We start from the raw sequence: 72,089 nt of genomic DNA, 5'->3' as shown, positions 1-72,089 counted from the left end.
ACGTGTAAGAGGCGGGTGGCGCGGTCTCTGCAGCTGAGCCCGAAAGTGCGGAGAAGGAGGACTTTTGAGGCCTTCGTATTTAGCGAGCGCCGGCGGATCTTGTAGGAACGGCAGTAGCCACGAAGCCATCTCCTGTGCGACCGCTCCGACGACATGGAAGGATCTGGTGTCGTCTACCACAATGTTGCGGAGATGGAATTGCGCTTCTACATGGGTGAACCAAACGTGTGGCCCAGAACACGGGTAGTTGAGTGGAATGCCATCTATTGTCATTTAAACATACAAGGTTAAAACTAAATTTCGTTCCTGCAGTCATAACAGCAAAATAAACAAAACATACAATTAACACAATTCCACACAAACATCCATCACAGTGAATCTCCAAACACCTCCTCACTGTGATGAAAGGTAAAAGTCTTATCTCTTCCCTGTTCTCTGTTCTTTATTCTTCTCCCGCAGTCAAGCAGTCAAACTGCTGCATCGAGCTGATCGAGGATCTTGATGTTGGAGCCACCGGTGGGAGATGGTAAGTCCCGCGACCGTTTAAGCCGGGCCGGGCCGGGCGATGTAAGGCCCCACTCCGGGCCAATTTAAACCCCTCGATTCGGGCGGGCCAAGTTGCATTTGTGGAAAGTGGTCTTCCATCGGGGACCCGCGAGCTCCCGATGTTACCGTCCACAGGACCTGCAGCCGAAGTCTCCGAAGCTCCGAAGTCGGGTCGCAGACGCGCGCCACCACGGCGCTCCGCACTTCAAAGTCAGCCAGATGGTGAGTCCGCAGGCTCTGCGACTGGAGCCCCAAGTCGATTCCGTTTGGAGGCCGCCGGCTCCATGATGTTAGGCCACAACCCCAAGGAGACTCGATATGGTAAAGGTCACGTCCCCTTTCAGGGAAGAGATTAAAAAGTCCCCCCCCCCCCTATATACACAGTTAAAAATAAAGTAAAACTAAAAACAAAAACATACACCTAACAGGACAAAAAGAAAGAAAAGGCACATACTGCAGTCGAGCCGCTGCCACAAGGTGTCGCCACACCGAATTCTTTGAGACCAACGGCATGCTTTTAAAATCTTTTTTTGTTAAACTATTTGTTTTTTTTAAATATTCATTTTTTGGGTAATGGGCATTGTTCACCCATCTCAAATCGGCCTTGTGAAGGTGTTCGTTCATGTTTGGTGAATGTGCCTCAGGTGGCATCAGACTTGGAGGATATCCAAGTAGATAGTGGTGTTGCAATGTACCTTCTGGTTTTATCCTTTTTGATGATAGGTCAAAGGTTTATGATGTTTTGTCAGTGTGGTCGACAAAAGACAATGCAGTTCATTTATAATACATATTCATAATACGCTCTGTCCACTGAGTGCTTTGGTGGGAACAGAAAAGAGTATTCCAGGAGTTGGTGTGAGAACCAGTCCAGTAAACTGCGTTCCTTGAACAAAACACAAAGTTCTGGAGTAACCCAGCGGGTTACGGGTAACATTCCGGGCACAGTATGCAGAAGGGTCCTAGCCATGCCTTCCAGAGTAGCTGCCTGAACCGCTGAGTTACTCCAGCACTTTGTGTTTTACTCACGAGTCCAGCTCTTGTGCAGCTCCTTGTGTGCACGGTTGCTTTGTCCTTAATGGTTTTACGTTTCTTTAGTGAGTTCAGTGGTTGGTTCAGAGGGTTCTTTTTGGTCACTTGTACAGTGAGACAGTGAAATACTTATTCCGCATGCTATCCCTCAAATCATTCCATATATGATAGATGTACAATAGATCCTCATCTGGAACAGCACACAGAGAGTCGCTATGTTCCAGCGCAATTTTGCACCTTCCAAGTCTCTCAAAATTCTGATGCAGGCTAAAGGAGACCTGCAATTCTGATATTTCTTACTTGAAGGCCAGTGTCCTGGCAGCACTGGATTCATGAAGTAGGAGTCGGCCTGGCACAACACCATGCCATCGACTCCTTCCACGCGCATGAAATAATTAGCACACCCAGCTGAGGCAGTTTGCCAGCGCTCTGGATTAATAAACGGAGTCAGACACTGATGCTCATAGTAAAGACACAACTTTATTACACTAGTGGGAGTGGGAGAGCCACGATAAGTATGGTCACAAACTTGCCAGCTCCTCTCGGTCCCACTCAATTATATTGTGCACAGGCAGTATAACTTCTTCCAATCTCAAATTCAGCTGAGGGCGTAGTCACCCGGCCACCGTTCGTTCTTCAGGGGGTGTCAGTCGTTGCCCTTTGTGTTTCACGACCCTGGGAATGCAAGACTGATAGTGAGTTTGTTAATTGCTGCACATAAATTATTAGTTCATCACGGTAAAGGCATTGCCCTAGGAGACCTGATCGGAGACACCAGTAGTAGTAGGCCCCTCTCGGTCATGACTGACCATGGGTGATGCATCCTGGTCGGATGCAAGCCTGGGCGATGTCATATGGAGGACAGGCTGTTGCCCATGCAGCACGTCCCCCCTCTCCACGTCACTGATCGATCCAAAGGAACAGCGGGGCGTTAATGTTTGGCACCAGAGCCAACGCAGGAGCTGCCAGAGTGAGGTTGTAGACAACGATGAACTGCCTTAGGGGCTACAATTCCGGAGTTTTCTTGAGGTTCACTCCTGGAGCCTTTTCCATGACAGGATATGGCCACAAGGCAGTGGAGGTTTTAAATCAGTTCTCCCTCTCCTAGATGTACTGCCTTCCCAGGCTGACGAGCCCCATCGGCCCGAGACTCACGTAGGGGCGCAGCATTTAATTATTGCCCGGTGGGCAGGGCGAGGGCCTGCAGCAAATTGTAGGTGAAAACAGCATTCTTAATGGGGGTGCTGGAGGAGGTGAGGAAACTGCGATGCTACCACAGAGTCCCGGAATTGTAGTCAACGCCAAAAGTGTATCGGGAATCGGTTTAGATATTCAAATGGCGGATGCATGCTCGGGTTAGGGCGAAGAGCTCTGCCTGTTGTGCAGAGAGGGGTATTCCAGGAGTTGGTGTGAGAACCAGTCCAGTAAACTGCGTTCCTTGAACAAAACACAAAGTTCTGGAGTAACCCAGCAGGTTACGGGTACCATTTCGGGCACAGTATGCTGAAGGGTCCTAGCCATGCCTTCCAGAGTTGCTGCCTGAACCGCTGAGTTACTCCAGCACTTTGTGTTTTACTCACAAGTCCAGCTCTTGTGCAGCTCCTTGTGTGCACGGTTGCTTTGTCCTTAATGGTTTTACGTTTCTTTAGTGAGTTCAGTGGTTGGTTCAGAGGGTTCTTTTTGGTCATTTGTACAGTGATACAGTGAAATACTTATTCCGCATGCTATCCCTCAAATCATTCCATATATGATAGATGTAGAATAGATCTTCATCTTGAACAGCACACAGAGAGTCGCTATGTTCTAGCGCAATTTTGCACCTTCCAAGTCTCAAAATTCTGATGCAGGCCAAAGGAGACCTGCAATTCTGATATTTCTTACTTGAAGGCCAGTGTCCTAGCAACACTGGATTGATGAAGTAGGAGTCGGCCTGGCACAACACCATGCCATCGATTCCTTCCACGCGCATGAAATAATTAGCATACCCAGCTGAGGCAGTTTGCCACCGCTCTGGAATAGAAACATAGAAAATAGGTACAGGAGTAGGCCATTCGGCCCGTCGAGCCTGCACCGCCATTCGATATGATCATGGCTGATCATCCAACTCAGTATCCCATCCCTGCCATCTCTCCATACCCCCTGATCTCTTTAGCCACAAGGGCCACATCTAACTCCCTCTTAAATCTAGCCAATGAACTGGCCTCAACTACCTTCTGTGGCAGAGAATTCCACAGATTCACCACTCTCTGATTTTCTCATCTCGGTCCTAAAAGACTTCCCTCTTATCCTCAAACTGTGACCCCTAGTTCTGGACTTCCCCAACATCGGGAATAATCTTCCTGCATCTAGCCTGTCCAACCCCTTAAGAATTTTATACTCAAATCCTTTTGCTATGAATGCTAACATTTGCTTTCTTCACTGCCTGCTGCACCTGCATTCCTACTTTCAATGACTGGTGTACCATGACACCCAGGTCTCGTTGCATCTCCCCTTTTCCTAATTCCTAATTCCTAATTCCTAATAGTCTACTTTCCTGTTTTTGCCACCAAAGTGGATAACCTCACATTTATCCACATTATACTACATCTGCCATGCATTTGCCCACTCACCCAACCTATCCAAGTCACCTTGCAGCCCCCTAGCATCCTCCACACAGCTAACACTGCCCCCCAGCTTCGTGTCATCCGCAAACTTGGAGATGTTGCATTCAATTCCATCATCCAGATCATTAATATACATTGTAAATAGCTGGGGTCCCAGCACTGAGCCTTGCGGTACCCCACTAGTCACTGCCTGCCATTCTGAAAAGGACCCGTTTACTCCTACTCTTTGCTTCCTGTCTGCCAGCCAGTTCTCTATCCACATCAATATTGAACCCCCAATACCATGTGCTTTAAGTTTGTATACTAATCTCTTATGTGGGACCTTGTCGAAAGCCTTCTGAAAGTCCAGATATAACACATCCACTGGTTCTCCCTTATCCACTCTACTAGTTACATCCTTGAAAAATTCTATAAGATTCGTCAGACATGATTTACCTTTCATAAATCCATGCTGACTTTGTCCAATGAATTCACCACTTTCCAAATGTGCTGCTATCCCAGCTTTAATAACTGACTCCAGAATTTTCCCCACCACCGATGTTAGACTAACTGGTCTGTAATGCCCCGTTTTCTCGCTCCCTCCCTTTTTAAAAAGTGGGGTTACATTAGCTATCCTCCAGTCCTCAGGAACTACTCCAGAATCTAAAGAGTTTTGAAAAATTATCACTAATGCATCCACTATTTCTGCGGCTACTTCCTTAAGTACTCTGGGATGCAACTTATCTGGCCCTGAGGATTTATCGGCCTTTAATCCATTCAATTTACCTAACAGCACTTCCCGGCTAACCTGGATTTCACTCAGTTCCTCCATCTCGTTTAATCCCCGGTCTCTTGCTATTTCCGGCAGATTATTTATGTCTTCCTTAGTGAAGACAGAACCAAAGTAGTTATTTAATTGGTCTGCCATGTCCTTGTTCCCCATGATCAATTCGCCTGTTTCTGACTGCAAGGGACCTACATTTGTTTTAACTAATCTTTTCCTCTTTACAAATCTATAAAAAACTTTTGCAGTCAGTTTTTATGTTCCCTGACAGTTTTCTTTCATAATCTATTTTCCCTTTCCTAATTAAGCCTTTTGTTCTCCTCTGCTGGACTCTGAATTTCTCCCAGTCCTCTGGTAGACTGCTTGTTCTGGCTAATTTGTACGCTTCATCTTGTTTTGATACTATCCCTGATTTCCTTTGTTTCCCCGTGCTCGATTTTTAAACTCACCACCCAGGTAACTTCTCTCACCAATGGCTCCCCGGGCCTCTGTGAAGGTAAGCCCCGCGCTCGATTTTTAAACTCACAGCCCAGGTAACTCCTCCTCACACCAACGGCTCCCCGGAATAATAAACGGCGTCAGACACTGATGCTCATAGTAAAGACACAACTTTATTACACTAGTGGGAGTGGGAGAGCCACGATAAGTATGGTCACAAACTTGCCAGCTCCTCGCGGTCCCACTCAATTATATTGTGCACAGGCAGTATAACTTCTTCCAATCTCAAATTCAGCTGAGGGCGTAGTCACCCGGCCACCGTTCGTTCTTCAGGGGGTGTCAGTCGTCGCTTTTTGTGTTTCACGACCCTGGGAATGCAAGACTGATAGTGAGTTTGTTAATTGCTGCACATAAATTATTAGTTCATCACGGTAAAGGCATTGCCCGAGGAGACCTGATCGGAGACACCAGTAGTAGTAGGCCCCTCTCGGTCATGACTGACCATGGGTGATGCATCCTGGTCGGATGCAAGCCTGGGCGATGTCATATGGAGGACAGGCTGTTGCCCATGCAGCACGTCCCCCCTCTCCACGTCACTGATCGATCCAAAGGAACAGCAGGGCCGTTAATGTTTGGCACCAGAGCCAACGCAGGAGCTGCCAGAGTGAGGTTGTAGACAACGATGAACTGCCTTAGGGGCTGCGATTCCGCAGTTTTCTTGAGGTTCACTCCTGGAGACTTTTCCATGACAGGATATGGCCACAAGGCAGTGGAGGTTTTAAATCAGTTTTCCCTCTCCTAGATGTACTGCCTTCCCAGGCTGACGAGCCCCATCGGCCCGAGACTCACGTAGGGACGCTGCATTTAATTATTGCCCGGTGGGGAGGGGGAGGGCCTGCAGCAAATTGTAGGTGAAAACAGCATTCTTAATGGGGGTGCCGGAGGAGGTGAGGAAACTGCGATGCTACCACAGAGTCCCGGAATTGTAGTCAACGCCAAAAGTGTACCGGGAATCGGTTTAGATATTCAAATGTCAGATGCATGCTCGGGTTAGGGCGAAGAGCTCTGCCTGTTGTGCCGAGAGGGGTGACTGGAAAGCTGCACCCTCAATGACCGAGAACGTATCTTGAATGATGGCATATCCGGATTGTCGTCCGGTGTCCGAGAAAAGAGATGAGCCCTCCACGAACCATGTTGCATGTGGGGGGGCTTCCAGCAAGTACTCGCGTGTGGTGGTCAACAGTTGATTACGTCGAAGGTAATCATGACGTGGCCCCACCTGATGATCCGGTGGAGAAGTGAACGGGTTGATTGTAGTGCAATTGTGGAGGGCAAGCTAGGGATTAGCCAAGAGGTGTCCTCATAGCGTCCCAGTCGGGCCTGCGCGAGGCATCTTGTTTGTCCGGTGGTGAGGAGTGCCACAATGAAATGTTGGGTGTAAACCTGGACGTGCTGATGGAGAGTGATGTTGACTGCTGCACTGATGGCAGCGTGAAGTCTGGGGAGAATCTGGGCAAAGGAAAAAAATCCTCGAGCCACAGGGTCCAATTTCACCGAGTAGTAAGCGACAGGACGCCGAACGTCACCGTGGTATTGCGTGAGGACTGCGGACGCACAGTCATCCAAGATAGTAACATAGAGCTGGAAAGGTCGGTCGTACAGAGGTCGTCCCACTGCCGGTGCAGTGGCAAGGGCCTGTTTAAGTGCATAGAATGCGGCAACCTGTTCTGCAGAAAGGGTAAAAGGGGCAGAGTTGTTTGGTGTAAAATGCGACGTCGGGATAAAAGTTCACAAGGCTCAGAAATGCTCGCATTTGTTTAGGAGTGCAGGGGGTCGCATGGGTAATGATGGTGTCAATCCACGTGGATGTCAAGGCTCTTTCATTTGGACTGAGCAGTATGCCCAGGAACTTAACTTGCGACTGCCCCTGGACTTAAACCCCCACCCTCCTTTACAGTAGGGTCTCTCCTGTTGCTGTATCTACCAGTACCATAATGCGAGACCACCACGAATGCACCATCCATCGCCTCTAACATCTTCTAATCCGCAACTCTGCGCTCGGATCATTATGTCCTGCTTTCCAAGCTGATCAAGGCTTTGCGAAGGACGTGGGGGGCAAAATGATTTTGCAGACCATTTCACAGACTTGGACTTCCCCCTTCATGTTTCACCAGGGCTAATTTGCAATGTAGGCGCTGATCTAGTGCAGGCATGTGGAGAATGTTCCACCACACTCCTAACTTGTACCTCTCACGTGGGGAATCTTTTCCAGGCTTCAGACCCGCAATGTTGTCAATTCACCCGCTCCACAGGTGCTGCCTGACCCGGTGAGTTACTCCAGCACTTTGTGTTTTGCTGAAGATTCCAGCATCTGCATTTCCTCGTGTCTCCAGTTATGTTGCTTGTCCAGTTGCATTTCTGGATACTGGTGCATGGAGTTTGGCAATGATAATACCGTTCAATGTCAAGGGGAAGTGATTAGACACCCTTTCGCTGGAGATGGTCATTGCCTGATACTTGGTGATGCAAATAATACTTGCCATTTATTGTGCTTGAATGGTAACTGGGACTTGCTGTCTGCAGGCATGGGTTGCTTCATTTTCTCAGGATTTGCAAGTGGCATTGAACATAGAACAGTACAGCACTGGAAGTGGCCCTTCAGCCAGCAATGTTTGTGCCAAACATGATGCCAAGTTAAACTGATCTTAACTGCCTGTGAATGATCCAAATCCCTCTAATCCCTGTACCTCCATGTGCCTCTCTAAAAGTTCTAAAAACAGCACTTAGTTGTCAATTGTTCCAAAAACAGAACAGTCAAATTCTTACTGGCAAGAACCAAACCGGACTGTAAACACGGTACTCATAGATAACATAATAAACAAAATAAAAATCAAGAAAAAAAACCAAAAAAACCATTAATGCATAAAACGACCAAAGTCCGTAATTGCAACCAAGAGAGCTGATAGTTCATTGATTAGTTGGTGTTTGTAGAGTCATGAAGTCATAGTCATGCAGTGTGGAAACAGGTCCTTCAGCCCAATTTACCCACGAATACCAACATGTCGCATCTGCACTAGTCCCAGCTGCCTGCATTTGGCCCATATCGCTCTCAACCCAACCTATTTATGAACCTGTCTAAATGTTTCTTAAACGTTGCAATAGTACCTGCCTCAACGACCTCCTCAGGCAGCTTGTTCCATAGACACAGCATCCTTTGTATTAGAAAGTTACTCCTCATGTTCCTATTAAATCTTTCCCCCTTCACCTAAACCTATGCCCTCTGGTTCTCGATTCCACAACTCTGGGCAAAAGACTGGGCATTTACCTGATCTATTCCTTTCAAGCTTTTCTACACCTCTATAAGATCACTCCATATCTTCTTGTGCTCCAAGGAATAGAGTCCGAACCTGCTCAACCTCTCCCTGTAGTCCAGGCCCTCAAATCCTGGCAACATCCTCGTAAATCCTCTCTGCACCCTTTCCAGCTTGACAACATCCTTCCTATAGGGGGGTTGCACGTAAGGTCATCGGGTCAAAGGGCGTATGCACGGAGCAGCTCAATCCATGTGTAGTATAAGGCAGCTTCCGGCATATACTGTTAATACACAAAACGCGTACTTTCTTACCCGTGAAAAACTGCCAAAATGGTAATTTTTTGCGCTGTAAATGTGGAAATCGGGGTAAGCGTGAGAGACATTTTTCCTACTTCAGACAAGGACTTTAAGCCTTCCATCACTGAGGATGTGTCTGGTAGACTCACTGGTGAATGTTAAACTGTGTTCATAGAAACAACATAGAAAATAGGTACAGGAGTAGGCCATTCGGCCCTTCAAGCGTGCACCTCAATTCAATATGATTATGGCTGATCATCCAACTCAGTATGCCTTCTCTCCATACCCCCTGATCCCTTTAGCCACAAGGGCCACATCTAACTCCCTCTTAAATATAGCCAATGAACTGGCCTCAACTACATTCTGTGGCAGAGAATTCCAGAGATTCACCACTCTCTGTGTGAAAAATGTTTTCCTCATCTCAGTCCTAAAAGATTTCCCCTTTATCCTTAAACTGTGATCCCTTGTTCTGGACTGACTTCCCAACATCGGGATTCATTGTGTGTTCTGTTATTTTATTCTCAGTCATGACTGCAAGGTACGTAATTTCGTTCAAACTAAAAGTTTGAATGACAATAAAGGATACTGTATACTTTACTTTATACTACGACACTCCCCAGAGCCCTACCGTTCACCGTGTAGGTCCTGCCCATGTTAGACGTCCCAAAATGCAACACCTTCCATATCTCTATTAAATTCCATCAACTATTCCTCAGCCAACCTGGCCAACCGATCAAGATCCTGCTGCAATTTTTCACAACCATCTACAATACTACCCTCTTTTATGTCATCTGCAAACTTGCTAATCATGCCGTGTCCATTCTCATCCAAATCATTGATATAGATGACAAACTGTAATGGGTCCAATGCCAAACCCTGAGGCACACTAGTAGTCACAGGCCTCCAGTCTGAAACGCAACCTTCCACCACCACGCTCTGCTTCCTTCCATGAAGCCAATTTTCTATCCATTCAGCTATCTTTCCTTGGATCCTATGTACTTTAACTTTCCAGAGCAGCCTACCATGCAGAACCTTGTCGAATGCCTTGCTGAGATCCATATACAGCTCTGCCCTTGTCAACCTTTTTGGTAACGTTTTCAAAAAAATCAGATTTGTGAGACATGGCCTCCCATGCTGACTTTCCTTAATCAGCCCTTGTTCATCTAAATACATATATATTTTATCCCGCAGAATAATCTCTGGTAGCTTTCACTGGCCTGTAGTTCCCACATTTTTCCTTGCAGCCCCTCTTGAATAGAGGCACAACATTTGCCACCCTCCAGTCTTCCGGCACCTTACCTTATTTAATGACAACTTGTAAATCTCAGCCAGGGCACCTGCAATTTCTTCTCTAGCTTTCCACCGTGTCCTTGGATATATTTGATCAGGCCCAGGACATTTGTCTATCTAGAAACACATCAGGACCTTCAGCAGTTCTGCAACCATACTGCTCCCAAGACACTTTCAGTGACAACTCCAAGTTTCTCTGTCCTCCTGTCTTTCTCTACCATAAAAACAGAGGAGAAATACTCCTTGAAGACCTTTCCCATCTCCTGAGGCTCCACACAGAGTTGACTGCTTTGATTCCTGAGGGGTTCCATTCTCTCTGTTTACCCTTTTTCTCATTATGTACTTATAAAATCTCTTGGGATTATCCTTAATGCTATCTACTAGAACTACCTTGTGTCCCTCCTGATTTCCTTGTTTAGCTCGCTTCTTAGTTCCCAAAACTTCTCCAGTGATAGCCTTGATCCCAGCCGCTTATTAGTGGCTCATGCCTCCTTACTTTTGACCAGAGCCTCAATTTACCTCGTCATCCAAAATTCCTTCCGCTCACATGCCTTGCCGTTAATTCCAACAGGAACGTGCAAGTCCTGGACTCCTGTGTCAGCACACTTTTAAAAACATCCCACTTTGCTGATGTTCCTTTTCCTTCAAACCTACTCCAATCAACTTGAGCGAGTATCCTATCTCATACCCTCAAAGCCGTCCGTGCCCCAATTTAGCATTTAAATTTGTGGGCCCGCTCTGTCTCTATCCATAACTATCTTAAACGAAATAGGACATTGGTCGTTTATCACAAAAGGCTCATCCACGAACACTTCATCCAATTTTCCAAGAAAAGATCAAGTGTTGCCCGCTTCTGTGGAACCCTCTACATATTGCTGGAGGAAACTCTCCTGAACACATTTGACAAATACCACCCCCTCTAAACCTTTTGCACTGATATTCCCAGTAAATTTTGGGAAAGCTAAAATCCCCTACTACGAAAACTTTATTGGATCTGCAGCAGCCTGCAATCTCCTGGCGTATTTGCTCTTCTAATTCCCATTGACTTTTTTTTTAACCACCTATTGACTATTTGGGGCCTCTTGTCCACTCACAACCAGGTGATCCTCTCTTTCTTGTTCTCAGCTCCACCTATATAGCCTCACTAGACAAATTGTCTAAATGTCATCTCTGACCACTGCAGTGTAATTCTTTTCAACCAATAAATCTCTTTTAGCCCCGCATCATAAGGTCATAAGTGATAGGAGCAGAATTAGGCCATTCGGCCCACCAAGACTACTCCCCCATTCTATCATGGCTGATCTATCTCTCCCTCCTAATCACATTCTCCTGCCTTCTCCGCATAACCCTCCATATCAACTTCGAACCTCTCTCCTGCCTCGGTCCTGTATAGTCCAATAGTCCTTTATTGTCACGTGTATCCTGAGGTACAGTGAAATTTGATTATACCATACAGTCATTGCAAAAAAAAAAGCAACAAGATACAAAATTACAAAAAATAAGCATAAACAGCCACCATAGCGGCGTGTGAGAATCCCTAGGCACACAGCAAAAGCGGAGACCCACAGCCATCAGTCCAATGTCCGGCCAACATTCTTCTCCGTGATGTGACCAGAGTTGCACCGACTGCTGTCACTCTGTCCCTGTCTGCCTCAACAGTCCGCTCTTGCCGTCCGCACTCGCACCAGACTCCAGGATGCTCCCACAGCACAACGTCCTCGCAAACACCGAGACCACCGCACTAACGGCAATCCCTCCAAGTCCCCACCAGCGCAGGGAGCATCCATCTTGCTTTTCGGTGACCTCGCACTCCTCACTGTGATGTAAGGCGAATAACTTTAATCTTCTTCATCCTATTCTCCCATGAGCGGGGCGATCGAAACATCCACAGTCGGGGCGATCGAAGGTCCGGCTCTGCAGGTCCTGTCTGCCCAAACAGTCTGAAAGCCGTCCACACTCGCCTTAGACTCAGGGATGTCCTCGTGGAGCCATGTCTCTGTGAAACATATCACATTGCTCTCACAGTACTCCCTCTGAGTCCTCATTCGTACAGCTAGCTTATCCATGTTGGTAGCCAGTGATCTCACATTCCCCCTTGTAATGGAAGGCAAGTATGGCTTGTATGGCTTTTATCTGCAAGTCGTTTTACCCCCGACCGGCATGCCCTGTATTTTCTCCTCAGTTCTTTGGGGATTTCAGACCCAGGTTGGAGCCCCATCAGTCGATCTCTGGTATAAACAACATAGAGATCGCCAGCTCCTTGTTGTTGCAGCCGCAATGCAGAGACAGAGATACGGTGAAAAAGTATATCCCAGACGAGGAAAGCTAAAAAGAATTTCTCCCACCACAATATGGTGCGAAAGCTAACTAAATGTAGCGGAAGCGGAGTTGTCCGTTAAACAACGAGGCAGGACACGAAGTTTGTCCAAAAGTCTTGTTCTTTATTGTTACACTAATTCTCCTCACTCAGTAACGCCATGTGCGCACTATTAACCCTTAAATACTCCACAGGCGCACCCGTGACCACACCGTCACCGGGACACGTGACACCCCAAGAGCCGAAGGTTATGTACAGTGAGTGGCCCGCCCAGTAACGCAACATTACCCCCCAAAAACCGGTGGCACAAAAACGGACGGAAGCTGAACAAAGCGGCCGGACCTCGTATGTACGTGCCCACGCAAAGGTTTATTTTCTGGAAAGGACGAACTAGGTGAGACCCGAGAAGGCGGACGCTCTCGACGGCGAGGCGAGGCCACCGACTGGGGGCTGGCTCAGGTCCAAATGGGCCAGCTTCAAACGAGCCACCGACACGGTCTCCTTCCGATCTCCCATGTAATGAGCCACCGACACAGTCTCCCCCCGCCCCCCCCCCCCATGTTCAATTCAAAAGTCATGTGCCCTTGCTGTAGCATCCGAAAATGACCTTCGTAACGGCGACCAGTGGGCGTCGCGGGACAGGAGACAGGACCAACATCGATGGCAGCGACTCCTGGGGGCCGCCAGCAGTTGGGATTAACTCCCCGGGCACAGTTAGTGGAACGCCGTCAACCAACTCGACGGATGAAGCCGGCAAGTCCTCCTTTGGGGCGGTCGAATCCCCAGTGGGACCCACGGCAACTCGTGCATCCAACCGGGACCAGTGGGGCGAGCCTTCAAAGCGTCCTTAAGCCGGCGTTGGAAACTTTCCGCCAACCCATTCGACTGGGGGCTGATAGGCCGTTGCGTCGTGGAACTGAGCCCCCAACAGGCGAGGCATTGCTGATCACAGCTCCGACGTGAATTGGGCACCCCGGTCGGATGAGATGTCCAGCGGTAGCCCGAAATGGGCAACTCAATAGGCCACCGGGGCACCCGCCTAGGACAGGGTTGAGGTGTCGACAAGCGGGATGGCCTCCGGCCGCAGGATGGATGGAGGGCCAAACCATGAATGGCGTCGAAATTCCGATGACGCCAGGCCGCCGGTACAATAGGTCGCGGCTGCCCCGTGGAGACGTCACACAGGACAGCGATGCCAGCGGAACCCAAAGGCACGTCCTCGTCACCAGTCCTGTGATGGCAGTTCGGTACGCCCTGATCTCATCCGCTAGTTGCGCCGCCGCCACAGCGGAGTAATCGATTCCCGGGGACGCATCGAGAACGGCCATAACAGCTGGGCCGAACAGGGCGTTCGCGACCAGGTTATTTTTCCCTGTGATGTGGTGGATGTCCGTTGTGAACTCGGAAATAGCGGTGAGGTGGCACTGCTGACGAGTGGACCAAGGGTCGGCCACCTTGGCAAAGGCGAAAATGAGGGCCTTTGGTCAGTAAACGCAATGAAGATCCGGCCTCCCAGGAAATAAGGGAATTGCTTAACCGCCAGGTATAAAGCGAGTATTTCCCGGTCGAATGTGCTATTTTTATGCTCCGCCGGGTTGTGTTGGCGGCTGAAAAAGGCGAGAGGCCGCCAGTGACCGTCCACATACTGTTCCAGTACACCACCAACCGCAGAGTCCGAAGCATCCACAGTTAGTGCTGTAGGGGCGTCGACACACAGATGTACCAGCATCACCGCCCGAGACAATGCCTCTTTCGCCCCCTCGAAGGCTGCCACGGCGATGTCGGTCCACTGCACGTCCCGCCACTTGCCCGATAACAGGTTAAATAGAAGCCGCAGTATTCTTGCCATAGTCGGCACAAATCGGTGGTAGAACTGTATCATTCCGACGAATTACTGCAAGCCCGCACTGTGGAAGGCTGTGGAAACCAGCGATTGGCATCCACCCTACCTGGTAGAGGCACCGTGCTGCGTCACACAGTGGCCCAAGATGTCGATGGCCCGAAGACCGAACTGGCACTTATCCGGGTTTAATACCAACCCGAACTCGCTCAGGCGCTGGTACAACAACCGAAGGTGGGCGCAATGTTCCTGCCGTGAATGACTCGTCACCAAGATGTCGTCCAGATAATAAAGACAAAATCAAGACTTGCTCAAGATCTAAACCCCGCCCCACAGTGTCCATCAGGCATTGAAATGCCTGTGCGTCGTTCTTAAGGCCGAAGGGCACACGCACAAATTCGAAAAGTCCGAAGGGAGTGATGGTTGCTGTTTTGGGCACATTCTCCCTTAAATACTCCCCAAGGGCACCCGTGACCCCTACCTCTCGTGACCCCCCCCCCCCCCCCCCAAGAGCCGAAGTGTGTGGCCCACCACCAGGTGCCGCCACATTATTAACCTAAAAATGTGCAAAATAAATAGGAGGTAAATATAAAAGAAAAAGACGAGGAGCGACTGTTGGCTGGCTGCTGTGCGCACAGCGCCGGAACCAGGAAGGTTCCTTGAGCCAAAGATTTGCACTGGACCTTCACACAGCCTTTCCCCATCACGGCCGCTCTGCTACACCTTGGCCATTTTTATTTGCCACTTAACTAACCAATTGGGGTGCTGCAACCCATCAGCCGACTCGATGCTCCTAACTGCCACTCCTGCTCCAACCTCCGATTCAAGTCCGCAGACCTGTCCATGGGCGGACTTTTTTAAATTCCTGCGCTTGCACTAACCTGGAATTGCCTTGCCGCAACCAATCCACAGACTTACTGCTCCTACCTCTGATTCAAGTGCTCAAGGGCCTGACGGTTGTCGGGATGTAGCTGTTCTTGAACCTCTGGAGCTCATGGTTTTCAGACTACAATGCCTTCTTCCTGGTGATAGGTGTGTATTAAACTGCGCACAACCACCTTCTTAGGCGAGGTGTGTCTCCAACCACTGGTGTCTTTCCTTTATGTCAGTTTGCTTCAGTTTTACCAGGGTGCCTTGATGCCACACTCGGTCAAATGCAATTTTGATAGCAGAGGTAGTCACTCTTACCTCAAGTCAGGGTTCAGCTCTTTGGTCCAATGTTTGGACCAAGACTGTGATGGGATATGTGGAGATGAATTGAGATGGAAAAAACCCAAATTGGCATGTGAGTAGTTGCTGATGTTTGGTTTGGTTTATTGTCATGTGTACCGAGATACAGTGAAAAGCTTTTGTTTGCATGTATATCCAAGAATACAATCGAGCCATACACAACTACAAAAGGTAAAGCAAAGAAAAAATAATACCAGAGTGCAGAATAATGTTTCCAGCATTTTAGCATAACAGTTCCACAGAAAATGTCCTGTGACCGCAATGAGGTAGGTTTGAATATTGGGACTACACTCTAGCTTATGGGAGAATTGTCAGAAGTCTGATAACTGAGGGAAAGTCTGGTGGTGCGTGCTTTCAAGCTTTTGTATCGTCTGTTATGTATTGCCCGGAACAATAACCACAATGCAGTAAGCAATGTAACAGTAGTTTACCAATTAACTTCAAACTTGAAACATCATCGTAACTTAGAAAAGATGGCTATAGTCTTTCAGACCGTGTGTTGCACAAATCCCGCGTTACCTCCACCATTGGATGGTGTTTCCAATCTATCGTGCAAATGCACACCCGTGACTTTCCTGGCCGGCAGTGATGCTGGTGTGTATGCGGGTAAGATGCCAGCACGCATGTGCGGAATAAACCGTTCAAAACGGTACACCTTGCCTGACGGAAGTAGGGAGAAGATCATTGATTATGGTTGCTTCTTTGTTATTTATTTAGCGAATGCAAAGTCCTTTAGCCAAGCAGTTGCCTCTTGATCTGCTGTATGAAGGGTGACAAGTCCTCCTTTGAGTTTTTGTTGAGGGCATGCTTCAATGATGTGTTGCATTGTTTGCTGCTCTCCACAAGCACACCATGGGGTTGGACTGCTGCCCCATTTGTGAAGGCTGGCCAAGCAGGGGCCATGTCCAGTCCTGAATCTATTGAGCGTCGTCCACTGCTTCCTTGGGAGATTGGTGCCAGGGACCGGTAGGGTGGGGTCTGACACCAGATGTTTATTTGGGACGTCCTTGGACTCCCATTCCCTTTTCCAAGCTGATTGGATGGTGAAATCAGCTGGTGGTGGATTCTTCCAAATTGGTCGTCTAGATGGAAGTCAAGCAGTGGGTGGGTTGAAGATGTCCATGTGAATTGGCAGATGAGGGGAGTTTTTGGTCTTTTGGAGCATCCTTTGAGTGAGGACTACTCGCCGGATGTGTGGAGGGGCTATGTTGGATAGGACAGGGAGCCAGGGGAGTGGTGTTGAGCGGATTGTTCCTGTGATGATCCTCATTGTTGAGTTCAATTGGGTATCCACATGGTGTGTGTGGGATGACCTGGACCAAACAGGGGCACAATATTCGGCTGAAGAAAATGCAAGGGCTAGTGCTGAAATGCGCAGTGTGGGGGCTGCTGCCCCCCACTTTGAGCCAGCAAACTTCTTTGTTATGTAAAGTGTAGATGTAGTCAATGTCTGGTCTGCGTGATCAACAGGACTACGTCCACAACTCTCTGCAGTTTCTTGTAGTCTTGGGCAGCGGTTCTCGCAAATCAAGCTGCGATCAGATCAGTTCAGAATTAATGTATTAGCAAGTACGTACACATACAAGGAATAGTAAGATTAAACAAGAACTTACCAGTTTGAAGTTTGATTTTTATTTTATGAGGAGTTACGATACAATACAATACAATACAAATTTATTGTCATTTGAGCCCCAGTGAGACTCAAACGAAATTTCGTTTCCACAGCCATACAAACAAAGACAATGTCCTACAGACATACACACAATTAAATTCACACAAACATGCAGTCTTTTCTCTCCCCTGCTCTCAATTTCTCTCCCGATGTCCAAGCCCCAGGCGGGTGATGATAAGTCCCACGGCCATTTTAGGTCGCGCGGGGTGATTTACGGCCCCGCTCCCGGTCTGAAAGTACAAGGTTGGAACCCCCACGGGCGCTGGTGAGTCCCACGGCCATGAAGCCGCGCCAGGTGATGTACGGTCCCGGTCCGCCCCGCGACACGGGCTGGAGAAGTCGCATTGCGGTAGCTCCGGGAAGCGGTCTCTCTCTCTCCCCCCGGACCCGCGAGCTCCCGATGTCCCAGTCCACCGGACCTGCGGCTGTGGTGCTGGAGCCTCCGAGCCCCAGGAGTCGAGTCGCAGCAGCGAGTCACCACCGCTCCCCACACTCCGAGGCCGGCCAGCCCCACGATGGTGAGTAGTCCGCAGCTCCTCAGTCTCCCGAGCCCCCGGGTCGTTCAGGCTGGAGGCCGCTCCACGGTGCTAGGCCCCAATGACAACGGAGAGCCGGCAGGGAAAAAGTCGGGTCTCCCGGACAGGGAAGAGATTTTAAATAGTTTCCCCCTGCACCCCCCCCCCCCCCCCCCCCCCCCCCCGCTCCCCACATATACACATTTAAAACCAGTATTAAAAAACACCAAACACTACATTTAACTAGACAAAAAATAAAAAAAAGACAGACAAGCTGTAGGGGCCGCTGCAACGGGTGAGTCCCAGATTCTTCCGTTCTGTCCTCACGGAAAACAGAGAAGGACTCGGTTGGGCAAATTACTTAATCCGGCACCAGCAGGGTCAGCCATGCCTCGGTCAGACAGAAGATGTTGCAGTATTTTGTGTCCCGCTGGAATATAATCCTCGCCCTGAGGTCATCCATCTTGTTCTCCAGGGACTGGGTGTTAGCCAGAAGGATGCTGGGCAGAGGTGGACGGAAGGCTTGGGTTCTTAGCCTATTCCGTCCCCCCATTCACCCCCCCCCCCCCCCCCGCTTACGTCGATGTTCTCTCCGACTTTTTCCCGGAGCTGTGCTCCCATTGTTGTTGCTGCGGCGCGCTCTTGTAATCTCTGCCGGTCACGCTGGATCGGTGTGTAAAATGTCTTAAAAGCCTTGAGTTCCTCCAGCACTGATTTTTGCTCAAGGTTCCAGCATCTGCAGAATCTCGTGTCTCGGTCACTGCTCTGTTTTCAACTTTTCCCTTTTTCTCTCTTCCTATTGCTTTTTGTTTTTTGTTACTATTGCTCCCATTTTACTTTGGTTTGTCTCTTCTTTCTCACTTTATCTTCCCCATGTCTCTTACCCTACACTCCCACAACCTCTGCAGTATTTATTGCTGTTGAAGGGGACAGGCGACTGTTTTTTTACTGGTTGCACTTTGCTTTACACAAAAATAATATTAATCCATTATTTATAAAAATGATATGTACAGTACAGAAATCAAACATACCCACCACCATAATACATAATAAAGCAAATATTCTTAAATACTAAATATTAAATGACTATTTCCCCGTCCTTATTGAGGATACATTCTACCCCCTATGGTGCCCAATGGTCCCGGAAATCCCCCAGGGCGCCCGTGGACAGCGCCTAATCCCTCTCTAAAACCACCCGGATGCTGACGTAACCCCGGAAAAGGGGCAGGCAGCCAGCTCGGCAAGAGCCCTCTTCCGCCTGGTGCAAAAGCTAACCTCTCTTCCAGTCTTGATGGCTCGTCGATACAGGAGGGTTGTATTTGAAAGAATGGTCAGGAAGAAACAGCTTGACCAGTCAACAATGTTCCTTATTGTAGCTGTAGGTTGCACTGCAAGATGAACGAATTACCTCTGCGTGTGGCTCACACATGAAACAGGGCTCTGCTGATCCCATCTTGATGGTCATGATGGAACTCAGGGTGACATCCAGACTCAGGGTATTTCTGGTGTCTGTCTTGTTCAACCCTATTGCTGAAAATACCCTCTGCGTCATCGTTGTTATGTGGCATACAGAGGACAAGTTGTGCAACCTTAGACACTCAAAGAAACTTGTGTTGACCAGTCACAGGGTTCTTGAGTGTTGACAGATGGGCCCACAGCTTGTCAGTCCTACTGAACTCGTGGTCCTCTCTGTCTCTGGACACCCACTCTTTCCACTTGCTGGCTGAGATCTCTGTGTCATCCATTAACTGATAGACAGAGAACTCCTCTCCAACCTGTCCTGTTCTCTGGGGTCCAAGAAAGGTAGGAGATGCTTGTACCTAAAAACAAGAACACAATTGTGGCCCTTAATTAGTAACTCTGCTATCATAAGATCAATGTACACATTTTTGTAGTTGAAGATGTTTTTAGCAAAAGTCATCTGCAGGGTTTGATGTATATGTTACACCAGCAATCACTTCATATGCTGCAACGCATTAGCTACCATAATGAAGTACATGACTAAATTTTAAATGGTTTTAAAATGTGGAAGTCTTATCAAACATTTATAAGTTTTTTCATCGTTTAGTTACCTGCTTTTATAGTTTAGTTAAGCATATACATGTCTATGAGGTAGAGTATGTCACATACTAACACTACCATCTTCTGGTGCCAGTCAACAAAGGAAGCATGCCTCAGCACAGGCTCATCCAGGGGTAGTCTCTCCAGAGCATAGCCAGCTGCCTCGCAGAAAAAGCCCCTCACTGCCATGAAGAACTTCTTGACCTGTTGAGGACTGATGTCACCGCCCTCCAACAAACGATTCAGTGTTGTCCTTGTTGTAAAGCCAATACTAAGCTTGTCATCTTCAATTAGATTAGATTAAACTTTATTAATCCCCTTATTCAGGGGAAATTCTGATGTCCTTGCAGCACACTAATAAAAATACAATAGCATTCAAAAAGAAGTTCAACACAAAAACATCCCCCCACAGTGATTCCCACTGTGGGGGAAGGCACAAAGTCCAGTCCCCATCCTCTTGTCCACCCAAAGTCGGGCCTATTGAGGCCTCCACAGTCGCCGCCACGGCGCCCGATGTTCTCGCCGGGTGATGGTGCTCCGGCGTCGGGAGAACCCCCAGCGGCTTGGGGTGCCAGGAACGACCGCCTTCCCACCGGAGACCGCGGCTTCCAAGCCAACAGACCGCGCCGGACGGAGCTCCACACACTGGCGATCTCAACGAGAGATCCCAGGCGTTGTAACGTTCAGCGTCGCAGCTGGCCGCTCCACAGAACCGCGGCTCCACAATGTTCTTATCGGCGGTCCCAGCATACTGGAGTTCCAGCGCGGCGACCCAGGAAAGGCATCGCCCGCTCCGCAATAGCGCTCCAGCGCTGCGCCGCCGCCAAAGCCGATGTTCTGCGCCGCCGCCAAAGCCGATGTTCTGCGCCGCCGCCAAAGCCGATGTTCTGCGCCGCCGCCAAAGCCGATGTTCTGGCCAGGTCCCCTCAGGGAAACGTCGCTCCAGGACCCGCTGGTAGGCCGCAAGGACAGGTCGAAGTCGCTGCTCGGAGGAAGGTAACCCCTCCGACCAGGTAGGGGCTCGAAAAGCAGTTTCCCCCTTCCCCCCCACCACCCCCCACACATAAAAAGATTAGGCCCCCTGACTACACACTCAACGTACTAAAAATAATAAAAAAGAAGGGGGAAAAAACGGACAGCTGCAGGACAGGCAGCCGTTCAGGACAGCGCCTCCTCCGGACTGTAAATGAGAAGTAAAGTACAAGACATTTGTATTGATCACTAACTATTTGTTTAATTCTACACAGAGTTTGAGAAATATACATTTCATACTAGATTAAATATACTGATAACCTTGTCCTTCTCCGCATGACCTTTGCTGGCAATGTGTCGCTTGATGTCGCTCTGTCCTTGATGAGCACACGAGACTTGAAGCCTGCATACTTCACACCAGAAATGGAAAGATGTGCTATCCTTCCTGATGAATGGCCACAATTCAGACTTGAATGTGCATTTATAAAATGCTGCACCAGCTCTGGCTTTTGGATTGAGTCGCCTGACCTTCTTTAGCTTCTTGACACAAGCTTCACTACTATCACTGCTGTCTGTGTTCGAAGACTCTGTTCCTCTTCTGTGGTTCACCTTCATTACCTGACATCTACAAAATGACAGGAATTAAGAGCATCATCACTTTGGGTTGTTTATCCTGGCTCATGAAATATTACATTTAAGGGCCTGTTCCACTTGCATGCGTTTGGCGCGACCAAACGGAAACTGAGTTCACGCGAAGTTTGCGCTAAGTACGCGCGTGACGTCATTTGCGTCGTACTTACCAATCAGCTGGGCAGGAGGCGGGCCAACTGATTTGGGCGTCGCACAGCGTCGGGCGGTGACGTCATCATGCAACGCCACACCGGGCGGTGACGTCATCGCGGAAAAACCACGCACTAGGCGTACAACATCAAGATGCTGCGTCCTCCCGAAATGCGCCTGCGTGCGTACGCGGGCCGGCAGGCCGTTGGCGCGCGAAATTTTCAGACATTGCAGGAATTTCGGAGCCCCGCGTGATGTCGGGACCAGCCCCGCACAACTCCTTACGCCTCCGCGCTCCTAAGTGGGACCGGCCCCGCGAGGCCCGTACACCTCAAGCGACCACGAGGTCGCCTAATTTGCGAGCCAAGGTCACGTAAGTGGGACAGTCCCTTTAGTCTTCACATGCTACAAAAAAAATGTAGGCTCTACAATAAATAAACTATCTTGGAAGGCCGTAGTCTGATTAAAGTATATATAGCCAGGCCCGAGATGGCTGGGACTGGTGGAAAAATCAAGGAAGGAGCTGATTAAGAGTGTGAAAACCCTTTTTCCCCTTATTGAATGTAGAAATACCAAATGCAGGAGATCAGGGGAGGGTTTGTTACTTATTACCCCCATCCTGCAAACCTGCAAACCTGGCTATGGCTTATAGAAATATAAAAGTACTCTTGCTCTCTTGAAGTAGAACTGCATACTGAACTGTCTTGAGTAGAGAGGCAATACATTATTTACGTGGGCCTAGGGGCCACCCTCCCCCTCCCTTAGCTATGTATTCCATTGGCATTGGAGTTATGTGTCCAGGCACCTCTGAGAATTATGACAAAATTATTGCATTCATTGTAAATTAGGCCAGATTTAGGACAAATTTAGTAACTTTTTATTTCTTAAAAGATAACTTCAGCCAAATATTCATCACAATAAGATTGTCATTAAGAGTATTTCAGGGCCAGGGACAATTTTTCAGTTATTACTATGCATGTTAAATGCCAGTCTACTTGATCGTCAGAGTAGATTCATATCTAACTTAAACTAATATAACTTCTACCACTTGTTGCTAAAAATTGCACACCGTATTGGAGCTCTATGACAGCTGTTTTACTTCAGATCGATGGTTGTCAGTAGGTGCTTGGTTTCTTACTGCAGAGATGTTTCAGTTTTGCCGAAAACCAAGGAGGACACATACGGCCCTTAATGAGATTTTGAGGAACATGATTTGTAACAATATTATTTAAGGAGTTTCTCAGCCACACCCAGTTGTCTTTTACGGATCTTTTATCTGATTGCAGGTTGAAGAAATCTTTTCCCAGTTTTTTTGCTAAGACTTTAAATTCCTTATGCATTATTATTATGCTTATGCATATTAATAGTGTGCAATGGGCTTAAGCCAATCAAATTGCTCGTTCTTTACGGGAAACCCGCCCACAGAAAACTATTCTCATTGGTGAGTGTGGATGAGATCAGGAAGCCTTGGGTGAATTGAATCGTTCGTGACTTTCTTTATCATCATCTCTATTTATTTATTCATTTGAGCGCGAGAAATTCTGCGATCAGCGTGACAATTGCGTGGAATGCGTGAGTCTCACGCTTAACACGTGAGAGTTGGCAGCCCTGTGTTCATACCACTGGGGTGTAAACTACCCAAACAAAATATGAGGTGCTGTTCCTCCAATTTGCGCTGGGCCTCACTCTGACATTGGAGGAGGCCCAGAACAGAAAGGTCAGATTGGGAGTGGGAAGGGGGAGTTGAAGTGCTGAGCCACCGGGAGATTAGGTAGGTTAAGACGGAATGAGCGGAGGTGTTCAGTTTATGGGAGTGACAGGAATGGCGGGTGTCCCTAACTTGCCTTTCAGTTATACCGGCAACTGATCTGCGGATTCCTGGTAGAGCAATACTGGCCAAGACATGCAAGCTATCCACATCCGTTGGTTTTAGTCAGCCACTAATGCATCTGCAGCTGTCATTAAGGGCGATATCAACTTTTTTTGCATGAGACGATCTCTCCCAAACAGGACAAGCATACTCTGCTGCAGAGTCGCACCACCATCATCTATTGTATCTATCTAGAAACGGTAGGGAGATGTCGGAGATGGTCCAAGTGAATTTAAGCGCAGGATGAAAATTAGTGTTGAAGTTGATGAAGTCAGTGAGTTCTGCATGGGTGCAGTCGTCAATGTAACAGAGGTAAAGTTTGGGAATAGGGCCAGTGCACACCTGGAACAGGGATTGTTCGACGTACCCTACAAAGAGGCGTGATGAACGACGCGGGGTCACCAGTGTAGTGGCCTGGTCGAGGTCAGGAAAAGACCGGACACCAGGCGGATTCAAAAGAAGCTTTTTAATGGTAGCCGTACGAGAACACACACCCGACACCCTTATCTCCACCCCTCGGGAGTCGTCTGGAAACCCCGTGGCAGACCAACGCCCCTGTCCCTCAGTCGGCGAGGGGGATGATCCAAGGAGTGGCCTACCCCACAGGGACTGCCACACAGGCATAGCTAGGGCCCATGTGAGTGCCCATGGGAGCAGTCGAAGGAGAAGTTGTTGAGCGTAAGGACCAGGTCTGCTAGGCGTAGAAGGAAATTGAATGGTTCTGCGGTTGAGGAAGAAAGGGAGGGCTTTAAGACCCTCCTGGTGGGAGTGGAGGTGTAGAGTGACTGGACATCCATAGTAAAGATGAGGGAGTGGAGGTCTGCTAAATGGAAGTCATTGAGGAGACGAAGAGCATATGAGGTGTCTTGGACATAGGTAGGGAGGGATTGGATCGGGGGGATAGGATGCAGTCGAGGTATGTGGAAATTAATTCGGTGGGACATGAACAAGCAGAAACAATGGGTCTGCCAGGACAGTTCTGTTTGTGGATGTTGGGGAGAAGATAAAATTGGGCCGTGCGGGGCTGGAGAACGATAAGGTTGGAGGCTTTAGACGGCAGAGAGCCGGAAGTGATGAAATCAGTAATGGTGCTTCAGATTAAGGCCTGGAGCTCGGCTGTGCGGTGATGGTCCAAGGACAAGTAGCAGGAGGTGGCTGAAAGTTGTCGCCTGGTCTCAATTTGGTCGAGGTCAGCGTGCCAGACTACCACGGCACCTCCCTTGTCGGCGGGTTTGATTAACCTGTTGGGGTTGCCGCAGAGTGAGCGGAGGGCTGTATGTTCGGGGGGGGGGGGGGGGGCAGATTAGAGTGAATAAGGGTAGTGGAAAATTAGAGGCGGTTGATGTCCCGCCGGCATGTGGAAACGAAAAGTTCTAAAGAAGGTAGAGGGCCATCTGGGAGAATCTAACAGGAGGGGGTCCGTTGGAGACGGGAGAAAGGGTCATCATTGGGTGATGAGGACTCCTTCCCATAGAAAAAGGCCCAGAGGCGATGGAAGAAGAGCTCTACATCGTGGCTACATCGGAACTCATTGAGGTGGGGGCGGAGGGGAACAAAGGTGAGGCCTCTGCTGAGGACAGACCGTTCCATATCAGAAAGGGGGAGGTCAGGGGGGGATGGTCAATAGACAATAGGTGCAGAAGGGCCATTCGGCCCTTCGAGCCAGCACCGCCATTCAATGTGATCATGGGTGATCATCCCCAATCAGTATCCCGTTGCTGCCTTCTCCCCATATCCCCCGACTCCGCTATCTTTAAGAGCCCTATCTAGCTCTCTCTTGAAAGTATCCAGAGAACCGGCCTCCACTGCCATCTGGGGCAGAGAATTCCATAGGCTCACAACTCTCTGCGAAAAAATGTTTCCTCATCACCGTTCTAAATGGCTTACCCCTTAATCTTAAATTGTGGCCCCTGGTTCTGGACTGCCCCAACATCGGGAACATGTTTCCTGCCTCTAGCGGGTTCAAACCCTTTAAAATCTTAAATGTTTCAATAAGATTCCCTCTCATCCTAAATTCCAGAGTATACAAGCCCAGCCGCTCCACTCTCTCAGCATATGACAGTCCCGCCATTAATGAGCTCTCGATTGTCCCCCTATAAAAAGTTCGTAGGTGTGTAGTGGGGAGACCTGCTTTCCGTAGTCTTCGGAGAGGGTGTAGTCGCTGCTGGGCTCTCTTGACCAGTGCTGTGGTGTTGGTCGTGGACGTCAGGTCATCTGACAGGTGGAGTCCTAGGAACTTCACGCTGCTGACCCTTTCCACATCAGTTCCATCGATGTGCAGAGGTGTATGGTGTTGTTTTCCCGCCCTCCTAAAGTCAACCACCATCTCCTTAGTTTTTCCCACGTTGAGAATGAGGTTGTGGGATTTGCACCATCCTGTGAGCAGCTCCACCTCCATCCTGTACGCCGACTCATCATTGTCACTGATGAGACCCACCACTGTTGTGTCATCAGCGAACTTGTTGATGAAGTTGTTGTTGAGTCTAGCAGTACAGTCGTGTGTAAGCAGACTAAACAGCAGGGGGCTTAGGACACAGCCTTGGGGCGAGCCAGTGCTCACGGCTATGGTTTTTGATGTCCTACTGCCCACCCTGACTGTCTGCTGCCGTTGCGATATAAAGTTCAGGACCCAGTTACATGTGCCAGCATCAACCCCCAATAGCTCCAACTTCTCCACCAGCTGCTGTGGAATGATTGTGCTAAAAGCAGAGCTGAAGTCTATGAAGAGGATCCTGGCATAAGTATTTTTCCGATCAAGGTGTGACAGTACGAGGTTCAGTGTTGTTGACACTGCGTCCTCTGTGGATCGGTTGGCTCTGTAGGCGAACTGCAGTGGGTCTAGGTCGGCAGGTAGACTATTTTTGATGTGCTGCATAACCAGTCGCTCAAAACACTTCATTACTATGGGTGTTAGAGCCACTGGTCGAAAGTCATTATGGCAGGCTGGGTTTGGTTTCTTCGGGACAGGGACGATGGTGGCACTCTTAAGACAGTTGGGCACTACTGCCTGGCTGAGTGAGATGTTAAAAATGTCTGTGAAGACATCTTTCAGTTGTATTGTATTGTATTGTATTCAAATTTATTGTCATTGTCTCAGTTAGAGACAACAAAATGAATTTCCCTTACAGGCAGTATCATAAAAATAAAAATAAATAAATAATAATAAATAATAAAACATATTAAAAATAAAATAGAAGTTGCTCGGCGCAGTCTCTTAAAACGCATCCAGGAATGTTGTCCGGCCCTGCAGCTTTGCGTGGATTGATGCTGGCAAAGGCCTTTTTAACTCCGGCTGCGGACAGCCTGAGCGACTGGTCACTGGGAGATGGCAGTAGTGCACGTGTCTGGGTGCTGTTTTTAACCTCAAACCATGCGTAGAACTCGTTCAGTTCATCTGGTAGAGAGGGGTCGTTTTGGCATATCCGCAGCGGGGGGGGGGGGGGGGGCTTGTAGTCAGTGATGGTATGAAATCCCTGCCACAAGCGACGTGCGTCTTTGTCATTTGCGAAGTGGCTATTAAGTTTTTGTCCATACAGCCTCTTCGCTTCCCTGATCCCCCGGGATAGGTTACTCCTTGCCAATTTGTATGCTGCGTTGTCCCCAGATTTAAATGCAGCATTCCGGATTCTCAGTAGGGAACACACTTCCCCAGTTAGCCAAGGTTTCTGATTGGCACGCCTCCTGACGGTTTTGGGTGTACCATGACACCCAGGTCTCGCTGCATCTCCCCTTTTCCTAGTCGGCCACCATTTAGATAATAGTCTGCTTTCCTGTTTTTGCCACCAAAATGGATAACCTCACATTTATCCACATTATACTGCATCTGCCAAACATTTGCCCACTCACCCAGCCTATCCAAGTCACCTTGCAGTCTCCTAGCATCCTCCTCACAGCTAACACTGCCCCCCAGCTTAGTGTCATCCGCAAACTTGGAGATATTGCCTTCAATTCCCTCATCCAGATCATTAATATATATTGTAAATAGCTGGGGTCCCAGCACTGAGCCTTGCGGTACCCCACTAGTCACTGCCTGCCATTGTGAAAAGGACCCGTTTACTCCTACTCTTTGCTTCCTGTTTGCCAGCCAGTTCTCTATCCACATCAATACTGAACCCCCAATGCCGTGTGCTTTAAGTTTATAAACTAATCTCTTATGTGGGACCTTGTCGAAAGCCTTCTGGAAGTCCAGATACACCACATCCACTGGTTCTCCCCTATCCACGCTACTAGTTACATCCTCGAAAAATTCTATAAGATTAGTCAGACATGATTTACCTTTTGTAAATCCATGCTGACTTTGTCCAATGATTTCACCACTTTCCAAATGTGCTGCTATCCCATCTTTAATAACTGACTCTAGCAGTTTCCCCACTACCGATGTTAGACTAACTGGTCTGTAATTCCCCGTTTTCTCTCTCCCTCCCTTCTTAAAAAGTGGGGTTACGTTTGCTACCCGCCAATCCTCAGGAACTACTCCAGAATCTAAAGAGTTTTGAAAGATTATTACTAATGCATCCACTATTTCTGGAGCTACTTCCTTAAGTACTCTGGGATGCAGCCTATCTGGCCCTGGGGATTTATCGGCCTTTAATCCATTTAATTTACCCAACACCACTTCCCGGCTAACCTGGATTTCACTCAATTCCTCCAACTTCTTTGACCCGCAGTCCCCTGCTATTTCCGGCAGATTATTTATGTCTTCCTTAGTGAAGACGGAACCAAAGTAGTTATTCAATTGGTCCGCCATATCCTTGTTCCCCATGATCAACTCACCCGTTTCTGACTGCAAGGGACCTACATTTGTTTTAACTAATCTCTTTCTTTTCACATATCTATAAAAACTTTTGCAGTCAGTTTTTATGTTCCCTGACAGTTTTCTTTCATAATCTATTTTTCCTTTCCTAATTAAGCCCTTTGTCCTCCTCTGCTGGTCTCTGAATCAGGGCCTGAATTTCTCCCAGTCCTCCGGACTATAATATTAATATAATAACAAGTTTATAGAATAAGTTTAGTTTAATTGACAAGTATACTTGATTTTCTGCACTGTTCCTACGTGCTATAGTGAAAAAAAAGGAACTTACGAAACACATCAGTATGCATTTGGCAGGATCTTTGACAAAATCACAATCAAATTAGCCATTGAAAATTTAAACCCCTAATTCAGAGTTTGTGCACAATGTGGGCTAAAAGTTTTGCCTGAAGCCATTCAGAGCAATTTGGAAGCATTACCATCTCTAATGTAAAAGAATCAAGGGCAAGAATCACTGATTTCTGAAATTGCAATGCATGAGAAACTTCAACATAAATTACTGTTTAAAGCGTTTGAAAAGGGAAAATTGGTCTGGTCTATAAGGGGATTATTATATTTTCCTTAAAAGGAAATAGTGGAAAGCAATATTGATTTTCTTGCTTATTATAAGGAAATAAGTTTTGAGGAAGTGAAATTTGACGGTGACAATTCCTCTCAGCCCATTAATATTGCTTGCTGGATTCTTGTTCAGTTTCAAAGAATGAAACAGGCATAATATTTTGGCAAAGTCAGCGTGCTGCAATGAAGGGACACCGTGCCAATAAATAGAACCACATGAGAGCACCTAATTTTGTATTGGACAATAAAGTTTCTCCAGGGCTCAGGATAAAGAGAAAATGCCAATTAAAAGAAAATGTACACTGAACAGTATGAAGAGACTGAGGACATAAGGTAGCAAAAAATACACTATCAAATGGAATTTTAATATTTCTTTTTAGCAGAGTCAGTAAAGTGTAGGTCAGAATAGTAATTTGACTGCCCTCTCTTGGAGATAGATAGATAGGTAGGTAGGGAGAGAGTGAAAGAGGTAGAAAGGAAGGGAGAGAAAGAAAGAGAAAGAATGAAATAAATTATTTTGGTGCCATTTCCATCTCCTCAGCACAGGTCCCTATTGTTCTCCAGGGGGGGACTCCGGTTCCCCTTTCTCCTTCGTGACCTCGTGGCCCAGGTACTCCGACCTCGATGTTCCATGTCCCTCCTCATTCTTGGTCAATGCCGGTAGCTTGGGCCCGGGTTCGGAGTCCGTGGTGCACGGGCCTACCAGTCCTACCTGTAGGTCTTCCGTCTATGGCCTTCGGCAGGCGATTCTCCGTCCGCGGCGGACGGCCATCTGTCGTCAGACCACGGCGAGCGATCTGCGAGGGGCAAGCCCCCGTGACCGCTCCACCTCGGCTGCCCTGAAGGTTGCAGCACACTGTGGGAAGTGTGGTCGTGGCCTTGTATTAAGAGACTAGCATTAGGCAGACCAACCCCTTTCCAGGATGAAGATGGGGAAGATTAAATAGTAAAAGTCTTGAAGCGCTCACCATTTGTTGACAAAGTTAGTTGAAAACTCAATCAGGGCCTGCATTGGATATTGCATGTGGTATTATATCTGGGTACAAGTGTGTACATGTGTGGAAAAGTAATGCTACCAGAATGCAGAAATCCAAGTCAAATTTGCACTGAAGAGCAGATTCTCTGACACATTTCATGAGTTGGCAAGTCACCAGATGGACACAAAATGATGGAGTAACTCAGCAGGACAGGCAGCCACAAGCAACTGACATATTCTCCACAGTGGAGCAATCAAAGTAATGAATCACGCGGAAAGTGTTGCAACAAGCTGTTAATTTACAGGGCTTGAAGTTTAGCTCTGGTGGTCTGGGGCGTTTGAGAGCTGGAGTAACTTTGTCCACAATTACTTAATAATATAGTACACTGTAACTTTTTGTACAATATGATCTCCCCTGTATGATATATATGTAACCAAATGTAACCCAGATTACTTGTGTGTTTTTGGGTAAATATATTAATTGACTGTGAACTTCAAAAATGATCTAAAATAAAATCAGAAAGATTCATGTCAGTTTCACTCAAAATAAAATGTTTTAATATCTAAGAAATGCAAAGCAAACCTAGTCGTTTCTTTATCATCATGTAGGGGCAGATGAACTCGGGATAAAGGGAAATCTTAAACTTATCCCCATGTGTGGACAACAGCTCAGATTAAAAATAAAAGAGCAAAGAATTGATATATCCAGGTCAAGGTTCATATCCGTACTATAAGAGATGGATTCCCAAACTTTCACATGGCACAATTGGAGTTAAATGTTAATCCTGCACATTAACTAAACAAACAAATATTTGCTGAATCTTGTAATCATAAGTGATAGGAGTACAATTAGGCCATTCGGCCCATTAAGTCTACTCCGCCATTCAATCATGGCTGATCTATCCTTCCCTCCTAAACCCATTCTCCTGCCTTCTCCCCATAACCTCTGGCACCCATACTAATCAAGAATCTATCTATCTCTGCCTTAAAAAATATCCACTGATTTGGCCTCCACACAAGAATTCCACAGATTCACCACCCTCTGACAAAATAAATTTCTCCTCATCTTCCTAAAAGAACGTCCTTTAATTCTGAGGCTATGGCCTCTAGTCTTTTAGACTCTCCCACAGTGGAAACAAAATCTCTACATCCACTCTATACAAGCCTTTATTCAGTATGTTTCAATGAGGCCTCTTTCCTCATTCTTCCAAACTCCAGTAAGTACAGGCCCAGTGTCGATAAACGCTCATCATAGGTTAACCTACTCATTCCTGATAATCTAAAATCATGCCGTCAGCTATGCATGCAAGATTGCAAACTACTTAATGCACTCGCTGCCCACATAAGTAATAAGTATAGAACCTATTCCGCTTTTAAGGATAGACACAAAAAGTTGGAGTAACTCAGCGGTTCAGGCAGCATCTTTGGTGTCGACCCGAATAGTTACCTATTCCTTTTCTCTAGAGATGCTGCTTGACCTGCTGAGTTACTCCAGGTTTTTGTGCCTATCTTCGGTTTAAATCAACACCTACAGTTCCTTTCTACACTACCCCTTTTAAGGAATTGTGTTCTTGACATGCACAGACAAGCTGGCCTCTCCACACCTTGCAAATAGAGGCTGTGCGATTCTATGAGAACGCTCCCAGGTCAGTTGATAGCCCCTAGACAAAGGCAGTCTAGAACATGAAAGTGCTTACTCCAGCTCTACATATTATGTTGTCACATCATAAACCACTGTTTGACACATTATATAAATGTAATATTGGTATTATTCAACATTATTCCCAAAGAAACACCAGTGCCTGCAGAGGATAGACACAAAATGCTGGAGTAACTTCGCGGGTCAGGCAGCATCTCTGGTGAGAAGGAATGGGTGACGTTTTGGGTCGAGACCCTTCTTCATCTCTGTTTGCTTTGTTGTTACCTTGTCCCAACTAACAATGATCTATTCTACATTATCCTTTGTCCTGTTTTCACACCTGCCACTTTATTATCTATACCTTCCTTATCTATGTACCTCCCTCTCCCTGATATAAAAACAAAAGAAAATAAAAGAAACCCTGGATTACGGGCAGAGGAATTGTTGCCAAAATGGCAATCTTTGTTTTCAACTTTATTGAGGAGTCCAGTAAACTAGTTCAATAGCTTTACAGGAGAAGAAGTGTACACCACTGTATTAATTTTTAGTTTAGAGGTACAGCGCAGAAACAGACCCTTCGGCCCACCGAGTCTATGCCAATTGCCGATCACCCATTCATACTAAATCTATCCCACTTTCTCATCCACCCCCTGCACACGAGGAGCAACTTACTTTGGCCAATTAACCTACAAACCGGCATATCATAGAAACATAGAAAATAGGTGCAGGAGTAGACCATTCGGCCCTTCGAGCCTGCACCGCCATTCAATATGATCATGGCTGATCATCCAACTCAGTATCTTTGAGATGTTGGATGAAACCAGAACACACACGTGGTCACAGGGAGAACATGCAAACTCCACACAGGCAGCAGAGATTAGGGTGGAACCCGGGTCTGTGGGCGCTGTGAGGCACTGGCTCTACCAGCTAGCCACTAATCCTGCCCCCTTCTATATGATATGATTTTATGTCTCCAGATAATCATCATCCTGGATAGCCAATTACATAATGATCCTGGTGAGTCTCTTAGAACATAGAATGGTACAGCGAAGGAACAAGCCTTTTGACCTACAATGTCAGTGCCCAACATGTTGCTACGATAAACTAATCTGCTTTGCCTGCACTTGATACCTATTCCTCCATTCCCTGCATAACCACGTGCCTATCTAAAAGCCTCTTCAATGCCACTATCATATCTGCCTCCACCATCACCCTTGGCAGTGAATTCCAGGCACCCCACCACTCTGTGTAAAATGTTTGCCCATCTATAAAATGTGCCCATTTCACCTTAAAGTTGTGCCCACCAGTTTTTGACATTTCCACTTGAAGAAAAGGGTTGTGACTATCAATCCTATCTATTCATCTTACTAATATACTCTGCAATCTCTCTAATGCTACCTTACTGCTTTAGTCTAATTTAGTTTAGAAATACAGTGTGGAAACAGGTCCTTTGGCCCATCAAGTCCACACCAACCAGTGATCCCCGTGCACTAGATCAATCCTACACACTAGGGACAATTTACAAAAGCCAATGAATCTGCAAACCTGTACATCTTTTGAATGTGAAAGGAGACCGGAGCACCAACAGTCACAATGAGAACATTCAAACCTCCATATTGACAAGCACTCATAGGCAGGATTGAACCCGGGTTTCTAATGCTGTAAGGCAGCACCTCTACCGCCACGCCACTGTATTGCCCACTTTGCATGGCTCTTGACAATGACCTGCTACATACATCAATTAATTTGCAGTTCCAGACTGCAAAATCACCTGTGTGCAGGTGTGGCATATGTCACATTCTGTGCCAACTTTGTTCTCATTAAAGATGGAGTAAATGACTAACACTTTCATTCTCCTTCCCATTCCCACACAGTCCTTTCTGTCCTAGGTCTCCTCCATTTTCAGAGTGAGGCTAAACGCAAATTGGAGGAACATCATCTCGTATTTCGCTTGGGCTGCTTACAGCCAGTGGTATGAATTTTGATTTCTCTAACATCAATTAACCCCGGCATTCCCTCTCTCACTATCCCTCCCCCACCAAAGTCGCACCAGCTTCTTGTTTTCACCCAACAAACAGCCAACAATGGCCTGTTTCCTTTATCATCGTTACTTTTGTGCATATGTTTAATTCATTGTTCTTTATCTCTCTACATTATCGTTTATATCATTCGTTTCCCTTATCCATAACCAATCTGAAGAAGGTCTCGACCCGAAACGTCACCCATTCCTTCTCTCCAGACGTACACAGCCAATTTCCTTCGCTCCATAGATGCTGCTGCACCCGCTGAGTCTCTCCAGCATTTTTGTGTACCTTTGATTTTCCAGCATCTGCAGTTCCTTCTTAAACACCTTCTCTCCAGTGATGCTGCCTGCCCCACTGAGTTACTCCAGCTACATGTAAATTACTTGTTGCTTTGGAAACTGCTCAACCACGGAATGCAGCCACTAGAGGACTCTGCAATCTTCCACACTTGGCCAAACTTTCGAAAATCTGCCAGGGATTGGGCCTGGAAATGATTTATTCCTAAAGCTGGGGAAATCATGCACACTTCCAGCCCTCAGTCTGGTGATTCAGACTACTAATTCCAGGGCATGTTCTCCAGCGATATGTACAACAGACCATTTACACGAATGGGAGAAATGAACTGTCTGCAGAAAGGTAAGAACAACTTTCCTTTTAATTTAATTGAATATATGTTTGAAATTATTTTTGTGTGCGCATCCAGCCTTTCTAATTACAGTTAAACTCCAATAATTTGGAAACCGTAGAACTTTCTTGGTACTCGCCTAGTGGATTTTTCAGAGAATTCCCTATTATCGCAGGAATGAGAGGGTTAACATATGATGAGCGTTAGACGGCATTGGGCCTGGACTCGCTGGAGTTTAGAAGGATGAGGGGTGACCTTATTGAAATTTACCGAATAGAGTGGATGTGGAGAGGATGTTTCCACTAGTGGGAGAGTTGAGGACAGAGGCCATTACCTCAGAATAAAAGGACTTACCTTTCGGAAGGAGATGAGGAGGAATTTCTTTAGTCGGATGGTGGTGAATCTGTGGAATTCATCGCCACAGAAGGCTGTGGAGGCCGTCAATTGATATTTTTAAGGCAGACATTGATAGATTCATGATTAGTACGGGTGTCAGGGGTTATGGAGAGAAGGGCAGGAGAATGGTGTTGCGAGGGGAAGATAGATGGGCCATGATTGAATGGTGGAGTAGGCTTAATGGGCCGAATGGCCTAATTCTGCTCCTCTAACATGAACTTAAGAACATCAAATGCAATTTTTAAAAATATGTTTGAGATGTGTTTATGTCTGAGATCCTGGTTCCTGTCCTAAACCAAAATCAGTGATGACACAAGAAACTGAGGCTGCTGGAATCTAGAGCAAAACACAAACTGCTGGAGGAAGCCTACAGGTTAGGCAGCATCTGGGGAGCAAATTGACAGATGACGTTTCAGGTCAAGGCCCTCACGGATAGGAGAGAAAGCTAGGAAAGGGATGTGGGGAAGGGACAAAGTCTGGCAAGTGATTGGTGGGTGTAATAGGTCATGTAATTGGAGGAGAATTAGGCCATTTGGCCCATCAAGTCTATTCCACTATTCAATCATGGCTGATCTATCTCTCCCTCCTATCCCCATTCTCCTACTTTCTCCCTATAACCCCTGACACCTGTACAGGTCTTCTTATTGAGTCCACATCACATGATTAGATATTGTTCAGCCAGAGCTGAACACACTTCACGGCATCTTCATTGTAGGCAGTGAGATCGGCAGCTGTGCATTGGTTTTCCAGTTGAGGACATTTCAGCAGGTGTTCCATTGTTTGTGATTCAATACCACATTCGCAGGTGACATCGTTGGAGTTGTACCTGTACAGGTGAGGTGGGTAGAGTGGGTGGAGTAACTAACAAAGGCCAGAGGTGAAAAGGGGACAAAAGAATAAGGAGAAAAGAAGAGGAGTGCAACGCAAAGCCGAAGGGAAGGAAGTGGATGGATGGGGGCAGGGGAAAGGAAAAACAGTGAGGATAAAGGGGAAATAGGGGACATGGGTGGCAGATGAACGCATAAAGGAGTGGAAAGGAACGGGATTATGTGGGTGGGAGGTGGTGGGAGAAATGGCTGTGCAAATGGTGGGATGGGGGGGAGCACAGGAAGGAGAAGGTTTGGGGAAGCATTACTTGAAATTGGAGAGTTCAGTGTTCATATCCTTTGTTTGTTAACTACCCAAGCGGAATATGAGGTGCTGTTCCTCCGATTTGCGTGTGGCCTCACTCTGGCAATGGAGGAGGCCCAAGACACAAAGTTCGGTCTGGAAATGGGAATGGGGAGTTAAAATGGCTGGCAACCGGGTGATCCAGCAGGCCTTGGCAGACAGACACAAGTGTTCGGCAAAACAGGTACTTAGCCTTCTTTGGTATAACTGATGTAAAGGAGGATATGTGGCCCTCACCCATGTTCCCATTGCACTCCTGCCATCGGGAAGAAGGTATTAGAGTCTGAAAACCGTGACGTCAAGGTTCAAGAATAGCTTCATCCCAACAACCATCAACCACTTGAACTCTACAAACACCAAATAAACTATGAACTACAAACTGTATCAGATGCACTAAAGACTTCAGGATCTTCGCAATAATATTGGGGGGTTTTCAATTTTTAGAATTAATTTTGTTTATTATGTTATCCTTGATTACTGTTTACTGGCCTGTTACGCTGCTGCAAGTAAGGATTTAATTGTTTCATTTTATGTACATATCTATATTACTAAAAGTCTGATCTTGACCACTTCCTGGTGTTCTGATTATTGATTTTAGAAAAAACGCTGCCACTTACGGCTGTGATTTTTGGTCATCTTACTCAGAGTCCCTCTCTGCTGTGCAGGACAAGAGGATTTTTCTCATCGATGAAAAATAAGAGTTACTAGTGTTTAAAAAAATGGTGTGATTCTCTCCACGGTGTGATCCTGAAGGCCACGCCCCTACCGGAGGGACTATAAAACCCGGAAGTGTTGAGTGCCTCAGTCAGTCTCTGCAGGATGGGGAGCGAGAGGGTCACGTCTCTCAGTCTGAGCTGTGAATAACACTGAACACATTTCTAATAAACTGTGAGTGTGGTTTTACTGACCTTGAGTGCCCTTAATGTGGTTGGTTCGAAATAAAGCACAACAAATGGTTGTTGGTGGTGGTTGGTTCGAAATAAAGCACCATGAAGGCTACACCCCTTCCGGTGGGAGGGATTATAAAACCTGGAAGTGTGGGTGTGGCTCAGTCTCTGCAAGATGGGGGAGGGAGAGGTCATGACTCGGTCTGAGCTGTGAATCAACTAAACACACCGAATGTCTACTGAACTGTGAGTGTGGTGTTTTGTGTGGTTTTATGGTGGCCTTGCACCCTGCTTGAAATGGAATTTCAAGGAATCGCCGCAAGTCATCTGCCGGCCCACCAGCCGTGAGTGAGCTGCCAGCACATCTGGCTTGAGTGACTGAGCTGCCACCCCACAAATCCATTTGGCCCACAATGTCCATGCTATCCCTCTGGAATCCAGTCCCTTCAGCCCACAACACCCATATTAGCGCACCAGAAAGCCCCCCCCCCCCCCACTGGCCACCAATATTGGAATTGGTGGAGAGGTGGAATATTGCGTTGGGGACCAGCCCTGCCAACGGGTCCACTTAGTGACTATTAAACACTTGTGACTCTTGATTCTTGAGAGTCAGGACCCCTCCACCTACATTCTCTACCCCCAGCTCACATCTGGCCAGATACCAGATCTGATTCTGAATAATTGGGTGCCACATTATTGGGGTTTTATCATATTTAACTTTTTAATCAGTGTCAAATGATTTCCAATGTACACGAGTTTGAAAAAAGACATGTGTAGGAAGGAACTGCAGGCGCTGGTTTACACCGAAGATAGACACAAAATGCTGGAGTAACTCATCGGGTCAGGCAGCATTCTGAAGGAAAGGAATAAATAGATGACATTTCGGGTTTAGACCATTCTTTGGACTGAGAGTCAGGGTAGATGCAAACTAGTCCTCTATTCTCCCTCTCCCCTGGCTCAGTCTGAAGAAGGGTATGGACCCAAAATGTCACCTATTCCTTTTTTCCAGAGATGCCACCTGGCCCGTTGAGTTTAGTTTAGAGATACAGCGTGGAAACAGGCCCTTACAAAACATACAAACTCTGTACAGACAGCACCTGTAGTCAGGATCAAACCCGGGTCTCCGGTGCTGCAATCGCTGTAAAGCAGCAACTCTACCGCTGTGCCAACCAAAAGTTACGCCGACATTTTGTGTCTATTTTCCATGAAAAGCTATGTAAAACGATGAAAAACTCAAGCCGTCCAGCAGGACGTGGTCTGTCTCCCTGCTGCAAGTTGGGAGTCAGCCTCCTTCGCAATGTGGTGCTGCAGGAATCACCAGGATCCCGTGCAAATGGACAGCACTCTCAACGCACAGTAGATCTCGACGATAGCTGTTACATAGCACACTTTGGAACATGTGAAAGTCCCTTCAGATACACCAGGGAGCAACAATCGAAAGCTTTGTCAAACTTGGCGGGGTGTAATAAATGGTGGGGTATTGGTGAAGGGTTTATCGAAGATTGAGATCAGATTAAGGGGGTGGGGGGCAGCAGTTGTAGAAGTGATAAGCCTATGGGATCTAGGGGCTGAGAGTACAGCCCCATCAACACTGAAGAAGCTTGATAGCATCCAAGGAATGACACAACATGTTGGCAGCATGGTGGTGCAGCAGCAGAGTTGCCGCCTTACAATGCCCAAATGTTATTCCAGTGGGTGTTTCTAAAGCTGAGATTGATAGGTTCTTGATTAGTAAGGGCGTCAAAGGTTACGGGGAGTACGTTGTGAGGGAAAAATAGATTGGCCATGATCGAATGGTGGAGCAGATTCAATGGGCTGAATGGCTAATTCTGCACCTATGTCTTATGGTCTAAGGAAATAACTGCTCTCTCTCTGTGGACCAGTGATGGTGACAGGGCAACAGCAACTTCTCTGTCTTCTCTGTCACTGCAAATATAACTGTGTTATATGTGTAACACCCAACAACATCAAATGGTACATCCGACTCTGGGATGTGACAACACTTCAGGTTATTGTTTTAGATTTTACAATAGTGAAGACAACTCTGATTCTATGACTGCAGTTCATTGTCACATCTCCTCCTCTCCATCTCTACGATGCAATTCAGTTCAGCCTTCAGAAGGCCTCGAAACGTCACCCATTCCTTTTCTCCGGAGATGCTGCATGTTCCGCTGAGTTACTCCCAACATTTTGTGTCTATCTTTGAGCAAATATCTACCGGGTTCCGCTCACATTTTAAACAACATGCTCCTCACTGGCAGTCTCCAATTGGGGATGGAGTTCTTCTTGAGTAGAAAGTGTTGTCATTCTGTATTCCCACTTCCAACGATGCATTTCCAAATGCCCCGTAAAGCTTTCTCTGCTCTGTCACATCACATTGCCTTGTGGACACAAATTTGGCAGCAATGGTCTGACACGCACCACACCAGCAATGGAGTACTCCCAATGCTGTTGCCAAATTGGGGAGGAGCAGCTCATCTCAAGCAGTCCTTGAAAGTGAATTAAGAACCAGTGGACTTAGGTTTAAGGTGAGAGGGACAAGATTTAATAGAAACCTGTGGGAACCTTCCTCCCTCAGAGGGTGGTGGGTATATGGACCAAGCTGCCAGAGTATGGGCACTGGGCAGCAGAGTGGCACAATGATAGAGTTGCTGCCTTGCAGCACCAGATAAATACCCGGGTTCGATCCTGACTATGGGTGCTGTCTAAAGGGAGTTTGTACATTCTCCCTGTGACCATGTGGATTTTCTCCGTGCTCCGGTTTCCTCCCACACTCCAAAGACATACAGGTATGTAAATTAATTGGCTTTTGTAAATTTACCCCAGTGCGTAGGTAGTGCTAGTGTTTGGAGTGATCACTGGCCGGCGTGGACTCGGTGGCACGAGGGGCCTGTTTTCATGCTCTGACTAAAATTAAGTAAAAGAGGTAGTTGAGGCAAGTACCATTTCAGCATTTAAATTACGCTTGGGCAGGTAGATCAGTGGGAAAGGTTCTGAGGGATAAGGGCCAAACGCAAGCAAATTGGACTAGTTCAGATGGAACATCTTGGCCAGAATGGACGAGGTGGGCCGCAGGGCCTGTTACTGTGCTGTATGACTCTATAAGATGAAAACCTCAAACATCAAAATTAAATTCTAAGTGAAATGTAACACAAAGTTGAAGCATTGCTAAAAGAGTTTGTTGGAAAGTAGCAGAAGACTCAGTAACCAGTCACTACACTGGAGGCAACACTAAACTTGATGAAGAGGAGAGGAACTGCAAATGCTGGTTTAAACTGTAGATAGACACAAACAGCTGGAGTAACTCAGCGGGTCAGACAACATCTCTGGAGAAAATGAATAGGCGACATTTCGGGTGGAGACCTTCTTGATGAGGTATACAGCCACTCATCATTGTAACAGGTAGAAGCTTCATCCAGTATTCAGATTAGGACCGGATGTTCATCTGGAAAAGAGAAATGAGAAGAGATTGGATCATAAATGAGAAGAGAGTTTGTCACATCATCGAGTCTTAGTGAAGGAGCCTATGCGCTCACTCACCTGTTATCACACCTGGCCTCTCTCCTCATTGCTCCTCTTCTCTACAATGTTCCAACGATCATCACAAGCGTAGCCATGAGCACCAGCATGTAACTAGCTCCAAATGCATCATGTGGCCCACCAACACCTGCCCAGCAAGCAAATACAGTAGACATTAGGCGAAGAACATAGATCATAAGATCATAAGCGATAAGAGCAGAATTAGGCCATTCGGCCCATCAAGTCTACTCTGCCATAGTTGTTCTATCGCTTCCTCCTAACCCAATTCTCCTGCCTTCTCCCCATAACCTCTGAAACCTGTACTAGTCAAGAATCTATTTATCTGCCTTAAATATATCCACTGATGGCCTCCACAGCCTCGTGTGGCAAAACATTCCTCAGATTTGCCACCCTCTTTATATGTCTTAGGGTCATACAGCATGGAAAACAGCTAACTTTCCCAACTCTTTGGTATAGTTAGTGTGGTTTATTGTCACGTGTACTGAGGTACAGTGAAAACTCATTCTTGCCAACCATGATGCCCCATCTTAGCTAATCCTATTTGTCCATGTATCAGTCCAAGTATCTTAAATGCTGTTATAGTACCTGCCTCAACTACCTCCTCTGGCATTTCGTTCCATATATCCACCACCCTCAAAGTCCCTCAGCTTCCTATTACATCTTGGCCCTCTCATCTTAAACATATACCTTCTGGTTCTTGATTCCCCTATCCTGGATAAAAGACTGGGCATTCACCCTATCTATTCCCCTCATGATTTATTCACCTTGAAAAGATCACCCCTCAGCCTCCTGTGCTCTAAGAAGTTCTAGCCTGTCTAACCTCTCCCGATGCTCAAAATATACAGGTAAAAAGCTGGACTAACATCGCAGGTCAGGCAGCATCTCTGGAGAAAAGGAATAAGTGATGCTTCGGGTCAAGACCCTAATTCAGACATCCCTATGCTCAGTCTGTTGAGTCCTAGCAACATCCTTGTTTATCTTCTCTGCACTCTTTCCATCTTAATGACATCCTTGTTATGGCAGGGTGACTAAACCTGAACACAATACTCCAACTGTGGCCTCACCAACGTCTTGTACAAATGTAACGTGTCAACTTCTATCCTCAATACCATGTCTGATGAAGACCAATGTACCAATAGCCTTATAAACCGCCCTAAATACCTTTGATGCCACTATCAGAGAACTCTGTACCTGTACTCCAAGATTCCTCTGCTCTATAATACACTCCAGGACCCTGCCAATGATGGCACTGGAGGGAATGCAGGTGAGATTTACAGAGACTGAGTAAATTAGCCATAGAGTCATCCAGCACAGAAAAAGGCCCTTTGGCCCAATTTGTTCTTGCTGACCAAGATGACCCAGTTGCCAATGTCAGGAATATTTGAATAGGCTGTGGTTCGTTAGTTTATTTTTAGTTTAGAGATACAGCCATCTCCGCACATTAACACTATCCTACACATACACGAGAGCCAATTTACAATTTTACACTTACACCAGCCAATTAACATACAAACCTTTACATCTTAGGAGTGTGGGAGAAAACCGAAGATCTAGGAGAAAACCCATGTGGTCACGGGGAGAACATACAAACTCCATACAGCCAACTCCCACAATCGGAATCGAACCTGGGTCTCGGGCACTGTAAGGCAGCAACTCTACCACTGCACCACCGTTCCTCTCTCTTAGGAAAGCAGGAAGCTGAGGGTTGGTTTAATAATGGACCTGAACACAGTAAATAGGGAAGACCTACTGTCCTTAACAGAGCAGTCAAAAACAAAATGAAAGATTGGATGTGATCGGTAGGATTTGGAGGAGAGTTTGAAACATTTTCCACACAGAGGTGGGAGGTGTCTGGAAATCATTGCTGGTAGAGTGTGATGGAGCCAGAAACACACACCACATTTAAGCTGGCTAAATGTGTACTTGAAATGCTGAGCTATGTACGCAGTGCTCGAAGATGGGGTGAACGATAAGGTACGATAGAACTTTATTCATCCGAGGAAGGAAATTGATCTGCCCAGTCATAAAAACACAAAATATATGAACCATGAAATTAAAGTGACGAGTGGAAAGGATTGGGCATGTGTAAAGATTGGGATGGGGAGAGGGTGGGGGGTGGGGGGGGGGGGAGGAGTGGAGAGTCAGTCTCAGTCTACCTCACGACAGAAGAGGTCATAGCCTCAGAATTAAAGGACGTTCTTTTAGGAAGGAGATGAGAAGGAATTTCTTTAGTCAGAGGGTGGTAAATCTGTGGAATTCTTTGCCACATAAGGCTGCGGAGGCCAAGTCAGTGGATATTTGTAAGACAGAGATAGATTCTTGATTAGTGAGGCTATCAGGGCTTATGGGGAGAAGGCAGTAGAATGGGGTTAGGAGGGAGATATAGATCAGCCATGATTGAAAGGTGGAGTAGACTTGATGGGCTGAATGGCCTAATTCTGCTCCAATTAGTTATGAAATGAGTACAGGAGGAACTCAGCGGGCCTGTCAGCATCTGTGGAGGGAAATGGACAGGCAACGCTTCGAGTCGAATCTCATGCTCAGGATTACAGCATCTGAAGTTCTTTGAGTCCATTCCCTCCACAGGTGCTGCCTGGTCCGCTGAGTTACTCCAGCACATTGTGTTTTGTTCAGGATTCCGCTGCACTTCCTTGTGTCCGACCCCTAACGCCACCTGTTCCATTGCCCTCCACAGTGGCAACCTGACCCTCTGAGTTTGTACAGCCCTTTCTGTTTTCCTCAACATCCCAGCTTTTGGAGTTTCTTGTGTTTGACTGCAAACAAAGGAGATTGTGATGGGCTTCAGGAAGTGAAGATGCACAGTCTTTTACCCACAGTTGGGGAAGCAAGAACCAGAAGAGATAGGTTTAAGGTGGGAGGGGAAAGATTTGAGGGGCAACTTTTTCGGACAGCAGGTTATGAAATGAGCCGCCGGATGAGGTAGTTAGGCAGAAATTATCACAGCTTTTAAAAGACATTTGGATAGGTACGTGGACAGGAAATGTTTAGAGGTATATGGACCAAACATGGGCAGGTGGGGATGGAGTTGCTGGCGCACCTTGGCTGGCATGCGCAAGCTGGGCCGAAGGGCCTGTTTCCACACATTATGGTTCTATGACTGTAACTGTGGACATGAACACGGTCTGCTATACATGTTGGACTGTTCTCAAAGCTGAAGAAAGGTCTCGACCCGAAACATCACCCATTCTCTCCAGAGATGCTGCCTGTCCCACTGAGTTACTCCAGCACTTTGTGTCTGTCTTCGATTTAAACCAGCATCTATCTGAAATTCCTTTCTACGCAAGGTGGCTCAAGTGTTACCACAGATCATCTGAGACTAATGATGTTGTAACTATGCCCATATTGTATCTCTAAGTCTTACTGCATACCAACCAACGCATCTTCCATTCTTACTTCTGAACACTTCCATTCTTTGAACAAAAATAGCTTCCAAGTTGCATCAGTTCCAGTAAAATAGTCAAACTGGTTTTGCAACTAGCATCAGAACACTGATAAAGGATATTTGATCTAGTTACTCTGTTTCACTTACCACAAATGAAACTTAACCTTCTGAATGTTTGCAGCATATTCTGCCTTTATTTTAGATTTCCAGCATCTGCAGTTGTATTTAATTGATTTTGAAACCTGTTGAACAGGTACCACCACATGTGTAAGGACGAACATTGTTGATTTATGTAGGTAACGCCAGGAAAATACAATGGGATCTTTAAACACAATTTTGGGGCTCCAGAATGAACTAATATAATGGGAAAATTCATTTAGCATACCAGTTTTGAGAAAGTTATCGATGTCTAATTTGGTTGTGTTGCAGCATAGTCATAGAGCATGGAAACAGGCCCTTCAGGCCAGCTTGCCCTTGCCAACCAAGATGTCCCATCTACACCCGTCCCACCTGCCCAGGTTTGGCGCATAACCCTTTCCTACCTATGTGGCTATCCAAAGATATGTTATGCTACCTGCCTCCACTACCTCTTCTGGTAGTTCTTTCCATATACCTACCATCCCCTGTGTGAAAAAGTTGCTCCTCAAATTCTATTAAATCTTTCTCACCTTGGTACCATTGGTTCTTGATTCCCTTACTCTGGTTAAAAGATTATGCATTTGCCTTATCTATTCCCCTCATAATCTTATACACCGCTGTAAGATCACCCCTCTGAGTCCTGCGCTCTAAGGAATAAAGTCCTAACCTGCCCATCTCTCCCTATAATTGGCCCCAAAGTCCTAGCAACATCCTCATAAATCTTCTCAGTACACATTCCAGCTTAATGACACCCTTCCTATAGCAGGGTAATGGGGTGGAGCCAGTGGCGGACTGGCCAGGGTGTCAGCTTGCCCGATGGCAAGTGGGCCCCTGATGAAGTGGGCCCCCTATATCAAGTGGGCCCCTGATGAAGTGGGCCCCCTTTGTCTCCTGGCAACCAATATTTTTAGACCCAGTCCGCTACTGGGTGGAGCTGCTGTCTCACTGCACCAGAGACCCGGTTTCTATCCCGATACCTGGTGCCATCTGTGTGGAGTTTGCACATTCTCCCTGTGACTGAGTGTGGTTCCTCCGGGTGCTCCGGTTTCGTCGAACATCCCAAAGACATGCGGGATTGCCCCCAGTGTGTAGGGAGTGGATGAGAAAGTGGGATAACATGGAACAAACGTGAGTGAGTTTAGTTGAGCTTAGCTTAGTGAAGTTTAGTATATTGTCTGAGAAACTGAATGAAAAGCTTTTTGATGCATGATAAAGTCTGATTAAAGATAGTCCGAGGATTGAAGGAATGAGTGGTCAGCGTGGACTTAGAAACATAGAAACATAGAAAGTAGGTGCGAGAGTAGACCACCAGGTCCGTCGAGCCCGCACCGCCATTCGCTCATGGCTGAACACTAAACAGACACACTTACCCACAAACAGTAGACACAAGACACAGAACACAAGACACTACCCTCCCCTTTATACCGCTATCACCCCTCTCCACCCCAAGAACCTCGTGATCTCCTGGGGGAGGCAAAAAACCGGATAAAAACCCAGGTCCAATTCGGGAAAAAAATCCGGGAAATTCCTCTCCGACCCCAATCCAGGCGATCGACACTTGTCCAGGAGATCACTCAGGTCTTACTATACTAACCATACCTAGGTCCATATCCCTGCCCTCTCCCCGTAGCCCCTTATCCCCTTGGCAGCTAAAAAAACATCTATTTTAGTCTTAAATATATTTAACGTTTCTGCTTCCACTGCTCCCTGGGGCAGTGAATTCCATAAATTAACCACCCTCTGGGTGAAGAAGTTCTTCCTCATCTCAGTTTTAAAAGAGCCCCCCCTTATTCTGCAACTATGTCCCCTAGTTCTAGTTTCCCCGATCATTGGGAACATCCTCGGTGCATCCACCCGATCAAGGCCCCTCACGATCTTATATGTTTCAATGAGATCGCCTCTCATTCTTCTAAACTCCAAAGAGTAGAGTTCCAGCCTACTTAACCTTTCCTCATATGTCAATCCCCTCATTGCAGGAATTAATCTTGTAAACCTTCGCTGCACTGCCTCCAGGGCTAGTACATCCTTTCTTAGGACTTGGTAGGCAAAGGGCCTGTTTGCATGCTGTATCTGTCAATCAATTAAAAATGTTAAGTGTAAGAATTAACTGCAGATGCTGGTTTACACTGAAGATAGACACAAAACGCTAGAGTAATTCAACGGGTCAGGCAGCACCTCTGGGGGAAAAGGAATAGGCGATGTTTCAGGTCGAGACACTTCCTCAGATTGGTGTCAAAAATAGTTCTTATTTTTGGGCTGTATATTTGACTGACAGCTCAAAGGAAAGTTAATGCTGGGACTATAAGGAAAGTCAATGTCATGAAACACTGAGCTACCATGTAAATTGCATTCTGCCCCTCCCCAGTAATTGTAGTCCCAGGCTGAGGGGCAGCACGGAAATTTTATTTCACAATGCATTACCCTGTTTGAAGATGGGGTTACCCCTTTGTCATCTAGTTTCCTGCTGTTTGGCCCAAGCATCAGACTCAGTCTGAAGAAGGGTCTCGACCCAAAACATCACGCATTCCTTCCCTCCAGAGATGCTGTCTGAGTTCCTGCAACTTTTTGTGTCTATCTTTGTTTTAAACCAGCATAGAAACATAAAATAGGTGCAGGAGTAGGCCATTTGGCCCTTCGAGCCTGCATCGCCATTCAATATGATCATGGCTGATCATTCAACTCAGTATCCTGTACCTGCCTTCACTCCATACCCCCTGATCCCTTTAGCCACAAGGGCCACATCTAACTCCCTCTTAGCATCTGCAGTTCCTTCCTACAGGAGACTCCGTCTGCTGAATACCAGCCCTTTCAACACCGTTGCGGTGGCGCAGCGGTAGAGTTGCTGCCTTTTAGCGAATGCAGCACCAGAGACCCGGGTTCGATCCCGATTAAGGGGGCTGTCTGTACAGAGTTTGTACATTCTCCCCGTGACCTGCGTACGTTTTCTCCAAGGTCTTCGGTTTCCTCCCACATTCCAAACACGTACATGTAGGTTAATTGGCTCGGTAAATGTAAAAATTGTCCCTAGTGGGTGTAGGATAGTGTTAAAGTGCGGGGATCGCTGGTCGGCGTGGGCCAAAGGGCCTGTTTCCGTGCTGTACTTCTAAACTAGATTGCCCACATGTTTCACATGCCATAATGCTCCTGGATTCGAGGGTATTAACTGTAATGCGAGGTTGTACAAACTTGTATTGTTTTCTCTGGTCTGGAACGTCAGAGGCTGTGTGTAGACATGATAGCAGTTTCTTAATCTATGACAGATCTAGATTTGTTGGAGAGTGAGAATATTTTTTTTTCCCAGCATGGAAATGACAAAAATGTGCGGGGCATGTATTTTTTTTAAACATAGGGGGAGTGGTGGGTGGCTGGAATGCACTGCCAGGGGCTGTGGTGGTGAGGCAGATGTGATAGAGGCATTTAGGAGGCTTTTGTATCAGCACATGGATATGCAGAAAATGGAGCTATGTGGTTCACATGCAGGCAGTCCAGTTTAATGCCATATGATACGATAGAAGTTTAATTTATCCCAGGAGGGAAATTGGACTGCCAACAGTCATAAAGCACAACAAGACACATGAAACATGGTGACGAGTGGAAAGGATTGGAGATGTTCAAAAATTTGGGGATGGATGGAGGGGGGATGGGGGAGGGGAGTCAGTCTACTATACGACAGAAGGGGGAGGAGTTATGGTTTGGAAGCCACAGGAAAAAAAGGATCTGTGGCGATCTGTACTGCATCTTGGTGGAACTAGTCTGTTGCTGAACGTACTTCTCAGGTTGACCAGTGTGTCATGGAGTGGGTGAGCTGTACTGTCCAAGATGCTTCACAGTTTGAGGAACATCCCACCAAGACCTCCTCCCACGAATCCAACTCCGCCCCCAGGATGGAGCCAGCCTTCCCAGCACACGGCAGCGAAGAAGATTTCCACAAAAGATGCTCCGAGTCCATGCCGACCATCGGTCCCGTTCACACTAAGCTCATAAGTCCGAGGAGCAGAATTAGGCCAATGGCCTACCAAGTCAACTCTGTCATTCAATCATGGCTAATCTATCTTTCCCTCTCAACCCCATTCTCCTGCCTTCTCCCCATAACCCCTGATACGCTTACTGATCAAGAATCTGTCAATCTCCGCCTTAAAAATATCCATTGATGACCTCCACAGCCGTTTGTGGCAATGAATTCCACAGATTCACCACCCTCTGACTAAAGAAATTCCTCCTCATCTCCTACCTAAAGGCACGTCCTTTTATTCTGAGGGTATGGCCTCTGGTCCTCAACTCTCCCACTTGTGGAAACATCCTCTCCACATTCACTCTATCCAGACCTTTCATAATTCAGTAAGTTTCAATGAGGTCACCCCTCATCCATCTAAACTCCAGCGAGTATAGGCCCAGTGCCTTAAAACAATCAGCAAAAGGATTGGAGTATAGGAGCAGGGAGGTTCTACTGCAGTTGTACAGGGTCTTGGTGAGACCACACCTGGAATATTGTGTACAGTTTTGGTCTCCTAATCTGAGGAAAGACATTCTTGCCATAGAGGGAGTACAGAGAAGGTTCACCAGACTGATTCCTGGGATGTCAGGACTTTCATATGAAGAAAGACTGGGTAGACTCGGCTTGTTTATACTCGCTAGAATTTAGAAGATTGAGGGGGGATCTTATAGAAACTTACAAAATTCTTAAGGGGTTGGACAGGCTAGATGCAGGAAGATTGTTCCCGATGTTGGGGAAGTCCAGGACAAGGGGTCACAGTTTAAGGATAAAGGGGAAATCCTCTAGGACCGAGATGAGAAAAACATTTTTCACACAAAGCGTGGCGCCTATTTTCTATGTTTCTATGTTTCTATCATATGTGAACCCAATCATTCCTAGAATCATTCTCGTAATCCTCCTCTGGCCCCTCACCAACGCCAGCACATCCTTCTTCAGAGGAAGGGATAATTCCTTAAAAATATCCATTGATGGCCTCCACAGCCTTCTGTGTCAATGAACCTCCAACTAAATAAACTCCTCATCTCCTTTCTACAAGCAGGAGTGAAACAGATTGTAGACAAGGTACAGTGACTTACCTCCCGTCAGTGTCATTGTCAGCGTCTCTGGCAGGCTGCTGTGCTGGACCTGACAGCAGTACATCTTTGGATCTTGGCCGTGTAGCTCGATGAGCAGTTCCATCCTGTACGTGTCATCGTGGTTTGGTAGAAGGATCTTGTTTATGCCATTGGAGACGGCCTGTCCATTCCTCAGCCAAGTGGCGTTGATGGTGCGGGGGTAAAAGGGAGTGATGACACACCGGAGACCCTCGCCTTTGTCCCTTTTCAACACTGTCACCCCTGGAACAACTGGGGAAGAATGGAGAGTAACGTCACTAATTTAACACAGAGGACATTACCTTACAGATGGAGATTATGCACACCAGCCTTGCTGTCTCACCGTTTCACTCACAAACTAGTTAGCTCATTCAAGAAAGAGAGAGAGAGAGAGAGAGAGAGAGAGAGAGAGAGAGAGAGAGAGAGAGAGCGAGAGAGAGAGAGAGAGAGAGAGAGAGAGAGAGAGAGAGAGAGAGATGGAGAGAGAGAGAGAGAGACTGAGAGAGAGAGAGAGAGAGAGAGAGAGATGGAGAGAGAAGCAGAGATGAGAGAGAGAGGAGAGAGAGAGAGAGAGAGAGAGACGAGAGAGAGAGAGAGAGAGAGAGAGAGAGAGAGAGAGAGAGAGAGAGAGAGAGAGAGAGAGAGAGAGAGAGAGAGAACGAACGAACGAACAAGCGGGCAGGCAGGCAGGCAAGAAATGTACAGAGATATGTGTGTGTGAGTATGTGTGTGTGTGAATGTGCGTGTGTGTGAATATGTGTGTATGTGTGAATATGTGTGTGAATATATGTGTGTGTGTGTATGTGAATATATATATATGTGTGTGTGTATGTGAATATATATATGTGTGTGAATATATGTGTGAATATATGTGTGTGAATATATATGTGTGTGTGTGAATATATATGTGTGTGTGTGAATATATATGTGTGTGTGAATATATATGTGTGTGAGTATATGTGTGTGTGAATATATATCTGTGCGTGGATATATATGTGTGAATATATGAATGTGAATATATATGAATGTGTGAATGAATATATATGTATGTTTGCGTGAATGTGTGTATATCTGTGTGTGTGTGAATAGGGGGTTGCACGTAAGGTCACAAGGTCATAGGACGACGCACGGAGCCACTCAATCCATCTGGAAGACATCCGTCACTTCCAGTATATGTTATTAATGCAAGAAACGCGTTGTTGAATTTAATGCAAGAAATGTTGAATTTGTGCTCTGAAAAAAATTGTGGAAATTGGGGTAAGTGTGAGAGACATGTACCCAACATTAGAATTCCAAACGTGAAATGAAATGTAGGTAAAGAGAAGCGAGAATTGAAGGGACAACAGCAGCTAAAGTGCTTGGTAAACATTGGCTGTGCAGATATCGTAATTGGAAAATATTGGAATTATCGTGTTTGCTCACTGAATTTCATCAACAGTAAGGCATTATTTGTGTTTTTTCTTGATTCCTTTGGTATCTAAAAATTCTCAGAAGTGATAAATCTGGCTGTAAATTTTTCTTCAGATGCGTTTTCATTTTGTACGTAAAAACCCACTTGAGAACCATGGGCGATTTAAAAAAAAAAATACAGCCAGATTTAACACTTCTGAAACTTTTTAGATGCCAAAGGAATCAAGAAAAAACACAAATAATGCTTTAGTGTTGATGAAATGTAGTGAGCAAACGGCCAATGTTCGCCAAGCACTCTGTCTGTTGTCCCTTCAGCTCTCACTTCTATCTACCGTAATTTCTCCTCACTTTTGGAATTCTGAAGTAGGCTAAATGTCTCACATGCTCATCCCGATTTCCATAATTATTTGCAGCGCAAAAATGGACATTTTCGGCGGGTTTTAACGGACCCACTACGTTCAGATTCAGATTCAGATTCAACTTTAATTGTCGTTGTCAGTGTACAGTACAGAGACAACGAAATGCGGTTAGCATCTCCCTGGAAGATGGAGTAGGAAACAATGGTAAGTGCCTACCTGCAGTACATCGCGTGTAATCCATTTGGTGTAGCGTAGCAACAGTACGGGTCATGGGTCGTGACCCGACTGCCATGAAACCTCCCTGTGTGTGTGTGTGTGAATATATATGTGCGTGTGTGTGTGAATATATGTGTTTGTGTGTGACTGTGAGCGTGTGAATATGTGCGTATGTGTGTGTGTGTGTGCGAATATGTGTGTGTGTGAGTGAATATGTGTGTGTGTGAATATGTGTGTGTGTGTACATGTGTGTGAGTGCGTGTGTGCGTGATTCTATGTGTGAATATGAGTGCATATGTGTGTGAGTGCATGTGAATATATATGTTTGTGTGAAATAATAAAGTATTTCGTAGTTCAGAGCTTATTTGTTAAGTTTAATAGCATGATGGCTGTCAGGATGTGTGTGTGTACATGTGTGTGAGTGCGTGTGTGTGCGTGATTCTATGTGTGTGTGTGAATATGAGTGTGAGTGCATGTGAATATATATTTGTGTGAAATAATATAGTATTTCGTAGTTCAGAGCTTATTTGTTAAGTTTGATAGCGTGATGGCTGTCAGGAAGAAGCTGTTCCTCAATGTAGATGTTACCGTTTTCAGTTTACAAAAGTCGGACGTGACTCCAGAAGTCGGGCATCAGTCAGTCCACAAGCTGTGAGAGTCAGTCCAAAGGCCATGAGTTAATCCCAAGGCAATGAGTGAGTCCACAGGTCATGAGTAAATCGCTCACTGCCCCCTCTCCTCCACTGACATCCCACACCTCAAGATGCTGCCCTCCGCCATGCTATAGGATGCACCCCCTACTGAAGCCGTCCACATCCCCTGCATGAGGACACCCCACCCCCTTCTCATCAGTTCACGACAACCCCCGTCTGAAGCTGCCCTTGGCTGCACGACATTTACCACCCATAGGGCAGTGTCTTGAGGTGGGGGATAAGTCTGTGTATGTGTGTGGGATTGAGTCTGTGTGCGTGTGTGTGAGTCAGTGTGTGTGTGTGTGTGTGTATGAGTATGTGTGTATGAGTCTATGTGTGTGGGTCTTTGTGTGAATGTGTGTGTCATTGAGTTTGTGTGTGCGTGAATGAGTGTTTGTGAATATGTGTATGAGAATGTGTGTGTGTGTGTGTATGTGAATGTGTGAATATGTGCGTGTGTGAATATGTGTGTGTGTGTACGTGTGTGTGTCTGAATATGTGTGTGAGTGAATATGTGTGTGTGTGTATGAATATATGTGTGTGTGTGTGTGTATGAATATATGTGTGCGTGCGTGCGAATATATATGTGTGTGTGTGAAATAATATAGTATTTCGTAGTTCAGAGTTTATTTGTTAAGTTTAATAGTGTGATGGCTGTCAGGAAGAAGCTGTTCCTCAATGTAGATGTTACCGTTTTCAGTTTACAAAAGTCGGACGTGACTCCATAAGTCAGGCATCAGTCAGTCCACAAGCCGTGAGAGTCAGTCAGTCTAAAGGGCATGAGTTAATCCCAAAGCAGTGAGTGAGTCCACAGGTCATGAGTAAATCGCTCACTGCCCCCTCTCCTCCACTGACATGCCCCACTTCCGCCTGGCTATAGGATGCACCCCCTACTGAAGCCGCCCTCATCCCCTGCATGAGCCCCCCTCCCATTTCTCATCAGCTCACGAGAACCCCCATCTGAAGCTGTGCCCCTCCCTTGGCTGCACGATGTTTACCACCCACTACCCCACCCTGACAGCCCCCACCTCAAAAAAATGTTTTGCACAAAATCTTCAGTGTTCATTAACAACTGAAATTTTCTTTCGGCTGCTTTTTCAACATCATGTCAGGAAATGTTAGAGGTCAAGGTGATGTGGCTATTGCTGTAGTATCCTCTAGGATAGCAGCTACATTTCTGCATGGTGGAAGAACTACTCATTCTCGATTCAAGATACCCATCCAAGTGACCGAGGATACATTGTGCAACATCGAGAAGAACTCTAAGACGGCACATTTCGCAAGGCAAGTGAAAGTCATTGTTTGGGATGAATGTCCAATGATTACGAGAGAATGCTTTGAAGTTGTTGACAGAACTCTTCCAGATGTCTTCAGCAACACTAAGCATGTTGGTGCCCCGTCCCTGCCATTACAGGCCTCAGTGACTGAGCTGCCAGCCCTCAGTGACTGAGCTGCCAGCCCAAAAATCCATTCAGCCCACAAGCTCCATACTAGCCCTCTGGAAACCAGTACCTTTGGCCCAACATATTAGCTCAACAGAAATATGAAGGGAAATGTCAAAGGTTTCCTGAAGGATGGAACATCGCCCAAGAATGTTGTCATTAATAGCGTGCTTCGTTGAATGATGACTTCTGAGATATTCTCAGATTTTCCTTCTTAAAATTTGACCGCTGACTTTCTCTATTTTAAAATTGTCTCTTTATATCAACAGGAAATAGTCATCAAGAGGCAGTGAGCAGCAGAACACAACAAGATGCAACACGACACAACAAGTAAAAACTTAATAAATCTCATCTTTAAAATTTAAATTGTTCTTATATTTTAAGGGTCATTCACATTTTTAACTTTAATAAAACCTTTTTGCACTTTTAATGCTGTGTGTTCTTCATCACAATGGAACCTGATAGGCAGGAATGGCTGCTCTGCGGGATAGCCACTAAGAGTGCATGGGGGGGGGGAGGTTGTTTGGAGATGCACTGAATGTGTGGGTGGGAGGGGAATGGCAAGGAGCAGAGTGGGGGGGGGGTGAAGGTAGGTGGGGTGACTGAGTGAACTGCCAGCGTACCAGGCGTGAGTGACTGCACTGCCAGCCCACGAGCCGTGAGTTAGTGAACTGCCAGCCCAATAATCTATTTGGCCCACAAATTCCATACTAGCCCTCTGGAAATCAGTACCTTCTGCCCCCAACACTCATACTAGCGCAACAGAAAGCCCCCCCCCCCCCCCATTGGTCAGCAATATTGGAATTGGTGGAGAGGTGGAATATTGTGTTGGGTGTCCAGCCCTCCCGTGTGATGCCGGGACCCAATGGGTCCCACTTAGTCTAGTAAAATTATAAAAGGACTGGACAAGCTAGGTGCAGGAAAAATGTTCCCAATGTTGGGGGAGTCCATAACCAGGAGCCACAGTCTAAGAATAAAGGGGAGGCCATTTAAAAATGAGATGAGAAAAAAACGTTGTCACCCAGAGAGTTATGAATTTGTCGAATTCTCTGCCACAGAAGGCAGTGGAGGCCAATTCACTTGATGAATTTAAAAGAGAGTTAGATAGAGCTCTAGGGGCGAGCAGAATCAAGGGATATGGGGAGAAGGCAGGCACGGGTTACTAATTGTGGATGATCAGCCATGATCACAATGATTCTATTCAAGAAACTGTCTATCTCTGCATTTTTTTTAAATCCACTGAAGTGGCCTCTACAGCCTTCTGTGGCAAAGAATTCCACAGATTCACCACCCTCTGATTAAATATATTTCTCCTCATCTCCTTCCTAAAAGAACATCCTTCAATTCCGAGGCGATGACTAGCCCTAGACTCTCCCACCAGTGGAAACCAAAGATCTTTGGTGGAAACATCCACTCTATCCAAGCCTTACACTGTTCTGCATGTTTCAATGAGGTCCCTCCTCATTCTTCTAAACTCCAGCGAGTACAGGCCCAGTGCCAGCAAATGGTCATCATAGATTAACCCACTCACTCCTGGGATCAATTTTGTAAACCTCCTCTGGACCCTTTCAAGAGCCAACACATGCCTAAAATTGCTCACAATTGATCAGCAAATCACTTGCCATCCCAGGTCAAAAATTCCCTCTTTGCCCCTGATCAGCAGTGAGAAATCCCTTACCAACCCAGATCAGGAACCATTACAATCCTGGACCAGGTTATCATTCACTGTCCAGGGAAGGAGATCTCTCACCGTCCTAGATCATAGATCCCTCATTGCCCCAGATCAGAAGGCCTCTGACAATTCTGGATCAGGATATCATTTACCGTCCAGACCAGGAGATCCCTCACTACAAAGTCAGTGGATATATTTAAGGCAGTGATAGATAGATGTTCAAGAAGGAACTGCAAATGCTGGAAAATCGAAGGTAGACAAAAGTGCTGGAGAAACTCAGCGATTGCGGCAGCATCTCTGGAGCGAAGAAAATAGGCAACGTTTCGGGAGAAAGGGTTCTGAATTCTGAAGAAGGGCTTCGGCCCAAAACGTTGCCTATTTCCTTCGCTCCATAGATGCTGCCGCACCCGCTGAGTTTCTCCAGTACTTTTGTCTACCAATGATAGATAGATTCTTAACTAGAACGGGTGTCAGAGGTTACGGGGAGAAGGCAGCAGAATGGGGTTAGCAGGGAAAGATAGAACAGCCATGACTGAGTGGCAGAGTAGACTTGATGGGCCGAATGGCCTAATTCTGCTCCTATCACTGATGATCTTGATCAGAAGTTCCCTCACCATCCGCGATTGGGAAATCGTCCCAGATCAGTGGTCCCTCACCATCATGGATAGAAACATAGAAAATAGGTGCAGGAGTAGATGCCATTCGGCCCTTCGAGCCTGCACCACCATTCAATATGATTAAGGCTGATCATCCAACTCAGTATCCTGTACCTGCCTTCTCTCCATACCCCCTGATACCTTTAGCCACAAGGGCCACATCTAACTCCCTCTTAAATATAGCCAATGGGAATTAAATAAAGCCGATGGGAGCTCCCTTGTTGTCTGGGTCAAGAGACACCTCACAGTCCCAGAGTGGAAGCTCCCTCACCTCCCTGGGTCAGAGCTCCCTCACTGCCCCAAATGGGCGCTCTATTGCTGCCCCAGATCGGAGCGCACTCACTGTCCCGGAAAGGGAGCACCCACACCTTCCCGGATCATAGCTCCCACTCTGTCACACACAGGGGCTTAAGTACTGAGAAGTCCTACCTACCTCTCCTCTCGAGTGCTGCCTCACCAAGCTGAAGAGCTTTCTGCAAGTCTGGAATGCAGCTGTTGTTCACTGCTTCAACTGCAGCATTATTAAAGAAAATCTGTAGGTTGCTTGGATCGTTCAAGATTTTAAGGATACCAGTGGCAGAACAGTTCACTGTGACCAGATCACAGTCAATCCCACCGAGGTCTTGGATGCTAAACTTTACAAACAGATGGATCATATTTTCAGACTGTGTGCAGCCCCAAATCCCCTGGAAGTAGGTGATACCTGTAATGAATCAATTGTCATGAATGAGAAGCCATTCCCTACTGTAGATTGGTTAATGCATGTGAACCAAGCATAGTAGAGTAGCATCATTAACCCCACCTTACTGGATGCTTTATATTAACACCCACTTCCTACATTAAGTAGTCTTGGAAGTGGTAGTGATGAATTAACAACTAACAACCTGCTGTACCGCTATACTATGTGTTACAATTAAAGATGGCTTTAAACTCCAGATCTGTGCAACATAATCATTTACACATACCAAACACGGAAGGGGTTCTTAAGGGGTTGGACAGGCTAGATGCAGGAAGATTGTTCCCGATGTTGGGGAAGTCCAGAACAAGGAGTCACAGTTTAAGGATAAGGGGGAAGTCTTTTAGGACCGAGATGAGAAAAACATTTTTCACACAGACAGTGGTGAATCTCTGGAATTCTCTGCCACAGAAGGTAGTTGAGGCCACTTCATTGGCTATATTTAAGAGGGAGTTAGATGTGGCCCTTGTGGCTAAAGGGATCAGGTGGTATGGAGAGAAGGCAGGTACAGGATACTGAGTTGGATGATCAGCCATGATCATATTGAATGGCGGTGCAGGCTCGAAGGGCCGAATGGCCTACTCCTGCACCTATTTTCTATGTTTCTAAATGCGACATGCACTGTGTGACCATGAGATGCAGGGAGCAGCAGACTGTAGTGAGGGAATGGTGCTAGAGCAGGGACTGAGGGTGGAGTGAATGCAGTATCGTTGGTGGTGGTACAGCACATAGTGTCTCAAACAATCTGTGATCATGGTGAGCAAATGTGTACAGCCAGGATGAGTGGGTACACAGGGGAATGATCATGGAGAGGGGCTGTGTGTGCACTCACATCACTGTGTGCAGAGCAGGGGATTAAATAGGAGAGGGTGCACCGTGCATCATTGTGGGCAGAGCAGGGGATTACAGTGAGATGGTGTACTGTGGATCAGGGTGTGTATAGAGCAGGGGATTACAGTGAGATGGTGTACTGTGGATCAGGGTGTGTATAGAGCAGGGGATTACTGTGAGATGGTGTACTGTGGATCAGGGTGTGTATAGAGCAGGGGATTACTGTGAGATGGTGTACTGTGGATCATGGTGTGTATAGAGCAGGGGATTACAGTGAGATGGTGTACTGTGGATCAGGGTGTGTATGGAGCAGGGGATTACAGTGAGATGGTGTGCATTGCATCATTGTAATTCTAATTGTAATTAATGTATTCGCCAAGTATGTAAAAACATGCAAAGAATTTGATTTGCCATACAGTCATACAAAAAAAGCATAAAACAACATAAAAATCAACATAAACATCCCCCACTGTGATGGGATGGAAGGCAATAGCGTATTATCTTCTTCCCTGCTTTTCTCTCGCGGTTACGGAGCAGTCGAACCATCCACAGCCGGGGCGATGAAGCTCCCGCAGCCGGAGATGAAGCTCCCGCGTCAGGGCGGGTGAAGCTCCTGCGGTTTGGCGGTTTGAGCTCCCGAAGTCGATCCCAAACCAAGAGACCGTCAGCTGCACGATGTTAGGCCGCAGTGTGGACGGATTTACGATACAGAAAAAGTCGCATCTCCATCGAGGAAATAGATTTTTAGAAGTCCCATCCCCCCCCCCAACATAATACAAAATTGAAGATACACTAACACATGCATTTAACAACAGACTAAAAACAACAAAAGAAGAAAAGGATGACACAGACTGTTGGCGAGGCTGCCATCGTACGGTGCCACCCGGTGTTAATTCATTGTGTGTATAATGCAGGGGATAGCGAGAGATGGTGTATTGTGGATCAGTTTATATAGTGTAGGGGATAGTGAGAGATGGTGTACTGTGCATCAGTATGGGCAAAGCAGGGGATCACAGTGAGATGGTTTACTGTGCATCAGTGTGCATAGAGCAGGGGTTACAGTGAGCGATGATGTACTGTGCATCAGTATGTGTATAGTTCAGGCGATAGTGAGAGAGAGTGTACTGTGCATCATCATGGGCGGAGAAGGGAATCACAGTGAGAGATGGATTACTGTGGATCAGTTTGTACAGTGCAGGGGAATCAGTGTGAGATGGTGTAGTGTGCATCAGTTTATACTGCAAGGGATCACAGTGTGAGATGGTGTAGTGTGCATCAGTGTGTATATAGAGCAGGGCGATCGCATTGAGACCGAAGTTGTTGGCACGGTGGCGCAGCGGTAGAATTGCTGCCTTGAGACCCGGGTTCGATCCTGACAATGAGGGCAACGGGTACACTGTACGGAATTTGTACGTGCTCACTATGACCACGCCGCGCGGCTTTTCTCCGGGTGCCTCCGTCCGGTTTCCTCCCATATTCCAAAGCAGGGGACGGAATTTCTGCTGCTTCATCGGATCCATCTGATAGCGGATATTTTGGCAAGTTGAAATTTACTGTGAGCCTGAGAGGGGTACAAAGACACATACCAAGCAAATGGCCAAATGATCCCAATTGTTTAGACACAATCGTGTGAATGAAGTCTGCGATCTTCTTTTGCTGTGTCCAGTAGTCAGCCGTGAAGCCGTTCGCAATCCACTGCTGCCTGGGTACCACTTCTTCGAGGGAGTTGTCGTAGTAATCTATCTGCAGATCATCCAACATCCCAACCCTGGCGAAGTCTGGCAGGTCAGGAATACTGAGGGAGTAGGTGGCGAAATATATCAAGCTGTGGGATTCTGATCAAAGGAGACAAGGGGAGAGTGTTAGAAACAGACCAAACGAAAAGGTCGAATGCCCAGAGAATACCCATCAGCTCAAGGGCATCACGGTGGCATAGCGGTAGAGCTACTGCCTTAAAGCCCTGTCCCACGGTGCGAGTTCATTCCAAGAGCTTTGGTCTCCTAATCTGAGGAAAGTACAGTCCCAAGTACAGTTTTGCTCTCCTAATCTAAGGAAAGACATTCTTGCCATAGAGGGAATACAGAGAAGGTTCACCAGACTGATTCCTGGGATGTCAGGACTTTCATATGAAGAAAGACTGGATAGACTCGGCTTGTACTCGCTAGAATTTAGAAGATTGAGGAGGAATCTTATAAAAACTTACAAAATTATTAAGGGGTTGGACAGGCTAGATGCAGGAAGATTATTCCCGATGATGGGGAAGTCCAGAACAAGGGGTCACAGTTTAAGAATAAGAGGGAAATCTTTTAGGACCGAGATGAGAAAATCATTTTTTACACAGAGTGTGGTGAATCTGTGGAATTCTCTGCCACAGAAGGTAGTTGAGGCCAGTTCATTGGCTATATTTAAGAGGGAGTTAGATGTTGCCCTTGTGGCTAAAGGGATCAGGGGGTATGGAGAGAAGGCAGGTATGGGATATTGATTTGGATGATCAGCCATGATCATATTGAATGGCGGTGCAGGCTCGAATGGCCTACTCCTGCACCTATTTTCTATGTTTCTAAGAGCTCTCCTGAGTTTGCCCTGATTAGATCTCGGAGATTTACTGTAATGGCCACTCGTCGGTACTCGGGGCTCTACGTTGAAAAACACTACGTTGAAAAATGTCCACGAGTCTACCCGTGCTTATCTGTCGTTAGCGAGTATTCCCGAGTACCTGCCGTTAGCGTTACGAGCCGCTAAGAGACGTCCCCGATCTCCGACGTACCCGCTACGTTCATTCTCCGTGCTTACCGCGAGTTTGAATTTTTTTAAATTCGGGAGAGCTCTTGGAATGAACTCGTACCGTGGGACAGGGCTTTTACCAGCGCCAGAGACCCAGGTTCGATCCTGTCTGTACGGAATTTGTACGTTCACCCCGTGACCTGCGTGGGTTTTCTCCGATATCCTCGGTTTCCTCCCACAATCCAAAGACGGACAGGTTTGTAGGTTAATTGGCTTGGTATAAATATAAAATGATCCCTAATGTATGTAGGGTAGTCTTAATGTGCGGGGAATCGCTGGTCGGTGCGGACTCGGTGCCCCGAAGGGCCTGTTTCTACGCTGTATCTCTAAACTAAACTAAACCTCCAGAGCCTGATGGAATAGGTTAGGGTATAGATTTATCATCGTCCCGTGTACCAAGGTACAGCAACAAGTTTTGTTTTGTATGCTATGCAAACAGACCAGACATACTATACATAAATAAAATTAATTCAAGTTGAGTACAATAGATAGAGCATAGGGGAAAATGCAGAAAATATGGTTGAGGCTTTACATTTTAGAGATATAGCCCTTTTAGGAAACAGGCCCTTCGGCCCACCGTGTCTGTGCCGGCCAACAATCGCCCCATACACTCGCAGTATCCTACATGCTAGGGACAATTTTCAATTTTACCAAAGTCAGTTAACTGACAAAGCACCCGAAAAAAGCCCACGTAGTTTCAGGGAGAACGTACAAACTCCGTACAGACAGCACCCGTAGTCAGTCTCTGGCGCTGCAAGGCATTGATGTAATAAAAATGAACTGCAAATGCTGGTTTATACCAAAGATAGACAGAAAATTGCTGGAGTAAATCAGCAGATCATGGAGCATCTCTGGAGAAAATGGATGGTGATGTTTCGGATCGGGACCTTTCTTTAGACTGATTGTAAGTGGAGTGGGGGGGGGGGGGGGGGGGGGGACTGGAAGCAAGAAAACACCAGGACAAATCAGTGCTGGCAATATATAACCTCAGGTAGACAAAAATGCTGGAGAAACTCAGCGGGTGCAGCAGTATCTATGGAGCGAAGGAAATAGGCAACGTTTCGGGCCGAAACCTTTCTTCAGACGTTGAACTTCAGCGGGAGTCTGAAGAAGGGTTTTGGCCCGAAACGTTGCCTATTTCCTTCGCTCCATAGATGCTGCTGCACCCGCTAAGTTCCTCCAGCACTTTTCTCTACCTTCTATTTTCCAGCAACTGCAGTTCCTTCTTAACCATCTGACCTCAAGCAGGGTGGTTCCCTGATAGGGCAAAAGTTGGCAAGAATGGTCTATCTTTAGTTCTTGGCATTGACAAGCAAGAATTTCATTGTCCTACCTGGGACACGTGACAATAAAACTCTCTTGACTCTTGACCCTCTTGTAAGTGTAACAGTTCCAAGAACAAAGTTGAACGTATGCAACGTGGTAATGGTGAATCGGACAGTACCCTAGCTTATGGAAGGACCGCTCAGAAACCTGATAACAGAGGGGATGAAGCTGTTCCTGAGTCTGGTGGTGCGCGCTTTCAAACTTCTGTACCTTCTGCCAGATGGGAGCAGGGAGGAGAAGGATATGAAAGGTTTGATCGGGCGGGATGTCTGTAATAATGATGGCTGATTTTCCAAGGCACTCTGAGGTGTAGATGGCGAATACTCTCCACTTAGAGTCATCAAGTCATTCAGCATGGAAACAGGCCCTTCGGCCCAACTTGTCCATGTAATCCAAGATGCCTCATACAAGCTAGTTCCATTTGCCTGCATTTTCAGAGTCATTCAGCACAGAAACAGGTCCATCAGCCCAGCCTGCCCATGCTGCCCAAGATTCCCCATTTACAATAGTCCCACCTGCCCGCGTTTGGCCCATATCCTATCAAACCTTTCATTGTCATTGAGTGATACAGTTTGGAAACAGGCCCTTCGGCCCAACTTGCCCACACCGGCCAGCATGTCCCAGCTGCACTAGCCCCACCTACCTGCGCTTGGCCCATATTCCTACAAACCTGTCCTATCCATGTACCTGTCTAACTGTTTCTTAAATATTGGGATAGTCCCAGCCTCAACTGCCTCTGGCAGCTTGTTCCATACACCCACCACCCTTTGTGTGAAAAGGTTACCCCTCAGTTTCCTATTAAATCTTTTCCCCTTCACCTCGAACCTAAGTCCTCTGGTCCTCGATTCCCCTACTCTGGGCAAGAGACTGTGCATCTACCCGATCTATTCCTCTCATGATTTTGTACACCTCTATAAGATCACCCCTCACCCTCCTGCCCTCCAAGGAATAGAGACCCAGCCTACTCAACCACTCCCTATAGCTCGGGCCCTCTAGTCCTGGCAACATCCTCGTAAATCTGCTCTGAACCCTTTCCAGCTTGACAATATCTTTCCTATAACATGGTGCCCGGAACTGAACACAATACTCTAAATGTGGTCTCACCAACGTTCCTATCCAAATGACTTTTATATGTTGTTGTTCCTGCATCAACTACCTCCTCTGGCAGAATGAGCGCCCCTCCAACCTTCCCAGAATACCATCCCAGATCACCATCCCAGAATAAACACCCACCTCCCCTCGGAAAACGACCCCCTCCCCGGGCACTTTCCATTGCAACCACAAGAGATGCAACACTTGTCCCTTTACATCCCCCCCTCGACTCCATTCAAGGACCCAGGCAGTCGTTCCAGGTGTGACAGAGGTTCACCTGCATCTCCTCCAACCTCATCTATTGCATCCGCTGCTCTAGATGTCAGCTGATCTACATCGGTGAGACCAAGCGGAGGCTGGGCGATCGTTTCGCCGAACACCTCCGCTTGGTCCGCAAGAACCTACCTGACCTCCCGGTGGCTCAGCACTTCAATTCCCCCTCCCATTCCCCATCCAACCTCTCTGTCCTGGGTCTCCTCCATGGCCAGAGTGAGCAACACCGGAAATTGGAGGAACAACACCTCATATTCCGCTTGGGGAGTCTGCATCCCGGGGGCATGAACATTGAATTCTCCCAATTTTGTTAGCCCTTGCTGTCTCCTCCCCTTCCTCAGCCCTCGGGCTCCTCCTCCTCCTTTTTCCTTTCTTCTACCCCCATCAGTCTGAAGAAGGGTTTCGGCCCGAAACGTTGCCTATTTCCTTCGCTCCATAGATGCTGCTGCACCCGCTGAGTTTCTCCAGCATTTTTGTGTACCTTCGATTTTCCAGCATCTGCAGTTCTTTCTTAAAAACCCACCTCCACTTGTTTTCTTTCTGTGCCCCACTATCACTAACACCCCTTGTTAAAGAAGCTGTACAAGCTGGGCCGGCAGCAGGTTTATAGCGCCAGGGGACTCAATGTGGTCTGAAGCAAAGATCTTATAGCAGAGCAAGATGGGTTACTCTCACGCAAACGTGTAGTACGCTCATGGGCGGATTCATGGGTGATTTTATGACCCATTTTAGCAACCTGCCCCCGCCATCTTGTTCCGCCATTTTGCTCCGCCCTCTTGCTTCCGGCCAAAGATTGGATCCGCAGCGGGGAGAAGGAGTGTGGGGCCCGGGGCAGCGGGGCAGCGGGGAGAGAGTGTGGGGCCCGGGGCAGCGGGGAGAGGGAGTGCGGGGCCCGGGGCAGCGGGGAGAGGGAGTGCGGGGCCAGGGGAGAGGGGCATAGGAGGGGGGGAGACATTGTAGTGAGGGGGCAGGCGAGGGAGTGCCGGGGGGGATAAGGCCTAGTGTGTGTGAAGTTGCGGGGAGGTTTACAATGTTTCTTATTTACAATGTTTCTTATTTAATGTCCCTTGTCTAGTCTGAAATAAAGTTCATTATTGGATCAGAAGAAATATAATTGTGTGTGTTATATGATTATATACATTTATATAATTTTCATGTATGTGTGTTTATAAACATTTTATTCTTTAACAAGAATTAACAGAATTATGAACTAACAGAATTATGAATCTAACCCTATATCACGCACAAAAACTGTTCCCCCGCAATGTCAATCACCCTGCGAGTCGGGTCGGTTCCGGTTACTACAAAATCAACTCAAACACTGCTTGTGAGCCATTTAAAAATAAATGATTTAAAAAACATTAAAAAAGACAATTACCAGAATCAAATTTTATTGTTGACAAGAAGTATGAACTGACAGATTTATGAATCTAACCCACACAAACTGTTGCCCCACAACATTGATTACACTGCGAGTCGGGTCGGGTCAGGTAGGCTCAGGTTACTAAAATGGGCGTGGAAAAATGCCTATGATCCCCTCCATAGCGTACTACACGTCAGCCCATTGCATTTCGCAGGAGTAGCCTATCCTGCTCCGCTATAGAATCTTTGGTCTGAAGGACCCATTTCCATACTCTTATCTCTAAATAAACTAACATTTTCCACACAAAAAGATGAGCAAAACTGAACATAATACGGCCCTTGTGCCTTGTACAGCTGTAACATAACATCACAACCTCTGTACTCAAAACCCTGACTGATGAAGGCCAGTGTTCCAAAAGTCCTCTTGACCACCTTATCTACCTGTGAAGTCACTTTTGAGAAAGTATGTGACTACACTCATTGACCCCTCTGCTCTACAACACACCCCAGAGCCCAACCCTTCACTTTGTAGGTCCCTGCCCTAGGTTGTAACCTTTCTTCGGTGTATCCAGCACTCACCGTGCTTATTTAAAATGTCCATGAATGTCCATGAATTTTTTTTTAATTTCACACAGATTGCTGGAGTAGCTAGTAAAGATTTGATGGGCCAAATGGCCTCCTCTACACAATGAGGACATATATGGAAATTGCACAATACACATTTTTCTTTTTATGAAACCTTGACTTCATTTCCTTACAGAGGATGAGAAACCAGCTGTCTGGCAAGGGCCAGCATTTCACAATAATGTTCGCACTGCCCATCTGTATCAACAGGTTTCACTTCCACCCCAATTCGAGTTCTCTGTCCTTAACTATGCACTGTGGATGATTTGATTATATCCATGTGTAGTTTAGTTTAGTTTAATTCGGAGATACAGGGCGGAAACAGGCCCTTTGGCCCAATAAGTCCATTCCGATAAGCACTAACACTACCCTACACATACTAGGGAAATGTACAATTTTACCAAGCCAATTGGCCCACAAATCTATACGTCTTTGGAGTGTGGGAGGAAACCAGAGCACCCGGAGTAAGCCCACGCAGGTCACGGGGAGAACGTACAAACTCCTGACAGGCAGCACCCGTACTCAGGGTCCAACCCGGGTCTCTGGCGCTGTAAGGCAAGCAAGTCTACTGCTGCGAAGCCATGCCGCCCAAAGTAATATTCTTTATTTTGATTGGATAGCATGCAAACATAACTTTTTACTGTACCTCAGTACATGTGACTATAATAAACTAAACTAAGCTAAAATTTCATAACAGGCCAGGAAATATTCCATTCACCATAAGCACCATCACAGGTGCAGTGCACAAAGCAATCTCCCTGAACACACATAGACACATACATAGATAGACAATAGATAATAGGTGCAGGAGGAGGCCATTCGCCCCGTCGAGCCAGCAAGGCCATTCACTGTGATCATGATAGGAAAGGTTTAGAGGGATATAGGCCAAATGTGGGCAGGTGGGGCTAACTTAGATGGGACATCTGGGTTAGCATGGACCAGTTGGGCTGAAGGCCCTTTTTTATGTGCTCTTTGACTCTATAAGAAGCATTTTAAGAAATGGGTTAGGGTTAGGGTTAAGAATGGTCTTGACCCGAAACGTCACCCATTCCTTCTCTCCAGAGATGCTAACAGTCCCGCTGAGCTACTCCAGCTTTTTGTGTCTCTTTTCAAGTCAAGTCAAGTTTATTCGTCACATACACATACGAGATGTGCAGTGAAATGAAAAGTGGCAATGCTCGCGGACTTTGTGCGAAAAGACAAACAAACAAACAAACAGTAGAACAGAATCACATATTCTTTTATATTGTGGGCGGAAGGAAAAAGGGAAAAGAAAAACAAGGAAAAGAAACAGCAATTTTAAAAAGCAGTAGAGTGGTTCAGTAAAGTTAGTCCCTTGTGAGATAGGAGTTTACAGTCCTAATGGCCTCTGGGAAGAAACTCCTTCTCAACCTCTCCGTTCTCACAGCATGGCAACGGAGGCGTTTGCCCGACCGTAGCAGCTGGAACAGTCCGTTGCTGGGGTGGAAGGGGTCTCCCATGATTTTATTGGTTCTGGAGTTGCACCTCCTGATGTATAGTTCCTGCAGGGGGGCGAGTGAAGTTCCCATAGTGCGTTCGGCCTAACGCACTACTCTCTGCAGAGCCTTCTTGTCCTGGGCAGAGCAATTCCCAAACCAGATTGTAATATTTCCGGACAAGATGAGCTGAGTAGAAGCACTGGAGGATCCTCGGAGACACTCTGAATTTCCTCAATTGCCTGAGGTGGTAAAGGCGCTGCCTTGCCTTACAAGTGCTGCGGGTGTGTGATGTCCAGGTCATATCCTCAGAGATGTGGGCTCCCAGTTATTTAAAACAGCTCACCCTATCCACCCTATTCAAGAAATGACCAGTCATACTACTATGTTAAATTAAATTGGTAATTAGGCCCAGACAGGATCATGGATAAAATGAACCATCCGTGCCCAGGGAGATGTGATGAAACTGTTAGTACGTTGCATCCCAGTGTGAATAGAGACCTTCCCCCAGTGCATGCAAAGCACTGCTTGCCCAGTTCATCCCAGTGACAGCGTCTAGGTCTCTCACTGATACACTGACTGAACACTGAATCTCTGTCAGATTCAGATTCAGATTCAGATTCAGAAAACGTTATTGTCTGTCGTAACAGAAAATCTTCTTTGACGTGGCTCAACATACAACCAGGACAATGTACTGATAAGCAGTCATACAACACAGATTTCTGCAAGCACACACAGTGTGTATAGATCTTAAAAGCATGTATAAAGATTAAAAACTGTAAATATAGACAAGATAAAAGTTGTGGATACGTGTAAAGTGACAGTGCGTCGGGGTTAATTTGTCCCTTGTTCATTTTTTATTTAAACTGTTTATGGCAATGGGTATGAATCAGTTTTTGTGGATGTTTTTCTTGGATAGGGGGACTTTATATCGGCGGCCTGATGGCAGAAGTTGGAAGGACTTGTGCAGGGGATGGGTGGGATCCTGTGTAATGAGGTTGGCTTTCCTTTTAACTGACCACTGACCAACCTCTCGAAATTGCACAGCCCACACTGACAGGGCAGCACTCCCTCGGTCCCCGTCTGACCATGTTACGCTCCCACATCAGACACTGGGCCGCAGTGTAAAGCTCCCTCCATACTCAGCCACAACACGCAAGGTCAAAACCTGCCCGAACCACCCACTCCAGCCCCTTAGATAGACACAAAATGCTGGAGTAACTCAGCGGGACAGGCAGCATCTCTGGAGAGAAGGAATGGGTGACATTCTGTGTCAAAATCCATCTTCACACCCGAAACATCACCCATTCAGAGATGCTGTCTGTCCCGCTGAGTTACTCCAGCATTTTGTGTCTATCTTCGGTTTAAACCAGCATCTGCAGTTCCTTCCTACACTCTAGTCTAGCCCCTTCTTCCTCAAGTCAAGTCAAGTGTATTCGTCACATACACATACGAGATGTGCAGTGAAATGAAAAGTGGCAATGCTCGTGCAAAAAGACAAACAAACAAACAACCAAACAGCAGACAGCCTCATCCCTCATATTCTCAATTGAATTGAAAGATACAGCATGGAAACAGGCTATTCGGCCCATCGAGTCGATACTGTCCATTGATCATCCGTTTACACTAGTTCTATGTTATCCCACCAATTGACCTACAAACCCGCACGTCTGGTGTCTAAAAAAAACAAAGAGAGAATGGACAGGCAACGTTTCTGATTGGGACCCTTCCTAGAATCATACTGTACAGAAATAGACCATTCGACCCAACTCATCCGTTGATCCATGCCGACCAAGATGAGCCATCTCAGCTATTCCCATTTGCCCGCATTTGATCCATATCCCTCTCCACCTATCTACCCTACCCACGCACCTGTCCATGTCTGTTTTAAATGCTGTTACTGATTCTGCCTCATCTACCTCCGCAGTCTGAAGAAGGGTCTCGACCCAAAACGTCAGCCGTTCCTTCTCTCCAGCGATGCTGCCTGTCCCGCTGAGTTACTCCAGCATTTAAACCGGCATCTGCAGTTTCTTCCTACATACTTCCCCTGGCAACTCATTCCGTGTTCCCACCACGCACCATCTGAGTGAAAATGTTGCCCCTCAGGGCCCTATTCAATCTTTCCCCTCTCACCCTGTGACTTCTGGTTGCCCATTCCCCTCCCCTGGGACAAAGATTGTCCACTTCCCTCCACGGGTGCTGCCCGACCCGCTGAGTTGCTCCTGTTACTTTCCCGAAGAAAGTAATTTGGGTTTTCCAAATGACATTCGCCGCCACAAACCACTGTCTTACCTGCGTGGTCTCCCGACACAGAGCAGAGAGACAAGACGGCGAACAGGACTGACACAGGTACGTTATAACTTTCCATCTTGGCCGCTCCTCACACCGACTGAACCGTCTCTGCTGTTCCGTGAAGTACTGAGGGCGGAATTAAAATGGGCTGGGTGGATAATGAGCAGAGTTCTCAACAGAAAGCAGGAAGCAGACAGCAGGAGAAAGTCGGACTGAGAACCAATTATTCCTGCAGTGCTCGCCACCCCCCGCTCGGAGACTGTAGTAGTGGGTGTGGGTGTGGGGGGGGGGGGGGGGGGGGGTGTAGAGGAGACGCATACACGTCCGCCGTTCACGCTGTGTGTAGCTACGTTAACGCGGAGCCCAAAAGCTTCCAGCGAGAGAGAGTGCGGGTGGATCAGGTCAGATTGCATCAATGTGCGGCGAGCTGGAGGCAGCACCCAGTGACTAACGCTGTCACCGTGTCCTCACGGCAACCCCGCGGACAAGCAGACCACCGCAGGCAGTCTCTGTCCGCTCGACACCTCGTCCCAGCTTCCCACCCCCCCCTCACTCACGTACACCCGAGAAATCATTCTGCCCACACACCGTGCGCCCTACTCCTCACCCCTTCAATCCCACTCCCCTCCCATTCTATCCCACTCACCTTTACACAACTGCCCACACCCCACTCCCATGTCCCACATTCTTTTACAGCATCAACCCCTCCATCTCACTCCCTGCCTTCCCACTCCCCGCCATCCTCACCCTGCCACTCCCCTCAATCCCACTCCCCTCCATCCCACTCCCCTCAATCCCCTCCATCCCAATCCCCTCCATCCCCTCCATCCCACTCCCCTCAATCCCCTCCATCCCACTCCCCTCAATCCCACTCCCCTTCGTCCCCTCAATCCCCTCCATCCCACTCCCCTTCATCCCCTCAATCCCACTCCCCTTCGTCCCCTCAATCCCCTCCATCCCACTCCCCTTCATCCCCTCAATCCCACTCCCCTCAATCCCCTCCGTCCCACTCCCCTCCACCCCAATCCCCACTATCCCACACCCTCTGTACTCCAGTACTCTACAATTCACTAGGCACTCCCTACCCTGCCCATGCACTCCCTCTCACTGCCCTGAATGACCTCTCACTCCCCGTGCTCTCTCTCTCTCACTCCATCCACACTCCCCCTGCACCCTCTCCCACACTCCTCCTGCACTCTCTCTTACTCCCCCTGCACTCTCTCCCACACTCCGCCTGCACTCTCTCCCACACTCCCCCTGCACTCTCTCCCACACTCCCCCTGCACTCTCTCCCACACACCCCCTGCACTCTCTCCCACACTCCTCCTGCACTCTCCCACACTCCTCCTGCACTCTCTCCCACACTCCCCCTGCACTCTCTCTTACTCCCCCTGCACTCTCTTCCACACTCTCTCTTCCTATACATGCAACAGTCCAAATGTCTTTCCCCACAGTGGCGCAGCGGTAGAGCTGCTGCCTTACGGCGCCAGAGACCCGGGTTTGATCCTGACCACAGGTGCTGTCTGTATGGTGTTTGCACGTTCTCCCTGTGATGGCGTGGGTTTTCACCTGGTGCTCCGGTTTCCGCTCGCATCCCACAGAAGAGCAGGTTTGCAAGTCAGTTGGCTTCTGTAAATTGTCCCTAGTGTGTAGGATAGAGGTAGTGTGAATGGTCAGCACGGACTTGGTGGGCCGAAGGGTCTGTTTCCACGCTGTATCTCTAAACTAAAGACTAAATCACAGATAACACAAGAGGATGTAGATTTAGGGCAAAGGGGAAGAGATTTGCAGGTGATCGGAGGGACCTTTCTCAGCCAGAGTGTGGTGAGTACCTGGAACACACCACGGCAGGGGGAAGGTGGAAGAATAGTCACTGACAGCGAATACAAAGTGTGTGGACATGCTCTTGAATCACCTTGAAAACTTGGGGCCGATTTCTGGGGGAATGGGATTAATTCTAATTGGTGGCCACCGATCAACATGAACATGGTGGGCCGAACGGCCTGTTTCAGGCCATGTCATGGTATACCAGTCATTGAAAGTAGGCATGCAGGTGCAGCAGGCAGTGAAGAAAGTGAATGGTATGTTTGCATTCATAGCAAAAGGATTTGAGTATAGGAGCAGGGAGGTTCTACTGCAGTTGTACAGGGTCTTGGTGAGACCACAGCTGGAGTATTGTGTACAGTTTTGGTCTCCTAATCTGAGGAAAGACATTCTTGCCATAGAGGGAGTACAGAGAAGGTTCACCAGACTGATTCCTAGGATGTCAGGACTTTCCATATGAAGAAAGACTGGATAGACTCGGCTTGTACTCGCTAGAATTTAGAAGATTGAGGGGGGATCTTATAGAAACGTAAAAGATTCTTAAGGGGTTGGACAGGCTAGATGCAGGAAGATTGCTCCCGATGTTGGGGAAGTCCAGAACAAGGGGTCACAGTTTAAGGATAAGGGGGAAATCTTTTAGGACCGAGATGAGAAAAACATTTTTCACACAGAGAGTGGTGAATCTCTGGAATTCTCTGCCACAGAAGGGAGTTGAGGCCAGTTCATTGGCTATATTGAAGAGGGAGTTAGATGTGGCCCTTGTGGCTAAAGGGATCAGGGGGTATGGAGAGAAGGCAGGTACAGGATACTGAGTTGGATGATCAGCCATGATCATATTGAATGGCGGTGCAGGCTCGAAGGGCCGAATGGCCTCTACTCCTGCACCTATTTTCTATGTTTCCCCAACATCGGGAACAATCTTCCTGCATCTAGCCTGTCCAACCCCTTAAGGACATGCCCACATATCAAGCGGTGTAGACTTCTCCTAACCCTACACTTGCTTTTGTACCCCCTAATGCCCATCTGTACAGCACCCTCACCCACCTCCCCACACTAGGTTCTCCACACACATTGAGGAAATGGAATCCGGAAGCACAAGGAACTGCAGATGCTGGAACCTTGAGCAAAACACAAAGTACTGGAGGAACTAAACGGGTTGGGCAGAATCTGTGGAAGGGGATGGACAGATGATGGTTCAGGGTCGGGACCATTCTTCAGTCCCTGCAAATGGCAGCAGAGGCAGGCCACTCAGCCCCTCAAGCTTGTCCCGCCATTCAATCCGTTTCATAACAAGAGGATTTCAGTTCAAAACAAGAGGATTTCAGTATAGGAGTAAAGAGGTTCTTCTGCAGTTGTACAGGGCTCTGGTGAGACCGCATCTGGAGTATTGTGTACAGTTTTGGTCTCCTAATTTGAGGGAGGACATCCTTGTGATTGAGGCAGTGCAGCGTTGGTTCACAAAATTGATCCCTGGGATGGCGGGACTGTCGTATGAGGAAATATTGAAAAGACTAGGCTTGTATTCACTGGAGTTCAGAAGGATGAGGGGGGTATTATAGAAACATATAAAATTATAAAAGGACTGGACAAGCTAGATGCAGGAAAAATGTTCCCAATGTTGGGCGAGTCCAGAACCAGGGGCCACAGTCTTAGAATAGAGGGGAGGTCATTTAAGACTGAGGTGAGAAAAAACTTTTTCACCCAGAGAGTTGTGAATTTATGGATTTCTCTGCCACAGAGGGCAGTGGAGGCCAAATCACTGGATGCATTTAAGAGAGAGGTAGATAGAGCTCTGGGGGCTAGTGGAGTCAAGGGATTTGGGGAGAAGGCAGGCACGGGTTATTGATAGGGGACGATCAGCCATGGTCACAATGAATGGCGGTGCTGGCTTGAAGGGCCGAATGGCCTCCTCCTGCACCTATTTTCTATGTTTCTATGTTTCTATGTTTCTAATCCCAAAAGAGCAGTTGTGCTCCAGTTCTCATTTCCTCTTCTGACTCTGTTCCTTCCACAGTGCCTGCTGGCAAGAGGAATAATGGAACATCTGTGTAACTTGGCCAGTGAAAGACAGCACGGATTAGAGGAGCAAAGTCACCCGCCAATCCAGAGACGCCCTGCAGTTTAACAAATATGTTGGAAGAAAATCAACCCAAATACGTTATGGGTTAGGCCATAAGTTAGGTCTTTATTCTCTGGAGCGCAGAAGGTTAAGGGGGGACTTGATAGAGGTCTTTAAAATGATGAGAGGGAT

The 72,089-nt window shown here is 47.1% G+C and overlaps 1 protein-coding gene across 1 annotated transcript; it reads right to left on the bottom strand.

Moving 5' to 3' along the window:
* Positions 1 to 39,351: 39,351 nt before the first annotated feature.
* On the bottom strand, positions 39,352 to 68,275 carry LOC116990179 (major histocompatibility complex class I-related gene protein-like). The gene is made up of 6 exons (XM_033047731.1): positions 68,015 to 68,275; positions 58,391 to 58,639; positions 55,671 to 55,940; positions 48,773 to 49,042; positions 40,162 to 40,288; positions 39,352 to 40,066 (listed from the first exon to the last, which is right to left on the bottom strand). The coding sequence occupies exons 1-5, from the start codon at positions 68,088 to 68,090 to the stop codon at positions 40,203 to 40,205; spliced, it is 951 nt and encodes a 316-aa protein (XP_032903622.1). The 5' UTR covers positions 68,091 to 68,275; the 3' UTR covers positions 39,352 to 40,066; positions 40,162 to 40,202.
* Positions 68,276 to 72,089: the final 3,814 nt, after the last annotated feature.

This window comes from Amblyraja radiata, chromosome 30 (assembly GCF_010909765.2).
Source record: "Amblyraja radiata isolate CabotCenter1 chromosome 30, sAmbRad1.1.pri, whole genome shotgun sequence".
In the NCBI taxonomy this organism is placed as follows: Eukaryota; Metazoa; Chordata; class Chondrichthyes; order Rajiformes; family Rajidae; genus Amblyraja; species Amblyraja radiata.
This window is presented reverse-complemented; position numbering and strand designations above follow the sequence as displayed.

What these genes read in the sequence shown, in the direction of transcription:
- LOC116990179 (XM_033047731.1), bottom strand. Translation starts at nt 68,090, where the DNA reads ATGGAAAGTTATAACGTACCTGTGTCAGTCCTGTTCGCCGTCTTGTCT. An exon ending in ATCATTTGGCCATTTGCTTG is followed by an intron (nt 55,941 to 58,390) that starts GTATGTGTCTTT and finishes GATTCATTACAG; the next exon opens with GTATCACCTACTTCCAGGGG. An exon ending in GACAATGACACTGACGGGAG is followed by an intron (nt 40,289 to 48,772) that starts GTAAGTCACTGT and finishes CTTGCTGGGCAG; the next exon opens with GTGTTGGTGGGCCACATGAT.